General features: G+C 43.6%; 3 protein-coding genes across 3 annotated transcripts; all 3 read left to right on the top strand.

Annotated features, from left to right (window-relative positions):
• Positions 1 to 17,042: 17,042 nt before the first annotated feature.
• LOC120542809 (serine protease inhibitor Kazal-type 1-like) lies at positions 17,043 to 21,498 on the top strand. Its single transcript, XM_039775482.1, has 4 exons — positions 17,043 to 17,144; positions 19,094 to 19,134; positions 19,214 to 19,323; positions 21,254 to 21,498. Exons 1-4 carry the CDS (start codon positions 17,093 to 17,095, stop codon positions 21,297 to 21,299), a joined length of 249 nt encoding a protein of 82 aa, XP_039631416.1. The 5' UTR covers positions 17,043 to 17,092; the 3' UTR covers positions 21,300 to 21,498.
• Positions 21,499 to 35,640: 14,142 nt separating this feature from the next.
• Positions 35,641 to 40,392, top strand: LOC120542688 (serine protease inhibitor Kazal-type 1-like). Its single transcript, XM_039775296.1, has 4 exons — positions 35,641 to 35,742; positions 38,001 to 38,041; positions 38,121 to 38,230; positions 40,149 to 40,392. The coding sequence occupies exons 1-4, from the start codon at positions 35,691 to 35,693 to the stop codon at positions 40,192 to 40,194; spliced, it is 249 nt and encodes an 82-aa protein (XP_039631230.1). The 5' UTR covers positions 35,641 to 35,690; the 3' UTR covers positions 40,195 to 40,392.
• Positions 40,393 to 50,489: 10,097 nt separating this feature from the next.
• On the top strand, positions 50,490 to 66,171 carry LOC120543161 (trypsin inhibitor ClTI-1-like). Its single transcript, XM_039776062.1, has 5 exons — positions 50,490 to 50,559; positions 52,802 to 52,948; positions 63,710 to 63,750; positions 63,830 to 63,939; positions 66,000 to 66,171. Exons 2-5 carry the CDS (start codon positions 52,897 to 52,899, stop codon positions 66,058 to 66,060), a joined length of 264 nt encoding a protein of 87 aa, XP_039631996.1. The 5' UTR covers positions 50,490 to 50,559; positions 52,802 to 52,896; the 3' UTR covers positions 66,061 to 66,171.
• Positions 66,172 to 71,923: the final 5,752 nt, after the last annotated feature.

Genomic DNA, 71,923 nt, shown 5'->3' with positions numbered 1-71,923 from the left:
ATTGAACTCACTTGATTGTAATCCTTCTGCAACAATATAACGGGGCACGGAATGGCCGAACTATTCCAGTTCCCATGGCTGTCTTAGCGTTGTAAGAAGACATCGCAAAGGGAAGAATTAGAAGAGTGCACCTCGTACTCAGAGATGATGACGACTGGCCTCGAAGTCCATTTTGATTTCCAATGGCTGCCCTCTTGCCGCTGAGTGCTGTTGGAATTCTAGGATGGATACTGACATCATTTTTATGGTATGTGAAGGACGTGTGCCATCAGCGAGCCACAATCCCCAACATGAACACACAGAGAGTTCCCGGGTTCAAATAATGGATGGTTTATTCACCGCAAAAACCTCCAAAGCACAAATCACAGGTCCACCCCACCCTCCACAATTCCACTCATCTTCTCACCGCTCTGCCCTCCTCCAGTTGACTGTTGCTCCACGTCCTCCCAGCTCCGACTCGCCTGGATAAGGGAGTGCAGTCCCTTTTACTTCCAATGCCAAGTCTGATGCCCGTTGGAAGTACTTTCGGGTCTCATACAGCAGGGAGTATGTCTCCCTGCAGCATCCCCTTGTGGCATCCATGGACCCCTGCAGGGCTGTGCTGCCAGACTACAACTCCCAGCATTCCCAAATGGTGCAGATATGTCGGGCTGCTGTCATCTAACACCTGAGGGGAATAACAAGTCCACAATGACATCTTGCGCTTCTGGTGGGCTGTCTGTCCACCTCTTCTGGTCTGACCCTTTTCTCTTGCCTGCCCAATCCACGTGACATCTACAGATGAAATGCATGAAAGTGTGTATAGAAGCGAAGGGCTGTGATACGGTTTGCATATTTGTGGCTAGAAATCCTCTCATTGGTCAATCTTCTGTTCTTATCTACACCCCAAATCCTGGTGCCATCCTCTGTCCAGACAGGCTGTTGGCACAATATGAGACCATAAGCAGGCAGTTGTGCTCATGTTGCATTCTATCTTCTGCCTATGCCACTTTCACAGTCTTATAGTTAAAGGACAAGTGTCAGTGTGTCTGAGTATCTGTGTGTCTGTCCGGATGCTATGTCTCCGTTATCCAGCAGATGGCGCATTAAACGCATCAGCACTGCTCTTATGAATCCCATATCAAATGGTACATAACAGAGACACAGCAGCAGGCGGACACACAGCACTGTTAATTCTGACTGTCGTACGGACACAAACAGGCTCATCCACCTTAGTAAAAGGGCAGGCGTCTGTGTGTGTGTGTGTTTGTGTGTCCGTCCAGTTGCTGTGTCCTTGTGGAGTCTGCACCTGCCGCTATTTGTGACAATAACGGCCTCAGAACGTCCCAGGACTTTTGCGTGAGGTACGCACTTCTCGCTCTCGTTTCTTTTATTTACAGTTTTGGTCTTTGCTGAAATCTTGTGGCCAGGAGTGGACTGGGTCTCAAAAAGCGGCCCGGGCCTCCTTCAACTAGTGAGGTGACGAGCTCGACCCAGCTGGCCAATTCTTCATTGTAATTTCCTTAAAATTTGTGATGAGTACGCGGCTCGCTACTCGCTATGAGCCAATGATATGCACTCGATCTAAACTGTACCTGTACACTGCTGTTAAGACACAACTTAAAATATGAATGAAAAATAAAAATGTAGTAACACGGTGTACACGTTATTATGTATATATGTGTATGTGCCTGTACCCTAGTAGCTGCACAATTACAATTGAATAAATGATAACCGAGGTTATAATGAAAACTTCACACGATTGAAATGCTCCATTAACTTAACGATAAACTATAAATGTTCCGTCCTAATGTGAAAAATTCCTATCCTGTGCTTTATAACTTTATTTCATCTTACTAATAATCGCAGAAAACCACTAATTATCGCTCACACCGACGACCAGAGAATAATAAAACGCATAACACATAATCTAAACTAATTATTAGTACAGAATAATTTAAATACTTGATATGATATCAAATAAATTGCCATAATGTATATGCTAACCGAAATGTAGCGGTATCGAAACAGAAATCGCTAAAAGGCAGGCAAATTTGTCTCTGCAACGTTTACTGACAACTAAAACAACGTGATGACGTCATACGGTATATTATATAGGACTATAAAAATCGCAGTACCGGACAGATAATGTTCAGCAGTTTAGAAAATTAATTTTAATGTCAAACAGTAAACAGTACGTAACATTTATTTCATGAAGCGGCCAGCCCATGACCAGACCAGAGTCTGCCGCCCACCGGGCATTGCCCAAATGCTATAATGGCCAGTCCACCCCTGCTTGTGGCCGCTCTTCCTCTTCACCACTTTACTTATTTTTTTTTTTACATTTTTAACTCCCAGTAGTAAAACAGTCTTCACTTTGAAGTTTCTCCTCTTCTCCTCTTTTGGAGTGTAAATGCTGAAGAAAGATCTTATCCCCTCTGCAGTTGTCTATCCTTTAGCAATATCACATTTGCTTCTAGAAACCCAAACTCTCAGCCCACCCAGTTTGTTGGTAGGTCGTATTTGACTCCTCGTCGCCGATACGTAATGGGGGTAGCAAGAACCTGAGACACCTAAACTGAAACGTTACTCACTCGTGATTTTTCTGGCCATACGGTAAAGGTTTTATTGAGCAGCACATTCCGATTTCAGGCGTTTGAATGTAACAGAATCGCAATCACAGGTAGAAAGGCGGCCCAGTAAGTCGTTTTCAGTTCCACGTGCTTTCCGCGCCTGCGTGTTCAGCTCGCTCTGTCACCTCAAATGCTGCGTGGACGCCCGCCCTCCGTCACCAGCCGCCAGTCACTGAATGAATACACGCGAGCGGCTCGTGGCGGATGACTTTCTGTTTTAGAGTTAAACGTTACACGGGCTAAAGACTAACGGCAAGAATATTCATTCAAAAACGAAAACTACAAATATTCTTGGTAAATTATTATTTTGTTTCAGTTAGTCTTTCCAGCTACTCGTTTAATTTTAGTTTTGTTTTTTATTTTATTTCAGTTTATGAAGCTGTTTTTTAATAACTGTTTCAGTTTTGATTTTAGTTTTCGTTAACTATAATAACCTTGGTCACGTCCCCAAACGGTGGCAACCCACCACCGAGCGATAGATTAAGAAACTACGTATTAAACACGTTATGTTAATTAAAGTAGATTGTTACCTCATTATATACGTGACTATAAGATGATATTTCAGAGCCCTAAAATTATAAAACAAATGTATCCAGAGGTGGGTAATGGTAGCGCTGCTGCCTCGTAGTATAAGGAGACCCGTCTGGGTTCGCTTCCCGGGTCCTCCCTGTGTGAAGTTTGCATGTTCTCCCCGTGTCTGCGTTGGTTTCCTCCGGGCGCTCCGGTTTCCTCCCACAATCCAAAGACATGCCGGTTAGGTGGATTGACGATTCTAAATTGGACCTAGTGTGTGCTTGGTGTGTGGGTGTGTTTGTGTGTGCCCTGCAGTGGGTTGGCACCCTGCCCAGGATTGGTTCCTGCCTTGTGCCCTGTGTTGGCTGGGATTGGCTCCAGCGGACCCCCGTGACCCTGTATTCGGATTCAGCGGGTTAGAAAATGGATGGATGGATGGATGGTATTAAACACGTTATGTTAATTAAAGTAGATTGTTACCTCATTATATACGTGACTATAAGCTGACATTTCAGAGCCCTAAAATTATAAAACAAATGTATCCAGAGGTGGGTAATGGTAGTGCTGCTGCCTCGTAGTATAAGGAGACCCGTCTGGGTTCGCTTCCCGGGTCCTCCCTGATGTGGAGTTTGCATGTTCTCCCCGTGTCTGCGTTGGTTTCCTCCCACAGTCCAAAGACATGCAGGTTAGGAGCATTGGCGTTCCTAATTTGTCCCTAGTGTGTGCTTGGTGTGTGGGGATGTGTGTGCCCTGCAGTGGGCTGGCGCCCTGCCTGGGGTTTGTTTCCTGCCTTGCACCCTGTGCTGGCTGGGATTGGCTCCTGTAGACACCCGTGACCCTGTAGTTGGGATATAGCGGGTTGGATAATGGGTGGATGGATAGATGTTACGTCATTATATACGTGACTATAAGATGCAATTTCAGAGCCCTAAAATTTTCAAACAAATGTATCCACAGGTGGGTGCCTCGCAGTTAGGAGACTTGGGTTCGCTTCCCGGGTCCTCCCTGTGGGGAGTTTGCATGTTCTCCCCGAGTCTGCGTGGGTTTCCTCTGGGTGCTCTGGTTTCCTCCCACAGTCCATAGACATGCAGGTTAGGTGCAGTGGCGATCCTAAATTCTCCCTAGTGTGTGCTTGGTATGTGTGCCCTGTGGTGGGCTGGCGCCCTGCCTGGGGTTTGTTTCCTTCCTTGCACCCTGTGCTGGCTGGGATTGGCTCCTGCAGACCCCCGTGACCCTGTAGTTAGGATATAGCGGGATGGATAATGACTGACAACTGACTGACTGACAGAGGTGGATTGGCATCCCATCAGGTTAGGGTGGGACTTTCTGTGGTTATGGTGACTGATGAATGGACTCCTCTGTCTTGTCATTGGTGGTCCCCCGATGTCTTCATCAGCTGGCACCCTTTTGCGTCGACTACATGGGTAGAGTGAGTTCTGTGAAAATGTCACCAAGAAGTTGCCAGTCACCATACCCACCCGCTACTGTGGTGAACACCAAAGTGGTAGAGCAATAAGCCACCCGTTTATTAAAGCAGGTGTTAGGTGTTTGTTCAAAACTGGCACTTACTTTATTTTGACAAAACATATTCAAACAGAAGTTATGGCGGGCCTTTTAAGAAGTTGAGGAAAAACAAAGAGGCAGACAGCAATCAAGATGGGCACTGAGGATCTGCACTTTACTTTAATGGTAATATTTAACCTTAAAATGCAAAAAGACACACAAAGGAAGCTGATAAGTAACATAAACAGTCTTAATCGCCTAAACTCCATAATGGGAGTCATTTAGAGTGATTTGGCAATACATTGGGAAAGTGGGTGGCATTGCCACCTCGCAATGCCCAGACTACAATTTTCTTACACACTAATGATGCCCTCTGTGTGGAGTTTGCATGCCCACCTTGTGCTCGAGTGGCTTTCCGTGCTGTGCAGGTCCGGAGGTCTCCCTTCAATCCTAAATAAAAATAAGTGGATTTGGGAAATCTAAAGATGAAAGGCTCCTTTATTGTAATTCATGAGAAAAAGCTGATGGGCAGTGCCACTAAATCCTTCATCCAGAATCCTGGCTTTGAGTGGTGTGCCCATTTTACTCATGCCTTGTTATCCTCCGGGCCATCCACCCACATTCATAAAAGATGTGCAGGTTAAGTTCATCGTTATTCAGAATTTCCAAAACGTATTGCCTTTCCCGGCATGTGTGTGCCAGTCTCTGCTTAATTGCCATCTTCTTACATCTCCTAAAGAATTAGGATGGCAGCTCATGGGCTCTGCTAAATCCTGTTGAAGTTTGCAGGAGATTCCTAATTTAGGAAAATTGATAAAGTGCTTTTACTGGAACTCAAATGTGTGCCACACTTGAGCTTTTGGAGCCAGTCACCCTGAGACGCATATTTCTACGTGTTTGATTAATTTTAGGGTTTTATCTTGCTGACCCTATCAACTGCACGGAAACGCATCCAGACATTGTCATATGCATGGGCATTGGGATCGGCTTAAGCACCTGAGTAAGTGTAATTCTCCCACTGAGACCTCTAATGCCTTCATCTCCTCAGCCATGGCCTGGATGATTGTGTCTGCGTCTTTAGTTTCCAACATCTTCTTCCGCTGCTCTGATCCCGCTGACTACGCCAGCGTAAGATAACGACAGGACAAGTACAGTGTTTTGGGGCACCTTGTGGCCAACCCCATATAATAAACAATCGAAAAATGAAAAATGAGTCGTTCCAACTGGCAAGATCAGGCAAACAGCTCAAAATGGCGGGTCCTCTGTTAAGAAGGAATTCTGGGAGGAAGAGACAGGACAAGTTGTCTGGACCCCAGAAGTGATGTCATGGATGGAATTGGTGTTGATATTCCTATTTGCAGAGGCAGAAGAGAGATCTTTCATAGACAGTGTCACCTTATGTCTCGGTAGAGAATTACACTCACTCAGGCCCTCAAGTTGTTCCCCATGCACACTCCTGTTAACCCTTTTATTAAGGTGGATGAGCTCATTTCTGTCTCTTTGCTAGATGTATTCAGCAATAACGTTTGTAGTGCTCCATCTGTTGGAATGCATGTACTGGTTAAAGGCTTTGCAGTTTTATTCCAACAGATGGTGCATTAAAAACATTAGCACTGCTTTGTCAAATCCCAGAACCAAATGGCATATCTCGTAGACACAGCAGCCAGCCAGACACACACATAGACACACAGTCACTTGTCCTATTGTTTTGTGGAAGTGATGATTTGATTGTGATTGTTTATTGACGTTAATGAGTTAAATGTGAATTATTGTGAGTTCACTAAGTAGTTAATGACTTGCTTTTGTTTGCAGGGCACCCCAGTTCTTATTAACAGAAAGGGCATCTTAAAGATCTTCATCGTATTAGCTAATTAAGGTGCACTGATTGCTCAGCCTCAAACCGGACCCAACCGGTGATAAACAAAGGTGGTGTCAGCAAATGCGATTGTGAGACGAGAGTATTGGCTCCTGTTGTGCAAGTCCTGATATTACAAAACTTTTCATTTGACAAAAAGCAGGAGGATCAAGTCAACAAGGGGCTTTATGTTTTTTTTGTTTTTCTTCAACAGAAGTTTCCGGATGTGCCGCATTATAAATGGAGGGCACCAGTCGACTGGTCAGTCTGAGTCTGACACACTCACACCAATGAGACGAGACAAGTCAAGATGTCTGCCATGTACCTCCTGCTGCTGGCCGTCACCTTCGTTTGCCTCTCAGGTGAGTGACGAGCTGACGCCAGGTTTGTGACAAAGAGATGACAACTGAGTACAAGGCAGCGTGTGAGGTAGGCTTATGGCTTTGAGTTAACAGCAAAGGCGCCCTCTGGTGGAATAAAATGAAAACACGACTTGGGTGTAATCTCAGATGGGGGGGGGTGGGTCGCAGGTTCACGTCATTCCCACGGTGGCCCCTTTGTGACAAACACAGAACGCCGATTTAGAAAACTCGTGTGCCTCTGAGTCCTACCTGTGTGGAGTTTGCATGTTCTCCTGGTGTGTGTGAGTTTGCTCCTGGTATTCTGGTGAAATTGCGGTCTCTTTTTTAAATCCACGAGTGCAGGTGTGTGTGAATTCCCTGGTGGTCTCTTCAGGCCTGATTATCAGCGTACATTCACTGCTGCCCGGTTAGGCACCATCTGCCACAGCAGAAATAACACAATACAGGATTACTAAAGGGTTCGATTCAGGATCCTCTAAACAACAAGACGCTCTGATAACAAACTCAAAGATCATTTACAGCAAATCTGAAGGGGACGGGCATGCAGCTCAGAACATAACAGACCCCCCTGTAGCGCAGCACATGAGGTGGGCTTAGAGCTTAGAATTAATGGTGAGGTGTGAGGTAATAAAATTTGGACATTGAAAAATAATGAATAATAATAATAACAATAAATCCATCCATCCATCCATTGTCTAACCCGCTGAATCCGAACAGGGACACGGGGGTCTGCCGGAGCCAATCCCAGCCAACACAGGGCACAAGGCAGGAACCAATCCTGGGCAGGGTGCCAACCCACCGCAGGACACACACAAACACACATTAGGGCCAATTTAGAATCACCAATCCACCTAACCTGCATGTCTTTGGATTGTGGGAGGAAACCAGAGCGCCCGGAGGAAACCCACGCAGACACGGGGAGAACATGCAAACTCCACGCAGGGAGGACCTGGGAAGCGAACCCGGGTCTCCTAACTGCGAGGCAGCAGCGCTACCACTGCGCCACCCATAACAATAAATAATAATAATAATAATAATACTTTCTTTAATCATATAGCATTTTTCTTGCTGCTCAGAATGCTTTACAAAGTGAGTGGGGAGCCAATTCAGCCACCAGCGATGTGCAGTACCCATCTGGATGATGTCACGGCAGCCACTTTTGTCCCAGTGCCCTCACCACACATGAGCTGTGAGGTGGTCAAGTGGTGACAGCGAGTTAGCCAATTAGCGACAGAGGATGATTCGGGTGCCAGAATGACCAGGCTGTGGTGGGCAGTACAGCCAGGACATCAGGATACACCCCACCCATTATAAGGGATGCCCAGTGATCTTTTATGACCACCGAGAGTCAGGACCTCAGTTTTACATCTTAACTGAAGGGCGGCGCTATTTTCACAGCACAGTGTCCCCCAGCACTGCACTGGGGACATTGAGATTCATACACAGAGCACAGGGTACGCACCTCCTGCTGGTCTTGCCAACACCTATTCCAGCAGCATCCTAAGCCTTTCCAAGTACTGGCTGGGCCTTCACATGACCTCTTCTGAAGTGCAGATGGCATGGCTGAGCTGAGTTATCATTTATGAACAGTTTATAGCGCATTATGTCTCGACCCCACTGATATCACTGACTTGGTCCTCCCAAGAACACCTCAGGTGGAATGGGTTTGATCTCAAGTTAAGGGGCTGTCGCAGTTCTTGTCATTCCTACTGATACCAGTTTTGCCACTATAGATGCCATGGTGGACAGACTGGCATCCCGACCAGGAGGTAGAGTGGTTCCTTACCCGGACAGGAGACGATATGGATGGACAGGAAAATATTATAGAAGAACAGAGAAGGACTGTCACTTGGGGCCATGAAGTCCCTCAAACCAGGAGATGGCAGCATCCCTCAGGCAGAGCTCCTATTTGTACACCCAAAGGGCACCTTGGGAATTGGAGTCCTGATGGAGAGCCCTGTCTGAATATGTGGGGGGGGCCACCAAAGAGAGCTGTGGGGAGAGGACTGTAAGGAGGTGTAGTCATGTGGCAATGGAAAGTGAAAGAAAGAAAGAAAGAAAGAAAGAAAGAAAGAAAGAAAGAAAGAAAGAAACCTGTCAGCCTCATCCAGTTGAGTTGGAGTCGGTAGGTGGAGGACAAGGCTTGCCTGGAGGAGAGGCGAGGAGATTGAGAATTCGCATAGGAACAGTGCTGTTTTGAAGAAAGGACCCATTAAAGTCATCTTCACATAAAAACCAGACTTTATTTTAAAACCCCTGGCTGTGTACATACACTGTGTCTGGAGTCTGTGGCTCAGTGGCGCCCCCTATCTGTCACACCACAAATAAATAAAGCTGATTGAGAAAAGGGCGAATTTTAGAATGCACAAGTGCCATTGTGTGTTCTTTGTGGAGTTTGAATGTTCCCCCCCGTGTAGATGTGAGTTTTCTTTTCATATTCCATTTGTTTATCTCTCTTTCTCTTCTTCACATGTTCAGTACATTGTCGAATCTTCAGTAGTTCTGTAGGTGATGTGCGCCCTCTGCTGGCCTGTTCAGGTCTGATTTGCTCCTTACAGCCACTGCTGCACATACTGTATAACAAATGTCCCTAAATGTTTTATATAGTTATATATATTATATGTATATTAGTCATACTGTGGGGCAGCATGGTGGCGCAGTGGGTAGCGCTGCTGCCTCGCAGTTAGGAGACCCACCTGGGTTTGCTTCCCAGGTCCTCCCTGTGTGAAGTTTGCATTTTCTCCCCGTGTCTGTGTGGGTTTCCTCCCACAGTCCAAAAACATGCAGGTTAGGTGCATTGGCACTCCTAAATTGTCCCGTATGTGTGTGTGTGTGCCCTGTGGTGGGCTGGCGTCCTGCCCGGGGTTTGTTTCCTGCCTTGCGCCCTATGTTGGCTGGGATTGGCTCCAGCAGACCCCCGTGACCCTGTAGTTAGGATATAGCGGGTTGAATAATGGATGGATGGATAGTCATACTGTATATAATAAATGTATTATAAAAGGTAATGTATGGCAGACAGTGAACAACTTTGGAGTTCCTTTCATCTTCTTTTGCATGAAAAACTGCACAGGTCAGTGGCCAGCAAACTCCACCAGTTTAGCTGTTAGGTGACAGCGCCGCATGTGACGCGATGGCATTGACAGACCCAATGACCGATATGATGGCCGGTGCCTCTGGTCCTCCACAATGCTCATCTATGAAAGTGGATGAGGATTTTTTTTTTTCTGATGTTTCAGTGAATATGCAATGATGAAAGGCGCTATATTTAACCATTAATGCTGATGAATATTCAATGATGGGTTTCTTTAACTTTCTTCCACAGTCCCTTCCAATGGGGCGGCTGTCCCTCCATTTCTTGAAAAGGTAAGGGTCTCCTCAAATTCTCTCCTTCGGTGCTCGGCACTCAATGTGCCGCAGGCGCACAATGCTTGCTGGGATGGGTGAAAACCTGAATGTCTGGCATAATTAAACATGAATAACGAAGATTTTTCAAAGCTCCGAACACTCCATGTCCTAAGTTTATAACTAGTTTAACTTTCACAAAGACGTTTATCGTGTGGGGATTGGTTATGTGGAGAAAGAAAAAGGAAGGATAGGAACTGAGTGGTTTGGTACATCAGATAGAGACAACATGCCAGGAATAAATAAAGTCCCACAGAAGAACATCAACTAACCCAGCCACAGGGGATGCACAAGCCAGTTTGTTTCTTCTCGCCAGTCCCAAGCTCGGATTAATGAGGAGGGTTACGTCAGGAAGGGCATCTGGTGTCAAATTTTGCCAAATCAATATGCGGACAACAATACAAATCTCCATAACAAATCGTTTGAGCTCCTTATCACTGAACTGTTAGCCCATTTTTGTGTTGCATATCTATCTATCTATCTATCTATCTATCTATCTATCTATCTATCTATCTATCTATCTATCTATCTATTATATAGTGCCTTTCACTTCTATCTATCTATCTATCTATCTATCTATCTATCTATCTATCTATCTATCTATCTATCTATTATACAGTGCCTTTCACATCTGTCTGTCTATCTATCATTGTGACGTTTGTATCATCAAGGCCTTTCTGAATTTAAAATAGTTCTGATATTTTTTAATTGGGAGGATCATGCCTGCAATGTTTTTTGTTTTTGTTATGGTATCCAGGTGTGCCACCTTATAACTTGAGGGCACCAGCTTGTTGAGCAGCCAGTCTGAGTCAGACACACACAGTCACAGTCACAATGCTTGCTGGGATGGGCGCAACCCTGAATGGTTGGCATAATTAGATATGTTATAACGAAGATTATTCAAAGTTTTCAACACTTCTTGTCCTAAGTTTATAACTAGTCTAACTTTCACAAAGACGTTTATCGTGTGGGGATTGGTTATGTGGAGAAAGAAAAAGGAAGGATAGGAACTGAGGGGTTTGGTACATCAGATAGAGACAACATGCCAGGAATAAATAAAGTCCCACAGAAGAACATCAACTTACCCAGCCACAGGGGATGCACAAGCCAGTTTGTTTCTTCTCGCCAGTCCCAAGCTCGGATTAATGAGGAGGGTTACGTCAGGAAGGGCATCTGGTGTCAAATTTTGCCAAATCAATATGCGGACAACAATACAAATCTCCATAGCGAATCGTTTGAGCCCCAGTTAACAACGACCGCCACCAGTATTGTTAGCCAACAGGGTGCTGGTGGAAATTGGGCTACTGTTGGTCAAAGAAGAAGAAGAAGCAGAGCGGGGAGACGTGTCATGAGGCACGAGGAGAGCAGGAATGAGAGCTGAGCGTAGGAACTTTGAATGTGGGCAGTATGACTGGTAAGGGGTGAGAGTTAGCAGATATGACGGAGAGAACGAAGGTTGATTTATTGTGTTTGAAAGAGTAGAGTAAGGCCAGGGGGATCAGAGGTGGGTTCAGATTGTTATCATGGTGTGGATGGGAGGAGAAATGGAGTAGGAGTTATTCTGAAGGAACAGCATGTCAAGAATGTTCTGGAGGTGAAAAGATTGTCAGACAGAGTGATGATGATGAAGCTGGAAATTGGAGGTGTGATGATGAATGTTGTCAGTGCATATGTACCACGAGTTGGGTGTGTGATGGGTGAGAAAGAAGATTTCTGGGGAGAGCTGGATGAAGTGATGAACAGAGAGTGGTGATTGGAGTGGATTTCAATCGACATGGTGAAGAGAACAGTGGAGATGAGGAGGTGATGGGTAGGTATGGTGTCAAGGAGAGGAATGAAGAAGGTCAAAGGATAGTGGATTTGTGAAAAGGATAGGCATGACTGTGGTGAATACGTATTTTAAGAAGAGGGAGGAACACAGGGTGACGTACAAGAGTGGAGGAAGATGCACACAGGTAGATGACATACTGTGCAGAAGCGTCCATCTGAAGGAGATTGAAGAAAGTGTAGTTAGACAGCATAGGATGGTGGTCTGTAGGATGACGTGGGAGATCAAGAAGAGGAAGAGAGTGAGGGCAGAGCCAAAGATCAAATGGTGGAAGTTGAAAAAGGAAGACTACAAGGTTGAGTTTAGGGAGAAGGTGAGACGGGCACTGGGTGGCAGTGAAGAGTCACCAGACAGCTGGGCTACTACAGCAGATGTAGTACGGGTGACAGCAAGAAGGGTGCTTCGTGTGACATCTGGACAGAGGAAGGAAGAAAAGGAAACCTGGTGGTGGAATGGAGAAGTACAGGAGAGTATACAGAGGAAGAGGATGGCAAAGACGAAGTGGGATAGTCAGAGAGATGCAGAAAGTAGACAAGAGAACAAGGAGATAAGACACAAGGTGAAGAGAGAGGTGGTGAAGGATAAAGAAAAGGCGTATGATGAGTTGTATGAGAGGTTGGACACTAAGGAGGGAGAAAAGGACCGGTGGGCTACAGAGAGGGGCCGAGCTGGAAAAGATGAGCAGCAGGTTAGGGTGATGAAGGATAAAGATGGAAACAAACTCACTAGCGAGGAGAATGTGATGAGCAGATGGAAAGAGGACTTTGAGAGGCTTATGAATGAAGAGAACAAGAGAGAGAAGAAGTTGGATGATGTGGAGATAGTGAATCAGGAAGTGCAACGGATTAGCAAGGAGGAAGTAAAGACAGCGATGATGAGGATGAAGAATGGAAAGACCGTTGGTCCAGATGACATACCTGTGGAAGCATGGAGGTGTTTAGGAGAGAGGGCAGTGGAGTTTTTAACCACATTGTTTAATGGAATCTTGGAAAGTGAGAGGATGATGAGGAGTGGAGAAGAAGTGTACTGGTGGGCCGATATTGAAGAATAAGGGGGTTGTGCTGGACTGCAGTAACTACAGGGGGATAAAATTGATGAGCCACAGCATGAAGTTATGGGAAAGAGTAGTGGAGGCTCAGTTAAGAAGTGAGGTGATGATTAGTGAACAGCAGGATGGTATCAGGCCAGGAAAGAGCACCACAGATGAGATGTTTGCTCTGAAGATGTTGATGGAAAAGTAGAGAGAACAGCAGAAGGAGTCGCAGTGTGTGTTTGTGGACCTGGAGAAAGAAAATGACAGGGTGACTGAGAGGAGTTGTGGTATTGTATGTGGAAGTCGGGAGTGGCAGAGAAGTACGTAAGAGTTGTACAGGATATGAACGAGGGGAGTGTGACAGTGGAGAGGTCTGAGGTAGGAGTGACGGAGGTGGGATTACATCAGGGATCGGCTCTGAGCCCTTTCTTCTTTGCAATGGTGATGGACAGGCTGACAGACAAGATTAGACAGGATTCTCCATGGACTGTGATGTTTGCTGATGACATTGTGATCTGCAGGTCGAGGAGACCCTGGAGAGGTGTAGATATGAGAGGAGAGGAATGAAGGTCAGTAGGACCACCAAGACAGAATACATGTGTGTGAATGGGAGGGAGATCAGTGGAATGGTGAGGATGAGGGGAGTAGAGTTTGTGAAGGTGGATGAGTTTAAATCAGCAGTACAGAGTAATGGGGAGTGTGGAAGAGAAGTGAAGAAGAGGGTAAAGGCAGGGTGGAGTGGATGGAGAAGAGTGTCAGGAGTGATTTGTAACAGCAAGAGTGAAAGGGAAGGTCTACAGGACGGTAGTGAGACCAGCTATGTTATATGGGCTGGAGACAGTGGTAAAGGTGACAGAGCTGGAGGTGGCAGAGTTAAAGATATTAAGATTTTCAATGGGTGTGACGAGGACGTACAGGATTAGAAATGAGGACATTAGAGGGTCGGCTCAACTTGGAGGGTTGGGAGACAAAGTCAGAGAGGCGAGATTGTGTTGGTTTGGACATGTGCAGAGGAGAGAAGCTGGGTATATTGGGAGAAGGGTGTTAAGGATAGAGCTGCCAGGGAAGAGGAGAAGAGGAAGGACTAAGAGAAGGTTTATGGATGTGTTGAGAGAGGACATGAGGGTGGTGGGTGTGACAGAGCAAGATGCAGAGGACAGAAGATATGGAAGAAGATGATCTGCTGTGGCGACCCTAACGGGAGCAGCCGAAAGAAGAAGAACATCCACTAAATTCTGTGTTCATGTCTCTGACCACCAGTGCACAAACCCAACATTTACACAACAGTTCAGTTAAACCTGCGCGATACCCAGTCATTCATTCATCTTCTTGGAGCCTCGTCACACCGTCCATAAAGGGTCTCTACACTGAACGTAGACCTGGGGACCCCTTACTGCCAGGGGGCAGCACCACCGCCACACCGCCATGTATGTTTAATACCTGCTTTAATGCATTTCATCATGAAAATGATATCAAGTATTTATCTTAGCATTCTAAATGTTCAGAGAGCAGGAATATCATAAAGTGAATGGATTCTGTGAGGCGATCGCTGCCGGCGCCTCCTCAGTCCGTTTAAGAAGCGCGTAGTGATTAACTGGGTCGGGGGACAATTAATAGAAAACATCTAATGTGCTACATTAACGTATGACGGGGTTTGAGAAAACCTTGGAAATTAAACATTCATTTTAAGATGAAATTTAGATTACGACATTCTACTTTATGACAAAATAAACTACGAGAATAAAGTCAGACTTTATTCTCAACATGTCGAATTTATTCTCGACATATATATATATATTCTTCTCCGTGGCCCTAATACGCAAGGTTTTTTATTTTCAAAAACTACTCACCATCAAAAGAAAGCAAAAAAATCAAAGCATTCTAAACTGAGATCAACAGAACATCCATGTACAATACAATACAACTAATATAATGAATGTAGCAACGGACAACAAAAACGGCACTGATTAATTAAATATGCAGTTCACTTTAAGATTCGTTTATTCCCAACATTCCCGAGTGATAAGTTCCATATTATTCCTAAACTGAAAAATAAATTTAAAGGGTTCTTTTGGCCAAACCTTCCTCTTCAAGATCGACTGCAAGTCCTGAGGAGCTCAGCTTTAGTCCTCCTCTTCCTCTTCCTCTTCCTCCATCTCAGGCACGGCACCTCTGAAGATAATGCAGGAAGATTCAGACTTGTTAACTAATGCACCACATTCAGAATATTCACTTTGGGCAAATGATTTTAATGGCTCAGTTTTCTCAAAATCAACATCATTTGACACCACTGGCTAAAAAGGAAGAAATAATTTAGTATAAAGTGGCGTAGACATTCCAACCGTATCCCTATAGATTACCTTCTCATTAAAGAACTCAACCTTCACTTCTTAGCCAAACGGGAATATGTGTATTGATTGTTTCATGAAAAAAGAAAAGATTTAAAAGTTGAATAAAACTATGTTAACGTTTGTTAGGAAATGAAGTGATGGATGAATCCAATTTATAAAATAAAATATACAACAAACAATAAAACAGAACTTAAAAGAGCTTAGTTTTTGTTAAAATATCGTCTTAAAGTACTGGGAAATGTACTTTCGTCAGGAAAATAGACTAAACTTTGGGCAAAAATGATCCTGATTTGATGACAATGCAACATTAAGTGTTGACCCCCCAGTTTTTACGAGTCAAACTAAACATCGCAACCAGTGTTGTAGTCATTAACCATTAGCTCACCAGCCAAAGAACAAAGATTACATTCATGTAATGTGACGTTAACGTTTCAACCTGTTTTCAAGAACATTTTGCAAGATATACAGTTTTTATCATTAAAATTAAAAACAATATTAATAATAATAACAATACTACTGTGAGACTTTCTACCATCTATTGGTTTGAGCTCGAGAGCTCTGCGCTCGTGCATAGAAACGGAGACTTCTTGTGTTCGCCTCACTTAGGATTGATGACGTCACTTCTGTCCTAAAACTGCGGTGATGCGTGAGCATGCGCGTGTATTAGTTTTGTGCCTGATGCGCAGAAAGTCTCTGCTTCCCGAAGTCTGAACGTTGCCACATTTGTTCGATTGTTTCTTGACTTAGTCTTAGTCTGTTTGGTGTAGGTTGTACCCTTCATTGTTAACTTTATTCGAGATATAACATTCACATTTTTTCTGCAAGTAATTATAAGGCTCTTAACTACGTTTTACAAACTTGTTCAGGCAACCTTTTATGTCTAAATCTGTTCAGTTTAATGTTTAAAACTGCATAAAGGCACATTCAGAAATGTTGTTTCTTTATTAATATATAAGAGCTTCTAGAAAACAAACTTGGTAATCGCTGTTTAAGAAATCACTTGTTCATGTCTGTACAGCGCTGACGCATTTGGTAACTGCAGTGCCTTTGCCAAAGACGGCGCGTCGTAGCGCGCTGTTAATTTCTGCTGCCATCTACTGGCCCTTATGGGTATTACCTGTTGAGAGCATTCTATGGGCTCATTTGTGAGTTATTTAACAGTAGAATCTCATGACTTTTTCGTTGACCCTGACCTCCTTAAAATTTCCTGACATACGCTAAGAAGCTCGCTGCTCTTTATCACTGAACTGTTAGCCCATTTTTGTGTTGCATATCTATCTATCTATCTATCTATCTATCTATCTATCTATCATATAGTGCCTTTCCTATCTATCTATCTATCTATCTATCTATCTATCTATCTATCTATCTATCTATCTATCTATCTATCTATTATACAGTGCCTTTCACATCTGTCTGTCTATCTATCTATGTGACGTTTGGATCATCAAGGCCTTTCTGAATTTAAAATAGTTCTGATATTTTTTAATTGGGAGGATCATGCCTGCAATGTTTTTTGTTTTTGTTTTGTTCTCCAGGTGTGCCACCTTATAACTTGAGGGCACCAGCTTGTTGAGCAGCCAGTCTGAGTCAGACACACACAGTCACAGTCACACCAACGAGACAAGTCAAGATGTCTGCCACGCGCCTCCTGCTGCTGTGCGTCGCCTTCATTTGCCTCTCAGGTGAGATTCCTGCTTATTCGGTTTGCGTCTTTCCCACAGTCGCCAGTTTTGTTACAAACTGAGAAAAGTGATTGAAAGTTCAAGTTCAGTTTCTACTTGTGTGGGTTTTGCGTGAGTTTTGTTACTGATGATCTTTTTTTTTTTGTCTCACATCCACATGTTAAGTACATTGAAATTAGGAATATCTGTGTATAAACCTTTTCACACCCCTGGCAGAATCTGTAAAATGTTAGCCGTTTTTGGAAAATACGAATGGTCAGACAAAGTCCCTTTTTTTAATTAAGGAGGAGAGGTCAGGTAAGGCTTTGTATTATTAGGGAGAACACGCAAACTGCATGCAGGGAGGACACGGGATGGAAACTCTGATCTCCAAATGTCGGGCAGCAGCATTACCACTGCACCACTGCACTATTTGGTTTTTATACAATATATGAAGAAAAGGTACTATATAATACAGAGAGTGTATAGATAGACCTGAAAGCACTATATAATAGATAGATAGATAGATAGATAGATAGATAGATAGATAGATAGATAGATAGATAGATAGAACAACAACATTTATTTCTATAGCACATTATCATACAAACAATGGAGCTCAAAGTGCATGATGAAGAAAGAAAAAAAGACAAAATAAATAATTAAAATTAGGGAACACTAATAAACATAGAAGACCCAGTGCCGCAGCACCAATCACCCCAAAGTCCAGGCCCTCAACGATCCCTCTTCCTTCTTCGGACCGCCTCCGCTCCTCTCCTCTAAGACTCTGTCCAACTACACTTTTGATGTGGGTACCTTTCCTGGCCTTGGAAAATATTATAGAAGAACAGAGAAGGACTGTCACTTGTGGCCATGAAGTCCCTCAAACAAGGAGATGGCAGAATCCCTCAGGCAGAGCTCCCATTTGTACACCCAAAGGGCACCTTGGGAACTGGAGTCCTGATGGGAAGCCCTGTCTGAATATGTGGGGGCCACCAGAGAGAACTGTGAGGAGAGGACTGTAAGGAGGTGTAGTCATGTAGCAATGGAAAGAAAGAAAGAAAGAAAGAAAGAAAGAAAGAAACCTGTCAGCCTCATCCAGTTCAGTTGGAGTCAGAAGGTGGAGGACAAGGCTTGCCTGGAGGAGAGGCGAGGAGATTGAGAATTCGCATAGGAACAGTGCTGTTTTGAAGAGAGGACCCATTAAAGGCATCTTCACATAATAAACCGGACTTTATTTTAAAACCCTGGCTGTGTACATACACTGTGTCTGGAGCCTGTGGCTCATTGGCGCCCCCTATCTGTCACACCACAAATAAATAAAGCTGATTGAGAAAAGGGCGAATTTTAGAACGTGCAAGTGCCATTGTGTGTTCTGTGTAGAGTTTGCATGTTCCCACCGTGTAGATGTGAGTTTTCTTTTGATATTCCATTTGTTTATTTCTGTCTTTCTCTTCTTCACATGTTCAGTAAATTGTTGAATCTTCAGTAGTTCTGTAGGTGATGTGCGCCCTCTGGTGGCCTGTTCAGGTCTGATTTGCCCCTTACAGGCACTGCTGCACCTACTGTACAGCAAAAGTCCCTAAATGTGTTATATAGTTATATATATTATATGTATATTAGTCATATATAATAAATGTATTATAAAAGGTAATGTATGGCAGACAGTGAACTACTTTGGAGTTCCTTTTATCTTCTTTTGCATGAAAAACTGCACAGGTCAGTGGCCAGAAAAGTCCACCAGTTTAGCTGTTAGGTGACATCGCCTTATGTGATGCGATGGCATTGACAGACCCAATGACCGATATGATGGCTGGTGCCTCTGGTCCTCCACAATGCTCATCTATGAAAGTGGACGAGGATTTTCTTTTTCAGATGTTTCAGTGAATACGCAATGATGAAAGGCGCTATATTAAACCATTAATGCTGATGAATATTCAGTGACGGGTTTCTTTAACTTTCTTCCACAGTCCTTTCCGATGGGGCAGCTGTCTGTCCATTTCATAAAAAGGTAAGGGTCTCCTCAAATTCTCTCCTTCACTGCTCGGCACTCATATCCAGCTAATCATCTGTTCTCTCCATTCCTGTAGACTGACTGTGACAACTATGTAAATAACGTCTGCTCACTAAGCTGGGACCCTGTGTGTGGCAGCAACGGCCAAACGTATGGCAACGAGTGCTTCTTCTGTATGGACATAAAGTAAGTGACAACTGCTTTAAGAGGGCATTCAAACAGGAAACATCAATGTATAGGAAATGAGTGGCTGGGACTGAACCAGACATGTTTGTCATTTTATATAGCGCCTTTTCTAACGGAAACCCATCTTAAGGCACGTTAAGACTTAGTAGTTTGAATATTTCTTCATTGGTGGTCCTAGAAGGGAAGTGACTCACACAAGTCCACACAAACAGGCCATGACAGGGAGTCGACATGATTTATATAGCGCCTTTCCATGGTGAAACCCACCTTAAGACAAAACTGCAGGTGGGGCACATGAGTGTGAATTCCTGATTATGACCCCATATGTAACCCGAGTCATTCAAGTTTGCACATTCAGTCCATAGCAGAGAGGACAGATTCTCACTTATGAAAGCATGTAGCGCCTTTTCAGTGTGAATTCCCTTCTGAGGGTGGTTTCAGAATGTGTCCTTGGACATTAAGTGACTCACAGAGTGTCACAGAGGGACTCCGTGATGGTGTCTGACAAGGCGAGCTTATCATTTTATATAGCGCCTTCTTATAATTTCATTAGCACTGCTGCTGCTTCATGGCTCCTGAAGTTTGAGCTCCAATCTCAAGTCCAGGAGGTGTCCATGTGAAGGTGACACATTTTCTGAGTGTCCATCTACATTCCCAGAGACGTGCAGGTTAGGTTGATTGGTGATTTCAAATCACCCCCAGTACAAGTGTGACTGGGACCAGTGATGGACTGGTGTCCTGCCTTAGTATTACCAGGATGTTTTCCAGCTGTGACAATGACATGACGTGACATTTTTAGAGTGACAGTCACCCTAAGACACTTTGTAGATAAAACCGTTTATTTGTGCATTCTGAGCCCTGGCAGGTGCTAAGAGTCACTCGGGACCCCCACAGTGTTGGTGACAATGCTGACATTCTTATATATTTTATTGCGCCTTTCATAAGTGAATTCCATCCCACGCTGGTCTTCAGTGACAGCCCACTAATTTCAATATCCCAAAGGTTTGTCACCACTCAGGAACACAAAGAAAATCGTTGGTGAGGACTGAGCAGGCAAGTCCCAGTTTCATATAGCGCCTTGTCACAGTGAATGACACCGCCATGTCAGTCTCTCACTGAGAATCTCCTGACTCTCTCTGGGTCTTCACACTTCTGGAAATCCTCTTACGGCGTCTCACTGGATCAACGGGTCAGCAGGCGCTGGGGTAGGTGATACGGTGGGCTGCTCTGTACTTGGTGGTCTGCATCATAATCTCAGTCCCTTTCATTCCTCCCCTTTCTGCTGCTTCTTCTGGTCTCACTCCCCCAGTCTACAACACTATCTAGAACTTTCTATCTGTAACGGACCCCGTTTTACAGGGCACTTTTGGGATGTCACAATTGGGGGGCTTGTTTCTTTGCTTAAATCGATATCACATTGCATGGCTCCTGCCTCCTGATGTTACATGATATTTATATGGCGCCTTTGCAGGAGAGCACAGTGGTTTCCTTATGTTTCTGCACTGATCACAGGCAGGTCAGGTGACTCACACGGTGGTCCGACTTGCCAGGCGTATTTGGGGTCTTTCACACTTTTTTTCTCTTATTGCTCACTTCTCTTTTTGTTCATCATAAGGGTCCAATGGCACTTTGGTGTCACACAGTGTGATAAGAGTGGTGTAGACTCTGTCCAAACATCCCATAATATGCCCCGTTTTGACTTACTCTACATAATGAGCTCCTTTTAACACTGAACTGCCATGCTGTGGACGGTGGTCACCTGATCCAGGACCACTACAGGTGCCCCTTCTCATACCTGCCAGTGAGATCAATGTCAGGTGGACAAGTGGCGCAGACCGCGGCTCTTCAGGTCTCTCAAGGGTGGGATGAGGGGCTTCTCCAGTAAGTGTCCATCACGGCTCATTGGTTTTATTCTGTCTTTCCTTTACAGAAAAAAGAAAACTCCGATCTTCATCACAAAACGAGATGTTTGTTAGTCGTCGGGCGATCACCTGATTCTTCGAAGAACACTCCCATCTCCATCGTAAAACAAGGAAAATGTTGGTCCTCTGGCAGACACCTGTTTATTAACTGATCTCCACCCCACAGACCACCACCTCACCAGCTCCCCTCTGACCCACTGCAGCCCCTGTGAACCTTCCAAATCCGAAATAAACATTTACTCATGGCATCAAATCTGAGCCCCCCAAGCTCATCTTTGTGTTTGTGTTTCTCTCGTTTTCATCCAAAGGGACTTCCAAATCAGTTCTTTCCAGATTTCTACATTGTAAGGCCTGGCAGGGGTACTGGCACATTTCACAGACCCCTGGTGATGTTATTAGTGCTTCTTTCTATTGTGACCACCACATGGTTTGTGTCTTCCTATTGTGAGCGCCTGGCAGGCCCACCAGATGACCAAAGGAGTCATGTGATGGCTGAAATGACCACCTTATGATTTAATATAGCGCCTTACATCGTGAACACCAGCTCTTTCCTTATTTTAGATTGTAAGAAGTAGCAGCTGGTGGGTTCAGTGCTGTGCTCAAGTCACAGGGTGTCACCCTGGATGACTGCATCTGTCACTGGATGACTTTGTATAGTGTCTTTGTATAGAGCGCCTTTCTTTTGTGAACTCTAGTTCTCCCCATATTTTTATGCTGAAAGACTCCATTAGGCACAGAGACTCACCGGTCAAAGCGGAGTCAGTGGTGGGCACTAAATGTTCTGCCTTGTGACTCTATATAGTGCCTTTCATCATGAACGCCAATCCATTCCATTTTTCTATATCGTGAGCCCTGGCTGGCACAATGACTCACTCATGCCATCTGATCACTTTATATAGTGCCTTTTCATAAGGTGCCTTGTTGTCATGAACACCACTTCTTTGCACATTTCTATATTATGAGACCTGGCAGGTGCAGTGACTGACTTAGACCACAGGGGTCACTCATGGATGCTGAACTTGCCCCCTTATGATTATATAGTGCCTTTTCTTATACAGCACCTTTGCACTGTGAATGCCATTGCTCTATATATTTTTAAATTGTTAGGCCTTGCTATGGGAACTGACATTCTCATTTAATGGGGGAATCACCTTACAGCATTATATAGTGCCTTTCATATACAGTGTCTTGCTATCATGAATAACAATTCTCTGTATTTAGAGGGCCAGGAAGATGCAGCGACTCACTTGGCTCACAAGGGGGCACTCTTGGGCACTGAACCTGCCACCTTATGGTCACATGCTGCCTGTCCTTAGTATTTCTCCATTGTGACACAGTCCCTGATGAAGACTGATGTCATCACCTCATGACTTTATACAGTCCCTCCTAAATATAGCGCCTTTTGACTGTGAAAACTACTATATTGTAAATTTCCATGGACTTAGTTGGGTTTCCTAGGGAGTCACTAGTGGGGACTGAAACTGCCACCTAAGACAGCTAACAGCAGATCCCCCTAAAACGACGACATTCTTCTTTTAAATGGTCTCGCTTGCCGTGTGATTAACCAGCAGTTTATAAGCCGAGTCGGGTTTACTTTAGAAAAGACGAAGGTCGCCACCTGGTGGAACATTTTGGAATTAAAGTTTCCTGTTTCGGCCGGCAGTGATGTTTGCGCCAAGTTTACAATTGAAAGTCAAGAGAGCCCTCTAGTGGAACATTTTAGAAGCGCATTGTCATTTATATCAGGTTTGGCCCGGTTGAATTTTGGTGATGAAAGGTGCCTTCCAGTGGGACATTTCACATCTCATTTCATTTTCTGAAACCGCTTGTGTCCTGGTGAGGGTGACAGTGGCAGCAGGCCAAAAGGTCAGTCCAGACATTCCTGTCCCAAACTGCAGATTCCAGTTCTTGCAGGGGAATCCCCAGGAGCTTCTAAACCATTCTAGAGATTTAATCCCCACAGCGTGTCCTTTATCGCTGCTCAGCGGGATGTGCCCAGTGTGGTGTCCCCACTAAATGTCCAAACCACCTCAACTAGTGTCTCCCAAACTGGACGAGCAGCAACTCTACTCTACCTTGGGGTGTACCTTACATCCGGTTAGCTTGCGAACGTGAGAATTACTTAGCAGATTTAATCTGATTTTTTTTCTATAACTTGCTTGAACATCCATCCATCCATTATCCAACCTGCTATATTCTAACTACAGGGTCACGGAGGTCTGCCGGAGCCAATCCCAGCCAACACAGGGCGCAAGGCAGGAAACAAAGCCTCCCGCAGGGCACACACACACACCCACACACTAGGGGCAATTTAGAATCACCAGTGCACCAAACCTGCATGTCTTTGGGCTGTGGGAGGAAACCCACGCAGACACGGGGAGAACATGCAAACTCCACGCGGGAGGACCCGGGAAGCGAACCTTGCTTGAGCATTCCGGTTGATTTTGCGACTTCTCTCATCGCGCTCATTCGCTTGCACTAATCCGAGACAGAGGCTATGGGCTGGGGTGGGAGTGTGACGTCAGGAATGGGGAACCGGGCGGGGACTTCCTCACTGTCCTGTTTCTCTAGTATGCAGGCGGAGCCGCAGGGGGGCGGCTAGTAATAAATAAATGATGAATGAAAGGCACTTTATAATGAATAGATGGATGAACAAAAGGCACTATATCTTTATATTATATCAGATATATATAAAATCCAACGTCTGTATATATTTGCGTGAATCCAAGAGAGACTCTATGGACTCTAAGGGTGAAGTGTGACGTCAGGGGGAGCCGGGCAGAGCCGTCCTCACTCACGCGCCCGCCTCCGTTCAACTCGCGGTACCTCTCGCCACGTTTCGAGTGCTCCTTGCCTCCGCTTTGTTTATTTGTTTGTTTGTTAATTGATTTTTAAAGTTTGTCCTGCTTCAGTACTACGCGGGTGGACGGCTAGTTTGTGATAAAAACGCAAACCCTGAGCACCTGGACAGACAGACAGGTAAACTGAGAGAAGGGGCAGAATGTCACGTCTGTTTAATGTCTTCCTGAACGAATGAGTTAAAAAAAAACAAATCATGTCAGCTAATGTCATTACTTTCAGGAGGTCATTCCAAAGTCATAGAGCTGAAGGCCCTGTTGTCACAACAAGATGGCCACAATCAGAGGACCTTAGTGGGCGAACAGGAACAGAACGTGACGGAGAAGGTCACTGACGTACTACAATGTGAGGCCATTGAAGGCTTTGGAGGTTAATAATAGAATTTCCTACTTGATCATGTAAGACACAGGGAGCTGTGAAGGTGCAGCAGGATGGCTGTGATGTGCTGCTCGCTGTCTGTGTCAGGACTGTGATATCAGATCAGAACGGGCACCTGTGAGTAGCGAGTCACAATAATCAATGTGGGATGTGACAAAAACAGGGACAGATTCTCAAAAGGAGAGGAAGGAGCAAACATAAGAAATGTGACACAGGTGGAAGTCAGAAGGCTTCGTGGTTTACATGAGTGAAATAAGAAAAGGAGGAATCAAAGTCACAAGAAGATTCTTTGTAGTAAAGGAAAGTGTGACGAGCTCATCTTAAATTTGTCCGCTGGTCTGTGCTATAACTTTGATTTCTGTGTAATTCCAATAACTTTGATCATTTTTATTGTCAAAATCGCTGAATTGGCGCATTTCCTCTTCAAATACAGGGGAGAAATACGAGGTGAGGGAGCGACGAGCCTCACCTCCCCTCCGACTGCGCTCTCCTCACACACTGACAGGTTGATGCCTGCGATTGGCGCGTGCCTGTCGCTGTCTCTGTGTATGTCGCCAATCTAAGGTCTGCAGACACAGTTTATTATACGCCCTGACACTCCACAGTCTGGCTTATATCTTTACTGAATGTGTGGGACATTTTTAGTCTTGCTAATCTATACTAATAAAAGTCAAAGCCCTCACTCACTCACTCAATCACTCACTGACTCATCACTAATTCTCCAACTTCCCGTGTGGGTGGAAGGCTGAAATTTGGCAGGTTGATTCCTTACAGCTTCCTTACAAAAGTTGGACAGGTTTTATATCGAAATTCTACGCGTAATGGTCATAACTGGAAGGTATTTATCTCCATATACTGTAATGGAGTTGAGCTGGAAAGACGTGGGGGCGGAGTTTCGTGTGACATCATCACGCCTCCACGTAATCACGTGAACTGACTTTCAACGCAGTGCGTAGAAAACAAGGAAGACCTCCAAAAAGCGCTTAAGAAAACATGAATTATATAATTGAGAAGGCAGCGAAACAATAAGAAACGAGCGAGTGACACATACAACCATATTCATGAGTGCAGCTACCTAAACTTTAAATTAAGTTCCTAGACAGGCTGCCGCTGGCGTTTCTCATGCCCACGGGTAATGCGGGATACAAGTTTAATGAGAGGACGCAGGATATAAACGAGAGTTTTGATCACTTTGTAACTAAGTTAAAATTGTAGGTGAAGGGGTGTGCTAATGCAAATTCCGAGAGACTGTGTTTGTGGGGGATTGACAGTTAAGGCGGGTGGGGGAGTCACGTCATCATCTCCCCTCCCAATCACCTCATTTCGCTCTGAGCTGAGCTCCGCGGCTAACGCCGTCTTCCGAAGCAACTTCATCAGACTGCCACCAAATACTCACAGAAAAATCCACAAGTTAATACACACGCTGTCTCTAGAGTTTCTCCACACTGAATCCTCCAGGCACTAATTACAAAAGGTTACATTGACAATCGTGTTACGTTATTTTTAAAATGTTTCCTTTTCTTAGCACAAGCACAGCTGAGAAGCTTCGATGCATGTGCTCCATAACGCGGTAAAAAATAACGCATTTAATCACACTTTCAATTCCAAGTAAAGGGGAACTTCTCTCAATGCATGATTTCCTGGTACACCGATTACGTTGACGCACACATCAGAGCTACAAAAATGTAACAGTCGGAAGAAAGCGTGTTGCTAGGACTGATTGGAGGAAAATTTCATTTCAAAAGACTACCCGACAGAAGCCTTGATAAAAGCGTGGTTTTGTGCACATATATAGATATATACTCAGCAAAAAAAGAAACGTAGTTTTTAGAACTGTGACCTTAAATGCCTACTTTCTGTAAGCTGTTAAAGTCTTAACGACCATTCCACAGGTGCATGTTAATGAATTGATTATGGTTAATTGAACATGCATAGAAAACATTGTTTAAACCCTTTACAATGAAGATCCATCCATCCATTTTCTAACCCGCTGAATCCGAATACAGAGTCATGGGGGTCTGCTGGAGCCAATCCCAGCCAACACAGGAACCAATCCTGAGCAGGGTGCCAACCCCCTTGCAGGACACACACAAACACACCAAGCACACACTAGGGCCAATTTAGAATCGCCAATCCACCTAACCTGCATGTCTTTGGATTGTGGGAGGAAACCAACACAGACACGGGGAGAACATGCAAACTCCACGCGGGGAGGACCCGGGTCTCCCAACTGCAAGGCAGCAGCGCTACCACTGCGCCACCGTGTCGCCCTACAATGAAGATCTGTAAAGTTATTTGGATTTTTAAAACATTATTGTTGAAATACACAGTCCTGAAAAAGGGACGTTTCTTTTTTTGCTGAGTATATATATATATATATATGTGGATGTATATGTATATATATGTTCATGTGTGTGTGTGTGTATGTATATGTACATATATATATATATATATGACAGCAATACTCATGACAATAACAATGTCAATCATGTTACGTTATTATTAAAATGTTTCCTTTTCTTTTTCATTACTTCTTTAACACACTACTTCTCCGCTGCGAAGCACGGGTATTTGGCTAGTCGGACATAAAACTGCAGTGAGAAGGCACAAGGTGATGCAGACAGTACGGTGGCGCCCTGAAGGGGGCGCATGTGAGCCCAACAGGTGCCCGCCGCTGCTGTTCTTCTGCGCAGAGGCGCCAATAAGTTAGCGACAACAGAAAGTCACGTGCACTGCAGCGGGCCGTTTATTTTTAGTTTTTTTTTTTTGGACTGAAAAAAAAAATTTGGAGGACTTTTACAAGAAAGTGACGGAGATTTTCGTGGAGAAGTAAAGGCGCATAGACTCTGTTTACAAATAAAGGTAAGCATAAACGGTGTTCAATTTTATAAAAAATGGGATCAGGCTAAGAAAAAAGACACCTTAAATAAAATATTCTTTTGTTTCTCTTGTTATCCTTTTGTTGAACAGTCTGCATTAAAACTGATTAAAGCATCAGAATTAAAAGCTTTTATAAACAACTAAATATTACAATTAAGATCAAAATTGAAATCTGTTGTTTTTTTGTACACCACTCTATACTTTCATTTGTATTGATTGAGTTTGAATTGTGGAATTGCAACAGTGAATTGAGAACACATGGAGGGTGAGAAGCACATGCACTTTATCTCCGCTGTCTCTCTCTCACTCTCTCTCTCCCTCTCTCTCTCCCCTCTCTCTCTCTCTCTCTCTCTCTCTCTCTCGCTGTTCTTTCTTAGCCAAATATGCGCCTTACCTGTGTGTGTGTAAAGAATGAGATATGAAACATCACCAGACGTCAATGTGCATGCTGGCTGCCAACTGAACAGTCAATAAGCGACTCTTTGGGGTTCATATACAGTATTTGTACGGCACAGCAGCATCTTCGGACTGTCCAACACCTCAGATCTCTCACTACTCTACTAATGTTCTGCCCTCCATAAGAAAACAATACATGGGTTGTAAAAGGAGCCATTTCTACTAATTTACTTATGTTTGTTTTGTTAGGAAATATTTTTAGAAAATCTTTTAAAAGAGCACAAAGTGAGCTTTAAAAATACTAACGTAAGAAAGGAGAACGAATGTCAATATTTCAAAATGAGCAGCAGACACAAAAAAGTATTAGGGCCACGATGAAGAAAAAAAAGAATATGGCAAGAATAAAGTGAAAATCTCGAGAATAAAGTCAACATTTCTACTTTTTTCTCGACATGTTGACTTTATTCTCGTAGCTTGTCATTAAAGTAGAACATTGTACACTAAACTTCTTCTTAAAATGAATCACCGCACACAATGCATTAACTTCATGATATTCCTCCTCTCTGAACATTTAGAATGCTAAGATTAATACTTGATATCTTTTTCATTAAATTAAACACTTGGGGGGCTCGGTGGCGTGGAGGTTGCACTGCTGCCTGGCAGTAAGGGGGTCTCGGGTGTTCCGTACCTTGAGTTTGCATGTTTTTCTGGTGGGTTTACTTGACGTGCTTCAGTTTCCCTTCAAAGTCATGTAGGCTGTGAGGTTTTCTTCTGCTATGTTGTTCCCTGTTGCTCGTATTCACCCTGCGATGTGCTGGCGCCCCGTTCAGGATTTTCTCCTTGCACGCATGATGCTTGCTGGGATGGGTGAAAACCTGAATGGTTGGCATAATTAAACATGAATTATGAAGATTTTTCAAAGCTCCGAACACTCCATGTCCTAAGTTTATAACTAGTCTAACTTTCACAAAGACGTTTATCGTGTGGGGATTGGTTATGTGGAGAAAGAAAAAGGAAGGATAGGAACTGAGGGGTTTGGTACATCAGATAGAGACAACATGCCAGGAATAAATAAAGTCCCACAGAAGAACATCAACTAACCCAGCCACAGGGGATGCACAAGCCAGTTTGTTTCTTCTCGCCAGTCCCAAGCTCGGATTAATGAGGAGGGTTACGTCAGGAAGGGCATCTGGTGTCAAATTTTGCCAAATCAATATGCGGACAACAATACAAATCTCCATAGCGAATCATTTGAGCCCCAGTTAACAACGACCGCCACCAGTATTGTTAGCCAACAGGGTGCTGGTGGAAATTGGGCTACTGTTGGTCAAAGAAGAAGAAGAAGCAGAGCGGGGAGACGTGTCATGAGGCACGAGGAGAGCAGGAATGAGAGCTGAGCATAGGAACTTTGAATGTGGGCAGTATGACTGGTAAGGGGTGAGAGTTAGCAGATATGACGGAGAGAACGAAGGTTGATTTATTGTGTTTGAAAGAGTAGAATAAGGCCAGGGGGATCAGAGGTGGGTTCAGATTGTTATCATGGTGTGGATGGGAGGAGAAATGGAGTAGGAGTTATTCTGAAGGAACAGCATGTCAAGAATGTTCTGGAGGTGAAAAGATTGTCAGACAGAGTGATGATGATGAAGCTGGAAATTGGAGGTGTGATGATGAATGTTGTCAGTGCATATGTACCACGAGTTGGGTGTGTGATGGGTGAGAAAGAAGATTTCTGGGGAGAGCTGGATGAAGTGATGAACAGAGAGTGGTGATTGGAGTGGATTTCAATCGACATGGTGAAGAGAACAGTGGAGATGAGGAGGTGATGGGTAGGTATGGTGTCAAGGAGAGGAATGAAGAAGGTCAAAGGATAGTGGATTTGTGAAAAGGATAGGCATGACTGTGGTGAATACGTATTTTAAGAAGAGGGAGGAACACAGGGTGACGTACAAGAGTGGAGGAAGATGCACACAGGTAGATGACATACTGTGCAGAAGCGTCCATCTGAAGGAGATTGAAGAAAGTGTAGTTAGACAGCATAGGATGGTGGTCTGTAGGATGACGTGGGAGATCAAGAAGAGGAAGAGAGTGAGGGCAGAGCCAAAGATCAAATGGTGGAAGTTGAAAAAGGAAGACTACAAGGTTGAGTTTAGGGAGAAGGTGAGACGGGCACTGGGTGGCAGTGAAGAGTCACCAGACAGCTGGGCTACTACAGCAGATGTAGTACGGGTGACAGCAAGAAGGGTGCTTCGTGTGACATCTGGACAGAGGAAGGAAGAAAAGGAAACCTGGTGGTGGAATTGAGAAGTACAGGAGAGTATACAGAGGAAGAGGATGGCAAAGAAGAAGTGGAATAGTCAGAGAGATGCAGAAAGTAGACAAGAGAACAAGGAGATAAGACACAAGGTGAAGAGAGAGGTGATGAAGGCTAAAGAAAAGGCGTATGATGAGTTGTATGAGAGGTTGGACACTTAGGAGGGAGGAAAGAACCTGTGGGCTACAGAGAGGCTGAGCTGGGAAAGATGAGCAGCAGGTTAGGGTGATGAAGGATAAAGATGGAAACAAACTCACTAGCGAGGAGAATGTGATGAGCAGATGGAAAGAGGACTTTGAGAGGCTTATGAATGAAGAGAACAAGAGAGAGAAGAAGTTGGATGATGTGGAGATAGTGAATCAGGAAGTGCAACGGATTAGCAAGGAGGAAGTAAAGACAGCGATGATGAGGATGAAGAATGGAAAGACCGTTGGTCCAGATGACATACCTGTGGAAGCATGGAGGTGTTTAGGAGAGAGGGCAGTGGAGTTTTTAACCACATTGTTTAATGGAATCTTGGAAAGTGAGAGGATGATGAGGAGTGGAGAAGAAGTGTACTGGTGGGCCGATATTGAAGAATAAGGGGGTTGTGCTGGACTGCAGTAACTACAGGGGGATAAAATTGATGAGCCACAGCATGAAGTTATGGGAAAGAGTAGTGGAGGCTCAGTTAAGAAGTGAGGTGATGATTAGTGAACAGCAGGATGGTATCAGGCCAGGAAAGAGCACCACAGATGAGATGTTTGCTCTGAGGATGTTGATGTAGAAGTAGAGAGAAGGACAGAAGGAGTCGCAGTGTGTGTTTGTGGACCTGGAGAAAGAAAATGACAGGGTGACTGAGAGGAGTTGTGGTATTGTATGTGGAAGTCGGGAGTGGCAGAGAAGTACGTAAGAGTTGTACAGGATATGAACGAGGGAGTGTGACAGTGGAGAGGTCTGAGGTAGGAGTGACGGAGGTGGGATTACATCAGGGATCGGCTCTGAGCCCTTTCTTCTTTGCAATGGTGATGGACAGGCTGACAGACAAGATTAGACAGGATTCTCCATGGACTGTGATGTTTGCTGATGACATTGTGATCTGCAGGTCGAGGAGACCCTGGAGAGGTGTAGATATGAGAGGAGAGGAATGAAGGTCAGTAGGACCACCAAGACAGAATACATGTGCGTGAATGGGAGGGAGATCAGTGGAATGGTGAGGATGAGGGGAGTAGAGTTTGTGAAGGTGGATGAGTTTAAATCAGCAGTACAGAGTAATGGGGAGTGTGGAAGAGAAGTGAAGAAGAGGGTACAGGCAGGGTGGAGTGGATGGAGAAGAGTGTCAGGAGTGATTTGTAACAGCAAGAGTGAAAGGGAAGGTCTACAGGATGGTAGTGAGACCAGCTATGTTATATGGGCTGGAGACAGTGGTAAAGGTGACAGAGCTGGAGGTGGCAGAGTTAAAGATATTAAGATTTTCAATGGGTGTGACGAGGACGTACAGGATTAGAAATGAGGACATTAGAGGGTCGGCTCAACTTGGAGGGTTGGGAGACAAAGTCAGAGAGGCGAGATTGTGTTGGTTTGGACATGTGCAGAGGAGAGAAGCTGGGTATATTGGGAGAAGGGTGTTAAGGATAGAGCTGCCAGGGAAGAGGAGAAGAGGAAGGACTAAGAGAAGGTTTATGGATGTGTTGAGAGAGGACATGAGGGTGACGGGTGTGACAGAGCAATGCAGAGGACAGAAAGATATGGAAGAAGATGATCTGCTGTGGCGACCCTAACGGGAGCAGCCAAAAGAAGAAGAACATCCACTAAATTCTGTGTTCATGTCTCTGACCACCAGTGCACAAACCCAACATTTACACAACAGTTCAGTTAAACCTGCGCGATACCCAGTCATTCATTCATCTTCTTGGAGCCTCGTCACACCGTCCATAAAGGGTCTCTACACTGAACGTAGACCTGGGGACCCCTTACTGCCAGGGGGCAGCACCACCGCCACACCGCCATGTATGTTTAATACCTGCTTTAATGCATTTCATCATGAAAATGATATCAAGTATTTATCTTAGCATTCTAAATGTTCAGAGAGCAGGAATATCATAAAGTGAATGGATTCTGTGAGGCGATCGCTGCCGGCGCCTCCTCAGTCCGTTTAAGAAGCGCGTAGTGATTAACTGGGTCGGGGGACAATTAATAGAAAACATCTAATGTGCTACATTAACGTATGACGGGGTTTGAGAAAACCTTGGAAATTAAACATTCATTTTAAGATGAAATTTAGATTACGACATTCTACTTTATGACAAAATAAACTACGAGAATAAAGTCAGACTTTATTCTCAACATGTCGAATTTATTCTCGACATATATATATATATATTCTTCTCCGTGGCCCTAATACGCAAGGTTTTTTATTTTCAAAAACTACTCACCATCAAAAGAAAGCAAAAAAATCAAAGCATTCTAAACTGAGATCAACAGAACATCCATGTACAATACAATACAACTAATATAATGAATGTAGCAACGGACAACAAAAACGGCACTGATTCATTAAATATGCAGTTCACTTTAAGATTCGTTTATTCCCAACATTCCCGAGTGATAAGTTCCATATTATTCCTAAACTGAAAAATAAATTTAAAGGGTTCTTTTGGCCAAACCTTCCTCTTCAAGATCGACTGCAAGTCCTGAGGAGCTCAGCTTTAGTCCTCCTCTTCCTCTTCCTCTTCCTCCATCTCAGGCACGGCACCTCTGAAGATAATGCAGGAAGATTCAGACTTGTTAACTAATGCACCACATTCAGAATATTCACTTTGGGCAAAGGATTTTAATGGCTCAGTTTTCTCAAAATCAACATCATTTGACACCACTGGCTAAAAAGGAAGACATAATTTAGTATAAAGTGGCGTAGACATTCCAACCGTATCCCTATAGATTACCTTCTCATTAAAGAACTCAACCTTCACTTCTTAGCCAAACGGGAATATGTGTATTGATTGTTTCATGAAAAAGAAAAGATTTAAAAGTTGAATAAAACTATGTTAACGTTTGTTAGAAAATGAAGTGATGGATGAATCCAATTTATAAAATAAAATATACAACAAACAATAAAACGGAACTTAAAAGAGCTTAGTTTTTGTTAAAATATCGTCTTAAAGTACTGGGAAATGTCCTTTCGTCAGGAAAATAGACTAAACTTTGGGCAAAAATGATCCTGATTTGATGACAATGCAACATTAAGTGTTGACCCCCCAGTTTTTCCGAGTCAAACTAAACATCGCAACCAGTGTTGTAGTCATTAACCATTAGCTCACCAGCCAAAGAACAAAGATTACATTCATGTAATGTGACGTTAACGTTTCAACCTGTTTTCAAGAACATTTTGCAAGATATACAGTTTTTATCATTAAAATTAAAAACAATATTAATAATAATAACAATACTACTGTGAGACTTTCTACCATCTATTGGTTTGAGCTCGAGAGCTCTGCGCTCGTGCATAGAAACGGAGACTTCTTGTGTTCGCCTCACTTAGGATTGATGACGTCACTTCTGTCCTAAAACTGCGGTGATGCGTGAGCATGCGCGTGTATTAGTTTTGTGCCTGATGCGCAGAAAGTCTCTGCTTCCCGAAGTCTGAACGTTGCCACATTTGTTCGATTGTTTCTTGACTTAGTCTTAGTCTGTTTGGTGTAGGTTGTACCCTTCATTGTTAACTTTATTCGAGATATAACATTCACATTTTTTCTGCAAGTAATTATAAGGCTCTTAACTACGTTTTACAAACTTGTTCAGGCAACCTTTTATGTCTAAATCTGTTCAGTTTAATGTTTAAAACTGCATAAAGGCACATTCAGAAATGTTGTTTCTTTATTAATATATAAGAGTTTCTAGAAAACAAACATGGTAATCGCTGTTTAAGAAATCACTTGTTCATGTCTGTACAGCGCTGACGCATTTGGTAACTGCAGTGCCTTTGCCAAAGACGGCGCGTCGTAGCGCGCTGTTAATTTCTGCTGCCATCTACTGGCCCTTATGGGTATTACCTGTTGAGAGCATTCTATGGGCTCATTTGTGAGTTATTTAACAGTAGAATCTCATGACTTTTTCGTTGACCCTGACCTACTTAAAATTTCCTGACATACGCTAAGAAGCTCGCTGCTCTTTATCACTGAACTGTTAGCCCATTTTTGTGTTGCATATCTATCTATCTGTCTATCTATCTATCTATCTATCTATCTATCTATCTATCTATCTATCTATCTATCTATCTATCTATCTATCTATCTATCTATCTATCTATCTATCTATTATACAGTGCCTTTCACATCTGTCTGTCTATCTATCATTGTGACGTTTGTATCATCAAGGCCTTTCTGAATTTAAAATAGTTCTGATATTTTTTAATTGGGAGGATCATGCCTGCAATGTTTTTTGTTTTTGTTTTGTTCTCCAGGTGTGCCACCTTATAACTTGAGGGCACCAGCTTGTTGAGCAGCCAGTCTGAGTCAGACACACACAGTCACAGTCACAATGCTTGCTGGGATGGGCGCAACCCTGAATGGTTGGCATAATTAGATATGTTATAACGAAGATTTTTCAAAGTTTTGAACACTTCTTGTCCTAAGTTTATAACTAGTTTAACTTTCACAAAGACGTTTATCGTGTGGGGATTGGTTATGTGGAGAAAGAAAAAGGAAGGATAGGAACTGAGGGGTTTGGTATGTAAAGCAAAGACAACATGCCAGGAATAAATAAAGTCCCTCAGAAGAACATCAACTAACCCACCCACAGGGGATGCACAAGCCAGTTTGTTTCTTCTCGCCAGTCTCAAGCCCCGATAAATGAGGCGGGTTACATCAGGAAGGGCATCTGGTGTAAAATTTTGCCATATCAATATGCAGACAACAATACAAATTTCCATAGCAGATCAGTTGAGCCCCAGTTAACAACGACCGCCACCAGTACTGTTAGCCAACAGGGTGCTGGTGGAAATTGGGCTACTGTTGGCCAAAGAAGAAGAAGGAGAAGTGGGGAGACGTGTCATGAGGCAGGAGGAGAGCAGGAAAGTAAAGAGAGTGGAACTGAGGGTAGGAACTTTGAATGTGGGCAGTTTGACTGGTAAGGGGAGAGAGTTAGCAGATATGATGGAGAGAAGGAAGGTTGATATATTGTGTGTGAAAGAGGGGAGTAAGGCCAGGTGGATCAGAGGTGGGTTCAGATTGTTATCATGGTGTGGATGGGAGGAGAAATGGGGTAGGAGCTATTCTGAAGGAACATCTATCTATTATACAGTGCCTTTCACATCTGTCTGCCTATCTATCTATCTATCTATCTATCTATGTATCTATCTATCTATCTATCTATCTATCTATCTATCTGTCTATCTATCTATCTATCTATCTATCTATCTATCTGTCTATCTATCTATCTATGTGACGTTTGTATCTCCAAGGCCTTTCTGAATTTAAAATAGTTCTGATATTTTTTAATTGGGAGGATCATGCCTGCAATGTTTTTTGTTTTTGTTTTGTTCTCCAGGTGTGCCACCTTATAACTTGAGGGCACCAGCTTGTTGAGCAGCCAGTCTGAGTCAGACACACACAGTCACAGTCACACCAACGAGACAAGTCAAGATGTCTGCCACGCGCCTCCTGCTGCTGTGCGTCGCCTTCATTTGCCTCTCAGGTGAGATTCCTGCTTATTCGGTTTGCGTCTTTCCCACAGTCGCCAGTTTTGTTACAAACTGAGAAAAGTGATTGAAAGTTCAAGTTCAGTTTCTACTTGTGTGGGTTTTGCGTGAGTTTTGTTACTGATGATCTTTTTTTTTTTGTCTCACATCGACATGTTAAGTACATTGAAATTAGGAATATCTGTGTATAAACCTTTTCACACCCCTGGCAGAATCTGTAAAATGTTAGCCGTTTTTGGAAAATACGAATGGTCAGACAAAGTCCCTTTTTTTTTAATTAAGGAGGAGAGGTCAGGTAAGGCTTTGTATTATTAGGGAGAACACGCAAACTGCATGCAGGGAGGACACGGGATGGAAACTCTGATCTCCAAATGGCGGGCAGCAGCACTACCACTGCACCACTGCACTATTTGGTTTTTATACAATATATGAAGAAAAGGTGCTATATAATACAGAGAGTGTATAGATAGACCTGAAAGCACTATATAATAGATAGATAGATAGATAGATAGATAGATAGATAGATAGATAGATAGATAGATAGATAGATAGATAGATAGATAGATAGATAGATCAACAACATTTATTCTCTATAGCACATTATCATACAAATAATGGAGCTCAAAGTGCTTAATATGATGAAGAAAGAGAAAAAAGACAAAATAAATAATTAAAATTAGGGAACACTTATTAACATTGAATAAGATTAAGGTCCAATGGCCAGGGAGGACAGAAAAAACGAAAAAAAAACTCCAGACGGCTGGAGAAAAAAGTAAAATCTGCAGGGGGTCCAGGCCACGAGACCACCCAACCCCCTCTGGGCATTCTACCTAACATCAATGACCTCAATCAGTCCAGATAGATAGAGAGTGTGGGAAACAGCCCAGACACAGACAGGTAGACATCGTTTAAGCACCACAACACGTTTATTTACGGCTATTTGTGCACACACGTCCCAATGCCGCAGCACCAATCACCCCAAAGTCCAGGCCCTCAACGATCCCTCTTCCTTCTTCGGACCGCCTCCGCTCCTCTCCTCTAAGACTCTGTCCAACTACACTTTTGATGTGGGTACCTTTGCTGGTCTTGGAAAATATTATAGAAGAACAGAGAAGGACTGTCACTTGTGGCCATGAAGTCCCCCAAACGAGGAGATGGCAGAATCCCTCAGGCAGAGCTCCCATTTGTACACCCAAAGGGCACCTTGGGAATTGGAGTCCTGATGGGAAGCCCTGTCTGAATATGTGGGGGCCACCAGAGAGAGCTGTGGGGAGAGGACTGTAAGGAGGTGTAGTCATGTAGCAATGGAAAGAAAGAAAGAAAGAAAGAAAGAAAGAAAGAAAGAAAGAAAGAAAGAAAGAAAGAAACCTGTCAGCCTCATCCAGTTGAGTTGGAGTCGGTAGGTGGAGGACAAGGCTTGCCTGGAGGAGAGGAGAGGAGATTGAGAATTCGCATAGGAACAGTGCTGTTTTGAAGAGAGGACCCATTAAAGGCATCTTCACATAATAAACCGGACTTTATTTTAAAACCCCTGGCTGTGTACATACACTGTGTCTGGAGCCTGTGGCTCATTGGCGCCCCCTATCTGTCACACCACAAATAAATAAAGCTGATTGAGAAAAGGGCGAATTTTAGAACGTGCAAGTGCCATTGTGTGTTCTGTGTAGAGTTTGCATGTTCCCACCGTGTAGATGTGAGTTTTCTTTTGATATTCCATTTGTTTATTTCTGTCTTTCTCTTCTTCACATGTTCAGTAAATTGTTGAATCGTCAGTAGTTCTGTAGGTGATGTGCGCCCTCTGGTGGCCTGTTCAGGTCGGATTTGCCCCTTACAGGCACTGCTGCACATACTGTATAGCAAATGTCCCTAAATGTGTTATATAGTTATATATATTATATGTATATTAGTCATATATAATAAATGTATTATAAAAGGTAATGTATGGCAGACAGTGAACTACTTTGGAGTTTCTTTTATCTTCTTTTGCATGAAAAACTGCACAGGTCAGTGGCCAGAAAAGTCCACCAGTTTAGCTGTTAGGTGACATCGCCTTATGTAACGCGATGGCATTGACAGACCCAATGACCGAAATGATGACCGGTGCCTCTGGTCCTCCACAATGCTCATCTATGAAAGTGGACGAGGATTTTCTTTTTCAGATGTTTCAGTAAATACGCAATGATGAAAGGCGCTATATTAAACCATTAATGCTGATGAATATTCAGTGACGGGTTTCTTTAACTTTCTTCCACAGTCCTTTCCGATGGGGCAGCTGTCCCTCCATTTCTTGAACAGGTAAGGGTCTCCTCAAATTCTCTCCTTCACTGCTCGGCACTCACATCCAGCTAATCGTCTGTTCTCTCCATTCCTGTAGCCTGACTGTCACAAGTATGAAAATAATATCTGCTTACTGCACTGGGCCCCTGTGTGTGGCAAGAACGGCCAAACCTATATCAATGAGTGCACCCTCTGTATGTACATAAAGTAAGTGACAACTGCTTTAAGAGGGCATTCAAACAGGAAACATCAATGTATAGGAAATGAGTGGCTGGGACTGAACCAGACATGTTTGTCATTTTATATAGCGCCTTTTCTAACGGAAACCCATCTTAAGGCACGTTAAGACTTAGTAGTTTGAATATTTCTTCATTGGTGGTCCTAGAAGGGAAGTGACTCACACAAGTCCACACAAACAGGCCATGACAGGGAGTCGACATGATTTATATAGCGCCTTTCCACCTTAAGACACAACTGCAGGTAGGACACATGAGTGTGAATTCCTGATTATGACCCCATATGTAACCCAAGTCATTCAAGTTTGCACATTCAGTCCATAGCAGAGAGGACAGATTCTCACTTATGAAAGCATGTAGCGCCTTTTCAGTGTGAATTCCCTTCTGAGGGTGGTTTCCAGAATGTGTCCTTGGACATTAAGTGACTCACAGAGTGTCACAGAGGGACTCCGTGATGGCGTCTGACAAGGCGAGCTTATCGTTTTATATAGTGCCTTCTTATAATTTCATTAGCACTGCTGCTGCTTCATGGCTCCTGAAGTTTGAGCTCCAATCTCAAGTCCAGGTGGTGTCCATGTGAAGGTGACACATTTTCTGAGTGTCCATCTACATTCCCAGAGACGTGCAGGTTAGGTTGATTGGTGATTTCAAATCACCCCCAGTACAAGTGTGACTGGGACCAGTGATGGACTGGTGTCCTGCCTTAGTATTACCAGGATGTTTTCCAGCTGTGACAATGACATGACGTGACATTTTTAGAGTGACAGTCACCCTAAGACACTTTGTAGATAAAACCGTTTATTTGTGCATTCTGAGCCCTGGCAGGTGCTAAGAGTCACTCGGGACCCCCTCAGTGTTGGTGACAATGCTGACATTCTTATATATTTTATAGAGACTTTCATAAGTGAATTCTATCCCATGCTGGTCTTCAGTGACAGCCCACTAATTTCAATATCCCAACGGTTTGTCACCATTCAGGAACACAAAGAAAATCGGTGCTGAGGACTGAGCGGGCAAGTCCCAGTTTCATATAGCGCCTTGTCACAGTGAATGACACCGCCATGTCAGTCTCTCACTGAGAATCTCCTGACTCTCTCTGGGTCTTCACACTTCTGGAAATCCTCTTACGGCGTCTCACTGGATCAACGGGTCAGCAGGCGCTGGGGTAGGTGATACGGTGGGCTGCTCTGTACTTGGTGGTCCGCATCATAATCTCAGTCCCTTTCATTCTTCCCCTTTCTGCTGCTTCTTCTGGTCTCACTCCCCCAGTCTACAACACTATCTAGAACTTTCTATCTGTAACGGACCCCGTTTTACAGGGCACTTTTGGGATGTCACAATTGGGGGGCTTGTTTCTTTGCTTAAATCGATATCACATTGCATGGCTCCTGCCTCCTGATCTTACATGATATTTATATGGCGCCTTTGCAGGAGAGCACAGTGGCATCCTTATGTTTCTGCACTGATCACAGGCAGGTCAGGTGACTCACACGGTGGTCCGACTTGCCAGGCGTATTTGGGGTCTTTCACACTTTTTTTCTCTTATTGCTCACTTCTCTGTTTGTTCATCATGAGGGTCCAATGGCACTTTGGTGTCACACAGTGTGATAAGAGAGGTGTAGACTCTGTCCAAACATCCCATAATATGCCCCGTTTTGACTTACTCTACATAATGAGCTCCTTTTAACACTGAACTGCAATGCTGTGGACGGTGGTCACCTGATCCAGAACCACTACAGGTGCCCCTTCTCATACCTCCAGTGAGATCAATGCCAGGTGGACAAGTGGCGCAGACCGCGGCTCTTCAGGTCTCTCAAGGGTGGGATGAGGGGCTTCTCCAGTAAGTGTCCATCACGGCTCATTGGTTTTATTCTGTCTTTCCTTTACAGAAAAAAGAAAACTCCGATCTTCATCACAAAACGAGATGTTTGTTAGTCGTCGGGCGATCACCTGATTCTTCAAAGAACACTCCCATCTCCAACGTAAAACAAGGAAAATGTTGGTCCTCTGGCAGACACCTGTTTATTAACTGATCTCCACCCACAGACCACCACCTCACCAGCTCCCCTCTGACCCACTGCAGCCCCTGTGAACCTTCCAAATCCGAAATAAACATTTACTCATGGCATCAAATCTGAGCCCCCAAGCTCATCTTTGTGTATGTGGTTCTCTCATTTTTATCCAAAGGGACTTCCAAATCAGTTCTTTCCAGATTTCTACATTGTAAGGCCTGGCAGGGGTACTGGCACATTTCACAGACCCCTGGTGATGTTATTAGTGCTTCTTTCTATTGTGACCACCACATGGTTTGTGTCTTCCTATTGTGAGCGCCTGGCAGGCCCACCAGATGACCAAAGGAGTCATGTGATGGCTGAAATGACCACCTTATGATTTAATATAGCGCCTTACATCGTGAACACCAGCTCTTTCCTTATTTTAGATTGTAAGAAGTAGCAGCTGGTGGGTTCAGTGCTGTGCTCAAGTCACAGGGTGTCACCCTGGATGACTGCATCTGTCACTGGATGACTTTGTATAGTGTCTTTGTATAGAGCGCCTTTCTTTTGTGAACTCTAGTTCTCCCCATATTTTTATGCTGAAAGACTCCATTAGGCACAGAGACTCACCGGTCAAAGCGGAGTCAGTGGTGGGCACTAAATGTTCTGCCTTGTGACTCTATATAGTGCCTTTCATCATGAACGCCAATCCATTCCATTTTTCTATATCGTGAGCCCTGGCTGGCACAATGACTCACTCATGCCATCTGATCACTTTATATAGTGCCTTTTCATAAGGTGCCTTGTTGTCATGAACACCACTTCTTTGCACATTTCTATATTATGAGACCTGGCAGGTGCAGTGACTGACTTAGACCACAGGGGTCACTCATGGATGCTGAACTTGCCCCCTTATGATTATATAGTGCCTTTTCTTATACAGCACCTTTGCACTGTGAATGCCATTGCTCTATATATTTTTAAATTGTTAGGCCTTGCTATGGGAACTGACATTCTCATTTAATGGGGGAATCACCTTACAGCATTATATAGTGCCTTTCATATACAGTGTCTTGCTATCATGAATAACAATTCTCTGTATTTAGAGGGGCGGCACGGTGGCGCAGTGGTAGCGCTGCTGCCTCGCAGTTAGGAGACCTGGGTTCGCTTCCCGGGTCCTCCCTGCGTGGAGTTTGCATGTTCTCCCGTGTCTGTGGGTTTCCTCCGGCACTCGGTTTCCTCCCACAATCCAAAGACATGCAGGTTAGGTGGATTGGCGATTCTAAATTGGCCCTAGTGTGTGCTTGGTGTGTGGGTGTGTTTGTGTGTGTCCTGCGGTGGGTTGGCACCCTGCCCAGGATTGGTTCCTGCCTTGTGCCCTGTGTTGGTTGGGATTGGCTCCAGCAGACCCCCGTGACCCTGTATTCGGATTCAGCGGGTTAGAAAATGGATGGATGGATGTATTTAGAGGGCCAGGAAGATGCAGCGACTCACTTGGCTCACAAGGGGGCACTCTTGGGCACTGAACCTGCCACCTTATGGTCACATGCTGCCTGTCCTTAGTATTTCTCCATTGTGACACAGTCCCTGATGAAGACTGATGTCATCACCTCATGACTTTATACAGTCCCTCCTAAATATAGCGCCTTTTGACTGTGAAAACTACTATATTGTAAATTTCCATGGACTTAGTTGGGTTTCCTAGGGAGTCACTAGTGGGGACTGAAACTGCCACCTAAGACAGCTAACAGCAGATCCCCCTAAAACGACGACATTCTTCTTTTAAATGGTCTCGCTTGCCGTGTGATTAACCAGCAGTTTATAAGCCGAGTCGGGTTTACTTTAGAAAAGACGAAGGTCGCCACCTGGTGGAACATTTTGGAATTAAAGTTTCCTGTTTCGGCCGGCAGTGATGTTTGCGCCAAGTTTACAATTGAAAGTCAAGAGAGCCCTCTAGTGGAACATTTTAGAAGCGCATTGTCATTTATATCAGGTTTGGCCCGGTTGAATTTTGGTGATGAAAGGTGCCTTCCAGTGGGACATTTCACATCTCATTTCATTTTCTGAAACCGCTTGTGTCCTGGTGAGGGTGACAGTGGCAGCAGGCCAAACAGGTCAGTCCAGACATTCCTGTCCCAAACTGCAGATTCCAGTTCTTGCAGGGGAATCCCCAGGAGCTTCTAAACCATTCTAGAGATTTAATCCCCACAGCGTGTCCTTTATCGCTGCTCAGCGGGATGTGCCCAGTGTGGTGTCCCCACTAAATGTCCAAACCACCTCAACTAGTGTCTCCCAAACTGGACGAGCAGCAACTCTACTCTACCTTGGGGTGTACCTTACATCCGGTTAGCTTGCGAACGTGAGAATTACTTAGCAGATTTAATCTGATTTTTTTTCTATAACTTGCTTGAACATCCATCCATCCATTATCCAACCTGCTATATTCTAACTACAGGGTCACGGAGGTCTGCCGGAGCCAATCCCAGCCAACACAGGCAAGGCAGGAAACAAAGCCTCCGCAGGGCACACACACACACCCACACACTAGGGACAATTTAGAATCACCAGTGCACCAAACCTGCATGTCTTTGGGCTGTGGGAGGAAACCCACGCAGACACGGGAGAACATGCAAACTCCACGCGGGAGGACCCGGGAAGCGAACCTTGCTTGAGCATTCCGGTTGATTTTGCGACTTCTCTCATCGCGCTCATTCGCTTGCACTAATCCGAGACAGAGGCTATGGGCTGGGGTGGGAGTGTGACGTCAGGAATGGGGAACCGGGCGGGGACTTCCTCACTGTCCTGTTTCTCTAGTATGCAGGCGGAGCCGCAGGGGGGCGGCTAGTAATAAATAAATGATGAATGAAAGGCACTTTATAATGAATAGATGGATGAACAAAAGGCACTATATCTTTATATTATATCAGATATATATAAAATCCAACGTCTGTATATATTTGCGTGAATCCAAGAGAGACTCTATGGACTCTAAGGGTGAAGTGTGACGTCAGGGGGAGCCGGGCAGAGCCGTCCTCACTCACGCGCCCGCCTCCGTTCAACTCGCGGTACCTCTCGCCACGTTTCGAGTGCTCCTTGCCTCCGCTTTGTTTATTTGTTTGTTTGTTAATTGATTTTTAAAGTTTGTCCTGCTTCAGTACTACGCGGGTGGACGGCTAGTTTGTGATAAAAACGCAAACCCTGAGCACCTGGACAGACAGACAGGTAAACTGAGAGAAGGGGCAGAATGTCACGTCTGTTTAATGTCTTCCTGAACGAATGAGTTAAAAAAAAACAAATCATGTCAGCTAATGTCATTACTTTCAGGAGGTCATTCCAAAGTCATAGAGCTGAAGGCCCTGTTGTCACAACAAGATGGCCACAATCAGAGGACCTTAGTGGGCGAACAGGAACAGAACGTGACGGAGAAGGTCACTGACGTACTACAATGTGAGGCCATTGAAGGCTTTGGAGGTTAATAATAGAATTTCCTACTTGATCATGTAAGACACAGGGAGCTGTGAAGGTGCAGCAGGATGGCTGTGATGTGCTGCTCGCTGTCTGTGTCAGGACTGTGATATCAGATCAGAACGGGCACCTGTGAGTAGCGAGTCACAATAATCAATGTGGGATGTGACAAAAACAGGGACAGATTCTCAAAAGGAGAGGAAGGAGCAAACATAAGAAATGTGACACAGGTGGAAGTCAGAAGGCTTCGTGGTTTACATGAGTGAAATAAGAAAAGGAGGAATCAAAGTGACAAGAAGATTCTTTGTAGTAAAGGAAAGTGTGACGAGCTCATCTTAAATTTGTCCGCTGGTCTGTGCTATAACTTTGATTTCTGTGTAATTCCAATAACTTTGATCATTTTTATTGTCAAAATCGCTGAATTGGCGCATTTCCTCTTCAAATACAGGGGAGAAATACGAGGTGAGGGAGCGACGAGCCTCACCTCCCTTCCGACTGCGCTCTCCTCACACACTGACAGGTTGATGCCTGCGATTGGCGCGTGCCTGTCGCTGTCTCTGTGTATGTCGCCAATCTAAGGTCTGCAGACACAGTTTATTATACGCCCTGACACTCCACAGTCTGGCTTATATCTTTACTGAATGTGTGGGACATTTTTAGTCTTGCTAATCTATACTAATAAAAGTCAAAGCCCTCACTCACTCACTCAATCACTCATCACTAATTCTCCAAGTTCCCATGTAGGTTGAAGGCTGAGATTTGGCAGCTCATTCCTTACAGCTTACTTACAAAAGTTGGGCAGGTTTCATTTCGAAATTCTACGCGTAATGGTCATAACTGGAAGGTATTTTTCTCCATATACTGTAATGGAGTTGAGCTCGATGGCCGTGGGGGGCGGAGTTTTGCGTGACATCATCACGCCTCCCACGTAATCACGTGAACTGACTGTCAACGCAGTACGTAGAAAACAAGGAAGAGCTCCAAAAAGCGCTTAAGAAAACATGAATTATATAATTGAGAAGGCAGCGAAACAATAAGAAGCGAGCGAGTGACACATACAACCATATTCATGAGTGCTGCTACCTCGGAAAGAAAGCACGATGTAAACCTAAAGTTTGAATTAAGTTCCTAGACAGGCTGCCGCTGGCGTTTCACATGCCCACAGGTAATGCAGGATACAAGTTTAATGAGAGGACGAGGATATAAACGAGTTTTGATCACTTTGTAACTAAGTTAAAATTGTAGGTGAAGGGGTGTGCTTATGCAAATTCCGAGAGACTGTGTTTGTGGGGGATTGATAGTTAAGGCGGGGGGGGGAGTCACGTCATCATCTCCCCTCCCAATCACCTCATTTCGCTCTGAGCTGAGCTCCGCGGCTAACGCCGTCTTGAGGAACCAACTTTGTGACGCTGCCACCAAATACTCACAGAAAAATCCACGTTAATACACACGCTGTCTCTAGAGTTTCTCCACACTGAATCCTCCAGGCACTACTTACAAAAGGTTACATTGACAATCGTGTTACGTTATTTTTCAAATGTTTCCTTTTCTTAGCACAAGCACAGCTGAGAAGCTTCGATGCATGTGCTCCATAACACGTTAAAAAATCACGCATTTAATCACACTTTCAATACAAGCAAAGGGGAACTTCTCTCAATGCATGATTTCAAAAGATTACCCGTCGGAAGCCTTAATAAAAGCGTAGTTTTGTGCACATACATATATATAGATGTATATATATGTGGATGTATATGTATATATACTCAGCAAAAAAAGAAACGTCCCTTTTTCAGGACTGTGTATTTCAACAATAATGTTTTAAAAATCCAAATAACTTTACAGATCTTCATTGTAAAGGGTTTAAACAATGTTTTCCATGCATGTTCAATTAACCCTAATCAATTAATTAACATGGACCTGTGAAATGGTCGTTAAGACAGCTTACAGAAAGTAGACATTTAAGGTCACAGTTCTAAAAACGCAGGACACTAAAGAGACTTGTCTACCGACTGTGAAAGATGCCCAGGGTCCCTGCTCATCTGCGTGAACGTGCATTAGGCATGCTGCAGGGAGGCATGAGGACTGCTGAATAAATTGCCATGTCCACACTGTGAGACGCCTAAGACAGCGCTACAGGGAGACAGGAAGGACAGCTGATCATCCTCGCAGTGGAAGACCACGTGTAACAACACCTGCACAGGATCGGTACATCATAATATCACACCTGCGTGACAGGTACAGGATGGCCACAACAACTGCCCGAGTCACACCAGGAACACACAATCCCTCCATCAGTGCTCAGACTGTCCGCAATAGGCTGAGAGAGGCTGGACTGAGGGCTTGTAGGCCTGTTGTAAGGCAGGTCCTTACCAGACATCACCAGCAACAACGCCGCCTATGGGCACAAACCCACCTTCGCTGGACCAGACAGGAGTGGCAAAAAGTGCTCTTCACTGATGAGTCACGGTTTTGTCTCACCAGGGGTGATGGATGGATTCGTGTTTATCGTCGAAGGAATGAGCGTTACACCGAGGCCTGTACCCTGGAGCGGGATCGTTGGCTAGGGCCATTCCCCCCCAGAAATGTCCAGGAACTTGCAGGTGCCTTGGTGGAAGAGCGGGGTAACATCTCACAGCAAGAACTGACAAATCTGGTCCAGTCCATGAGGAGGAGATGCACTGCAGTACTTCAAGCAGCTGGTGGCCACACCACATACTGACTGGTACTTTGGATTTTGAGCCTCCCTTCATTCAGGGACACATTGTGAAACATTTTTAGTTTATGTCTTATGGTGTTGACTCTTAGTGTTCATACAATTATTTACACATTAAGTTTACTGAAAGTAAAAACAGTTGAAAGTCAGAGGACGTTTCTTTTTTTGCTGAGTATATATGTTTATGTGTGTGTGTGTATGTATATGTGTATATATATATATGACGGCAACACTCATGACAATGACAATGTCAATCATGTTACGTTATTATTAAAATGTTTCCTTTTCTTTTTCATTACTTCTTTAACACACTACTTCTCCGCTGCGAAGCACGGGTATTTGGCTAGTTGGACATAAAACTGCAGTGAGAAGGCACAAGGTGATGCAGACAGTACCGCGGTGCCCTGAAGGGGGAGCATGTGAGCTGAACAGGTGCTCATTGCTCAAGGCGCCAATAAGTTAGCGACTTCAGAAAGTCACGTGCACTTCAGCGGGCCGTTTATTTTTAGTTTTTTTTCTTTGACTGACTACCAAAATGGAAGAAAAAAAAAAATTTGGAGGACTTTTACAAGAAAGTGACGGAGATTTTTGTGGAGAAGGAAAGGCGCATGGACTCTGTTTACAAATAAAGGTAAGCATAAATGGTGTTCATTTTTATAATAAATGGGATCAGTCTAAGAAAAAAGACACCTTAAATAAAATATTCTTTTGTTTCTCTTGTTATCCTTTTGTTGAACAGTCTGCATTAAAATTGATTAAAGCATCAGAATTAAAAGCTTTTAAAAACAACTAAATATTACAATTAAGATCAAAATTGAAATCCGTTTTTTTGTACACCACTCTATACTTTCATTTGTATTGAAGGAGTTTGAATTGAGGAATCGCAACGGGAAATTGAGAACACATGGAGGGGGAGGAGCAAATGCGCTTTCTCTCCGCTCTCTCCCCGCTCTTTCTCTCTCTCTCTCTCTCTCTCTCTTCCTCTCTCTCTCTCTCTCTCTCTCTCCCTCTCTCTCTCTCTCTCTCTCTCTCTCTCTCTCTCTCCTCTCTCTCTCTCTCTCTCTCTCTCTCTCTCTCTCTCTCTCCCTCTCTCTCTCTCTCTCTCTCTCTCTCTCTCTCTCTCTCTCTCTCTCTCTCTCTCTCTCCCTCTCTCTCTCCTCTCTCTCTCTCTCTCCTCTCTCTCTCTCTCTCTCTCTCTCTCTCTCTCTCTCTCTCTCCACTCTCTCTCTCTCTCGCACGCTGTTCTTTAATAGTCAGATATGCGCCTTACCTGTGTGTGTAAAGAATGAGATATGAAACATCACCAGACGTCAATGTGCATGCTGGCTGCCAACTGAACAGTCAATAAGCGACTCTTTGGGGTTCATATACAGTATTTGTACGGCACAGCAGCATCTTCGGACTGTCAAACACCTCAAATCTCTCACTACTCTACTAATGTTCTGCCCTCCATAAGAAAACAATACATGGGTTGTAAAAGTGTAACAGGTGTCTGGTCACACTTTCAGGTGTGAATATTTAGACACCATCCAAATATCCGACTATGCCACCCAGTTTTATTAAGAGACTGTGAGTAAACACACAATGAAAGACACAACAGCAATTTCAGGAAGTAACAGTAACTTCTATTACACTAGACAATATTAAGTACATGAAAAAGATAAATAAACATAAACCAAATCTAACAGTATCATGAAGAAAATTTCTTATCTTAGAAAGGAAAGCCCACAGTCCACACTCTAAAAGTCCATTAAAAACATGAATTGGATGATACAACCTGTAGTGGTGCAAAGTCCTGTTTGTTCTCAGTGTTACCCCAACACTTAATTGTTCAACTGTCCAAGGATGCACTCTGTTCACCGGACACTCGTTTCCAAGAGAATCGTGGAATCCCTGTCGGCGTCTCTTCATTGTTCCTTTTTTTTCCACCCTGGGCTCCTTGTATTGCTGTGAATTAGGCGCGCCTTATGTCTTGTCTGCCAGCTTGGCTCGGTCCTTCCATGCAGCTTCCCTCTCTCGCTGGGCCCACAACCGGCGTCTCCTTGTGGAGCTGTCTCTTCCTCCCTGGAAGTATTGCCGTCCTTGTGCCTCACGGCGTGCCAGCCACGTACCCTCGTCAGCCTGCGAGCCCCTTTTGCTCTGTCCGGGTGTCTTGGCAGCGTTCTCAGTGAACCGTCCCCTTCCTCTTGCCTTCTCCTGGCCAGAGCTTAAATCTCCTTCAGTCCCTGCAATTATCAGTTCTGGACAACCAGATTAAACAAGTGGCACATCTAAATTTCCTGGGTTTAACAAATAATGAAAACACGAGTTAACAAAATGTATTGTTACCAACCATTAATGAGTACAGATCTGCTGTTTAGAAACCAATTTTGTCAAACATGTTAATTGCCAAGTCAGGTAAATACAGACATCCTCCAAGGCAAGACTTCAAAGCGGCGACTCCTTTGCAAGACAGCTAATACTTACACAAACAATCCTGACACAATCAGTAACTGGATTATCCAGGAAATTGAAAAACAAGGTCCCCTTCTGACAAAAGGAGCCATTTCTACTAATTTACTTATGTTTGTTCTGTTAGGAAATATTTTTAGAAAATCTTTTAAAAGAGCACAAAGTGAGCTTTAAAAATACTAACGTAAGAAAGGAGAACGAATGTCAATATTTCAAAATGAGCACAAGACACAAAAAAGTATTAGGGCCACGATAAAGAAAAAAAAGAATATGGCGAGAATAAAGTGAAAATCTCGAGAATAAAGTCAACATTTCCACTTTTTTCTTGACATGTTGACTTTATTCTCGACATATATATATATATTCTTCTCCGTGGCCCTTATATGCAAGGTTTTTTATTTTCAAAAACTACTCACCATCAAAAGAAAGCAAAAAGCATTCTAAACTGAAATCAACAGAACATCCATGTACAATACAATACAACTAATATAATGGATGTAGCAGCGGACAACAAAAACGGCACTGATTCATTAAATATGCAGTTCACTTTAAGATTTGTTTATTCCCAACATTCCCGAGTGATAAGTTCCATATTATTCCTAAACTGAAAAATAAATTTAAAGGGTTCTTTTGGCCAAACCTTCCTCTTCAAGATCAACTGCAAGTCCTGAGGAGCTCAGCTTTAGTCCTCCTCTTCCTCTTCCTCTTCCTCTTCCTCCATCTCAGGCACGGCACCTCTGAAGATAATGCAGGAAGATTCAGACTTGTTAACTAATGCACCACATTCAGAATATTCACTTTGGGCAAAAGGTTTTAATGGCTCAGTTTTCTCAAAATCAACATCATTTGACACCACTGGCTAAAAAGGAAGATATAATTTAGTATAAAGTGGCGTAGACATTCCCACCGTATCCCTATAGATTACCTTCTCATTAAAGAACTCAACCTTCACTTCTTAGCCAAACGGGAATATGTGTATTGATTGTTTCATGAAAAAACAAAACATTTAATCGTTGAATAAAAATTATGTTAACGTTTGTGAGAAAATGAAGTGATGGATGAATCCAATTTATAAAATAAAATATACAACAAAAAATAAAACGAAACTCAAAAGAGCTTAGTTTTTGTTAAAATATCGTCTTAAAGTACTGGGAAATGTCCTTTCGTCAGGAAAATAGACTAAACTTTGGGCAAAAATGATCATAATATTCTAGCAATGCAACATTAAGTGTTGACCCCCCAGTTTTTAGTCAAACTAAACAACGCAACCAGTGTTGTAGTCATTAACCATTATCTCGCCAGCCAAAGAACAAAGATTAGTCTACATACATGTACGTTACGTTAACATTTCAACCTGTTTTCAAGAACGTTTTGCAAAATGTACAGTTTTTATAATTGAAATTAAAAACAATAATAATAACAATACTGCTGTGCGACTTTCTACCATCCTTATGTTTGTGCTCGAGAGCGCTGCGCTCGTGCATGGAAACGGAGACTTCTTGTGTTCGCCTGTCTTAGCATTGATGACGTCACTTCTGTCCTGAAACTGCGGTGATGCGTGAGCATGCGCACGTATTAGTCGTGTGCCTGATGCGCAAAAAGGCTGTGCTTCCCGAAGTCTGCGCACGTTGCTGCATTTGTTCGATTGTTTCTTGACTTTGTTTGCGTCTGTTTAATGTAAGTTATACGCTTCGTCGTTAACTTTATTAGAATTACCGTTAATTTATTAGAAAATGTAACATTTGTTTCTGCAAGTAATGATAACGCTCTTAACGAAGTTTTACTAACGTCTTCATGTAACGTTTTATGTCAAAGTGTGTTTAGTTCACTGTTTAATACTGTATAAAGGTACACTCAGAAATGTTGTTTCTTTATTAACATATAAGAGCTTCTACAAAACATACTTGGTAATCGCTGTTTAAATACTAATTTGTTCATGTCTGTACAGCGATGACGTGGTGCATTTGCCAACGATGGCGCATCATAGAGCTCTGTTAATTTCTGCCGCCATCTACTGACCTTTTTGGGTTTTACCTGTTTTTAACATTGTATGGCAGGGGTGCCCAATGCATCGATCGCAATCGACCGGTAGTTCGCGAAGGTAGTGCAGGTAGATCGCGTTGCATGCAAAAAAAAAATGTTTAAACGTTAGTCTATCATTATCCTCCCTATGCCATTTTGCCACTTTGCCACTTGATTGACATACAGGGCGGCCAGTCTGAGATCTCTTCTCTTCTAACACACTGGTCATCCCGCACGCTCGATCAAACGCGCGAGCTACTGCAAAACTCCGGCTGTCAAAGTGATCTAGTTAGCCTTCCAATTTATATCGACTAAAGAAGGGATTAAAAAAAATTGTCTGGGGAGGGTATGGGCTGGATGTGGAATTGGAAGAGGATTTGGTTCTCTCACAATGTCACAATCGAAGTGCGCTTGTCTGATGTGTCAATCTATCATTGCTATTCCAAAGAAGGAAAATGTGGAAAGGCATTTTCGAACTGTTCATAAAAACTACGAAACTGACTTCCTTCCGAAAAGTGATCTGAGAAAGAGAAAGGAGAGGGAACTAAAATCGCAGTTAATCGGACAGCCGTCATTTTTCACTCGGCTGAGTTCAAAAGCTCCTTAACTGCATTATTCGGCTGTACTTATTTATGCGAGTCAGCCTTTTCCCACATGAAGATTATTAAATCCAAATACTGTAGTGACCATAAATGTATTGAATTTTTATTGTGCCATAAAGGTTATTCAGTTATGCAAGGTACGACAACATGTATTTTATGTATAAAGTATGCTCAGTGTATATATATTTTTTTAATTTACGCAGATCATTTCGACCTGGTCATTTTAAAAGTAGCTCGCAAGCCGAAAAAGTGTGGGCACCCCTAGTCTACGGGCTTTCATTTGTGGGTTATTTAACACTAAAGTACCGGAAGCTTACGATTTTTTTTTGTAATAATAACAATACCACGCTGTTTCCTACCACCTTTTTTGTTTGTGCTCGAGAACGCTGCGCTCGTGTCTAGAAATGGAGACTTCTTGTGTTCGCCTCTCCTAGCAATCGGGACGTCACTTCTGTACGGAAACTGCGGTTATGCGTGAGAATGAGCGTGTATTAGTTTTGTGCCTGAAAGTCTCTGCTTCCCGAAGTCTGAACGTTGCCACATTTGTTCGATTGTTTCTTGACTTAGTCTTAGTCTGTTTGGTGTAAGTTGTACGCTTCATTGTTAACTTTATTCGAGATATAACATTTACATTTTTTCTGCAAGTAATTATAAGGCTCTTAACTACGTTTTACAAACTTGTTCAGGCAACCTTTTATGTCTAAGTCTGTTCAGTTTAATGTTTAAAACTGCATAAAGGCACATTCAGAAATGTTGTTTCTTTATTAATATATAAGAGCTTCTAGAAAACAAACTTGGTAATCGCTGCTTAAGAAATCACTTGTTCATGTCTGTACAGCGCTGACGCATTTGGTAACTTCAGTGCCTTTGCCAAAGACGGCGCGTCGTAGCGCGCTGTTAATTTCTGCTGCCATCTACTGGCCCTTATGGGTATTACCTGTTGAGAGCATTCTATGGGCTCATTTGTGAGTTATTTAACAGTAGAATCCCTGAAGCTCATGATTTTTTTCGTAGACCCTGACCTCCTTAAAATTTCCTGACATACGCCAAGAAGCTCGCTGCTCCTTATCACTGAACTGTTAGCGCACTTTTGTTTTGCATATCTATCTATCTATCTATCTATCTATCTATCTATCTATCTATCTATCTATCTATCTATCTATCTATCTATCTATCTATCTATCTATGTGACGTTTGTATCTCCAAGGCCTTTCTGAATTTAAAATAGTTCTGAAATTTTTTAATTGGGAGGATCATGCCTGCAAAGTTTTATTTTTTTTTTTTTTGTTATCCAGGTGTGCCACCTTATAACCTGAGGGCACCAGCTTGTTGAGCAGCCAGTCTGAGTCAGACACACACAGTCACACTCACACCAACAAGACAATTTAAGATGTCTGCCATGTGCCTCCTGCTGCTGTGCGTCACCTTCATTTGCCTCTCAGGTGAGATTCCTGCTTATTCGGTTTGCGTCTTTCCCACAGTCGCCAGTTTTGTGACAAACTGATAAAAGTGATTGAAAGTTCAATTTCAATTTCAATTTCTACTTGTGTGGCTTTTGCGTGTTCTCTCTGTGTGAGTTTTGTTACTGATGATCTTTTTTTTGTCTCACATCCACATGTTAAGCACATTGAATTTAGGAATATTTGCATATAAACCTTTTCACACCCCTGACAGAATCTGTGAAATGTTAGCCATTTTTGGAAAATACGAATGGTCAGACAAAGCCCCCTTCTTTTATTAAGGAGGAGAGATCAGGTACAGTTTTGTATTATTAGGGAGAACACGAAAAGTCCAGGCAGGGAGGACACGGGATGGAAACTCTGATCTCCTAATGGCGGGCAGCAGCACTACCACTGCACCAATTGGTTTTTATACAATATATGAAGAAAAGGTATTATATAATACAGAGAGTATATAGATAGACCTGAAAGCACTATATAATAGATAGATAGAACAACAACTTTTATTTATATAGCAAAGTATCATACAAACAATGGAGCTCAAAGTGCTTTACATGTTGAAGAAAGAGAAAAAAGACAAAATAAATAATTAAAATTAGGGAACACTAACATAGAAGTTGATGACATAGATGATGTTTTAGGTCATATTTATGCAGAAATATAGAAAATTCTAAAGGGTTCACAAACTTTCAAGCACAACTGTAGAATAAAAGTAAAGTCCGATGGCCAGGGAGGACAGAAAAAAAAAAAACTCCAGACGGCTGGAGAAAAAAGTAAAATCTGCAGGGGTTCAGAGGCCACGAGACCACCCAGCCCCCTCTAGGCATTCTACCTAACATTAATGACCTCAATCAGTCCAGATAGATAGAGAGTGTGGGAAACAGCCCAGCCCAGACACAGACATCATCATCATCATCAAGTTCTTCCGTGAGAGCCCTAAATCCAAAGAGGACTGTTTCATTTATGTGAGGTAGAATGTCCAGAGGGGGCTGGTCAGGCGGTCCCATGGTCTGGAATCCCTGCAGATTTTATTTTTTTTGTTTTTTTTGTTTTTTTCTGTCCTCCCTGGCCATCGGACCTTACTCTTATTCTATGTTAATTAATGTTGACTCATTTTATTTTCTTACTGTGTCTTTTATTTTTCTATTCTTCATTATGTAAAGCACTTTGAGCTACTGTTTGTATGAAAATGTGCAATATAAATAAATGTTGTTGTTGTTGTAGACATCGTTTAAGCACCACAACACGTTTATTTACGACTATTTGTGCACACACAACCCAGTGCCGTAGCACCAATCACCCCAAAGTCCAGGCCCTCAACGATCCCTCTTCCTTCTTCGGACCACCTCCACTCCTCTCCTCTAAGACTCTGTCCAACTACACCCCCGACTCCAGCCCTCGAGTGGAGGGAAGCGGCCCCTTCAATCTCCACCCGGACATGCTCCAGGTGCATCTCAATTAGCTTCCGCCTGCCCTTCCTGGTGTGGCAGAAGTACCAGCTGCACACCCGGAAGCACTCCGGGTGTCCCTGGTCTTTATCCCCCAGTTTGGTGGAAGTGCTGAGGGCATCTAGGCGTCCCCTTGCAGTGACCACGGGCCCCGTATCATCCAGGGCAGCTGCCCTCTCATGGTCCAGAGGAGGCGTAGTCCCTCTTCCGGTCCTTCCGGGTGTTCCGGTTGAGTACCACCCCCAGCCACTCGCCACAATAGATAGATAGATAGATAGCAATTTTAGTATAGTCGGCAGGATCACTAAATTAAATAGATAGATAGATAGATAGTCTGTGATCCACAGGACTAAGGGGGGCACCCACCTGCAGGGCCAACAGCTCACTCCCCAGTCTGGCAGGCTGGATGGTGTTAAAAGCCCGCAAGAGTTCAAAGAACGTAATCCTAAGAGTTCCTCCTGGCTCGTCTAAGTGACAGGAGGCACAGTGCAGCAGGTAGATGATGGCATCTTCAAAACCAATCCTTACCTGGTAGACAAATCAGAGGGGCTCCAATGCTGACCTAACCTGGGGGTGATGTATTCCCAGGAGGAGTCTCTGAAAAACATTCATTATGTGTGTGGTGAGTGCCACTGGCCTGTAGTCAGATGGGCCACTAGGATGTGGAACAGGAATCAGGTAAGATGTTTTCCACAGCCTTGGCATCTTTTGAATACTCAGTGGCTCGTATTGAAAATCCTTAGAAGTGCACTTAATAGCAGATCTTAAGCACTTGTGGGTTGATAATATCAGGGAATGACGTCTGCATAGTTCTCTCATGACTTGACCTTGAGTAAAGGTAAAGGGTGGTCTGCTTGTATCAGCATTGTAGATGGGAGGAGGGGGGTGCAGAGGTGATGATCCTACACTCCCCTTCACCTAACAGGGGTGTCGAACTCCGGGCCTGGAGGGCCGCAGTGGCTGCAGGTTTCCATCCTGACCCTTTTCCTAATCAATGACCAGTTTTCACTGCTAATTAACTTCTTTCCCCCCTCGTTTTTATAGCCCTGATTTTAAGGATTCAGTCCCCTGAATTTATTCTTTTCCTCATTGAATGGCAGCCGAAATGAAATGATATGTGAAACGAGCTAACAGATGACCAGTAAACCAATTTCACTCCAACCAATCTCTTAATGAGAAGCTGATACTTGCTGTTAATTAAACTCGTTATTTAATTCCACTGCTTGTTGCTGCTCTCTTTCTTCCACAGCAGACATTTCCAAAATTGTTGATTTTTCTGTTTTTTCTAAGAACACTGTCAAGATGTTTTGGTGCCCTGAGCAATCAACCTTACCAAGACCATCACCTTTCTTTATTTCTAGATAATGTGTGATGGGCACAGGTAAGATGGTCATGTGGCAGCTTTTCTCATTACTGTTTGGCTGCTAATTAAGGAAAAAGAAACAACTACGGGTCATGAGTCCAGTTAATTAGCAGCAAAAACTGGTCACTAATGAAGAAGATGGTTAGAATGAAAACCTGCAGCCACTGCGGCCCTCCAGGCCTGGAGTTTGACACCCGTGCCCTATAATGAGGTGGGGGGGGGTGTCAGTGAGCTAACGAGGCACTAATGGGGTCACCAAGGGTACGTTGTCAGCCACACAGGGCAGATAGCACTGAAATATGTTGACAAACCTGTTAAAAAAAACTTGTTTGACTCCTTGGTCTTCACTCTGTCACCATCAGTCCCACTGCAGCTGGAATTAAAGCCAGTGGTTGTCCTCCTACCCTTCCACTCCTCTCTGGTGGTGGTCTTTTTCTCCAGCTTTTTCCTTTAGCTGTCCTTTCCCCTCTTTTATTTTAACGGACAGCTGTTGATGCCCCCCCCCCCTTCACTATGAATGCTGTCTTCTTCTCCTTCAGAAGGACTTTAATGTCCTTGGTGACCCATGGCTTGTTGTTAGGGAAGCAGAGTACAGATTAAAATTTAAAGGCACAGTTTTGTCCACACCGATGTTAATGTATTCAGTGACACAGTCCGTGAGACCATCAATGTCCTCCAAAGAACATCTCGATTGCCTGCAGAGCTCCGCTGGCTTCCTTGGACCACCCGTTCTTGGTCCTGATTGCCTCTTCACAAATGTCACATAAAGGGGAAGGAGTTACAGCAAATTGTAGTCTGATCTCTCCAGGGGAGCAATGGCTGTACAACCGTATGCCTCTTTAACATCAGGATAAGTCTCTAAAAGATGAGGAAGGACGCTGAAGCTGGGGGCTCCTTTTCTATTCTTTTCTTTATTGGTGCCCAGCACGTGTTGTCTTTTCTTTTTTCTCCACCCATTTCTGTTTTTTTTTTTTCCAGACCCAACTAATACACTCACCTTGTCCAAGGAAAAAGCAATCAATTAAGAGATCAGGAACAACTGAACTGAATCTTCTTCCTATATAATACGCTACCGTGGCTGTTCGTTTGTCTGTGCAGGGTTTTAACTCACCTGCAGCTCGCAAACCATTTCACCTATTGACTTGAAATTTGGTACACATATACTACGTGACGTCTACTATCCGCTTTCGGGATGATGATTTTTATTACTCTTTTCATTTTTATTTTAATTTATTGTAGAATCAACTCTCGGCAGTGCGCAGCAGGTCGGCCGTGCGGCGCATGCGGCGCATGCGTATGGGCGCCGTTCTCGTTCCCTACCACCCTCGCTAATCATTCTTGAGGCAGATTGAAGACTTAAGTGCCAGCTTCAGTGAAACGTTAAAGAAAACGTACTAAGTAATTGCAACACAAAAACTAACTTAATCAGTTTTAACGCGAAAAGATGCCGACGAAAGAAGACAAGCAGCTGACCGCTAGGGGGGAGAAAAGAAAGAGCTGCTCAGGAAGCAACAAGCGCATCAACCTCTGAGCAAATGAATGATAAACAGAGCCAGAGAAAGAGAATGAAAACTAGGAATGCGCAAGTCAAGTGTATTCACAGCACGTTATCGTGCAGTGAGCCCAGTGGCGTAGCAAGGTCTGGTGGCACCCGGTGCGGAGTTTAAACTTGTCACCCCTATGCCCACCAAAATATGAAATGAAATTTATTGAGAAAGCAATTTTTTTGTTCAATTGGTTAAGTAAAGAGGGCATAATGTTAATTATTTTGTAAACATTTTCTTATGAATAAAAAAATAAGTAAAGTACCTTTTTATTAATAAGCCAGTTTAATGTACAATGTAAGAAATCTTTTTTCATAGTGATAGTACCTAGTGCATAACTTTATTAATTAAATTAAACTCGATTGTTTACAAGTTTCGTTCTCTAGTCTCTAATCCAACATACTTTACTTTAACATGATACTTAGAATCTCTTCTTTCTAACTTTTTGTTCTACAAATTTTTAAATTCCGTCATCAAAATCGATACCTTCAGCTACACTATTTTCAGTTGACAAAATGGCTACGCTAGAGAGTCGTGCTTGGTTCATAGTGGATCTGAGATCATTCTTAATCAGTTTGAGTTTCGAAAAACTCCTCTCACATGATGCAGCAGAAACACATAAAGTTAAGAAAAATCTTAATGCTAAAGTGAGATTGGGAACTGAGTCTAAAAGTTCATGTTCAACCACAAACTCTAAGCATCTTAAGGAAGTCCAACCAAGAGACTTTTCTTTTGGAACTTTGGCGGCTTTTAGAAATCTGGTGTGGAATTTCTGTAAGGATACCATCTGCAGAAAGCTCATTGTAATTTTCAACCAAACTTTGTACAAACTTGGGAAGTTCGGTTTCCGTGGTTTCGATCAGATTGCTGGGCTCTAAGACTGCAAACCGATCTGATATTCATTCCATGCCTTCGCAACGTGTATCGATTTCTTGTTGAAACCTATCAATGCACTCTAACATTGACCTTTTCAGTTCTTGGTCCAAAGTCAGCGGCTCGTCTGCAGCCTTCTCTCCGGGCATAATTTTCTTCCTCCTGACAGTTCTTCTTTTTACTACATGAATGCCCATCTCTTCACATGTGTCTTTTCCAAATTGCAGTGCTTCCTCAACAAGGTCATTTCCAGTGTCTTTTAAAAAGACCGTTCGACTTCTCATCTTGATAACAGACTTCTCAAAGCTTATTCCAAGATTTACCATAGATTTCCGACATGAATTTCAAGGAAAAAACGAAGAAGCGCCGAAAAATTAGAAAAACATACGTTTAAAAATACCGTCTTGGCGACGTAAAATAAAGGCAATAACGAGCCAAATCAAGAGAACGCCAATGATAATTTCCCAATATTGCCCCTTCTTGGCCTCTGATTTGTCGCCAAAAATTACGCCAAATCGCCAATTAGCCAGAATTGTGACACATGATTTCGTCGTGTGTCCCGGATCGTAAATATAGGGGCCTTAAGATAGTGGGATGGGGAGGGAGATATTGTCCATTCCCTCGTAGAACAATCGTCGGTTCTAGAGCGGACAATACCTACCCACCCCACTGTCTAAAACGTTTCGCACCGACTATATTATTATGATGTTCGGGTTAAAAATATCATCTTGTTGCACAGAACGTTGAAAATGTGAAACTATAGTGCCACCTATTGGACATTTGTGTATAGCATAGTGAGATAACATGTACGCGTATATATGTACTAAATGTCTTATTTTGTTGTTTGCCTGTTAGAACCCCACTTATCCTACTCACCTTCCTGTAAAGTTGTTCTACTTAATGTGAAATTTTGGCATGTCGACATTAAAGCGATGTTCCTGAAATGGTTGGATTAGTTCCTGTGTTCTAACCGACACACCACAGCGACTACAGCGTATTGCAAGTCTGCCTTTCTTCAAAACAATCTTGTTGCACAGAACGACTTGGGGCGATGATATATTTGTGGCAGGGATGAGACAATGAGTCACAGGACCGGCTGTTTGTTTACTTGAGCACCAGCACAGTTCAAAAGAAACGAGACAGAACACCCCCCATACCCTCCACGCACCACACAATAATACTAAATCATTACAGCATCACATCGTTCACCCGCAATTTGCTGCATTTAGGGATTGTTAAAGCCCATGTAAATTATTTGACATGTTATTTTATGTAACAAAAAGGCGCATTAATACAAAACCGGCAATTTTTTGTCACCCCCTGGTACCCGGTGCGGGCCGCACCCGCCTTCCTACGTCACTGACTACGCCGTTAATGGTTATATATAATAGCAACACTATTCGTATCTGTACTTTAATGTATTAAATCAAACTATATTATCTTAAATATATCTCTTACATTACCATACATTAAATCCAGCTTTATTCTCCCTTGTGGGACAATTCACAAACTGGATGAAGGTACTCTGGAACAAATCTACACCTCCCGATGCCGCAAAAAAGCAGAAGACATTTCACAGGATTCATCCCATCCTGGTCATTGCCTCTTCCAGCTTTTGCCATCGGGCAAGAAATACAGAGCAATGAAAACCGGGACAAACCGCCTTAAAAACAGTTTTAATCCAAAAGCAATAATGGCCCTGAATTCAGAATAAAACTGCTCCATATCATTCTCTCCCAGTGCAATATAGACCTTAAGTCAACAAGTGCAATTTGTATATTTTGTAAAGTACTTTTATTACTATTCGGCTTGTTATTATTCTCTCTCTTCTTGTCTTTTTAACTCTTATGCTGCACACTGAGTTGACTGCACCTTCAATTTCGTTGTTCCTTTGTAAAAGTGACAATGATAATAAAGATTTATCTATCTATCTAAGCGTGCCGTTCAGGGAAACGTGATTACAATCTCCGCAGACGAGGATGAAAGCATCCGGGTGTTTCGACTGCAGTCTGGCGGTGACCTAGTGGATGACGTCACCGCCGATGGAGGGGTGTAAACAACAATCGCGTTGGCATCTGAGAAGTCCGTGAGCACGCAGTGGATATTATTGAGTCCCACTGCTAATCACTCAGGGTCTCGGCTGCAGATACGTTCTTTAAACACAGTGGTCCCGGGTAGCAGCATCGCTCATTGACAAAGACAGCGAGCCCGCCGCCTCTGCGTTTCACACTTTCAGCCCGTCTTCTATCCGCCCGCACACACTGAAAGCCGGCGATGTTCACGGCAGAATCGCGAATAAGTTCGTGCGGCCATGTCTCAGTAAAGCACATTAAACTGCACTCGCGAATCTCCCTGTTGATCTAACGGTGCCCATAATAACGGAGGGGAGATAACGTCTTCTATCTTCTTCTCGTCTCACTCTTACTTGCCTGTTGCACATTCCCACCTGCTTGTTACCCACCTACACGGTATCCCCTTTTCGTCTTTCTCCTTAACTCCGGAGGAATATCCAAAAATATTTTTTGTGTGTGCTTTGCTGCGTCTGACTTTAACGCGAGCAACGGATCACGTCAGTAAACCAGTAGTGAGTCCATTTTCCTCGTCACATTAGCAGTGGCGTTCAGGCAAACCAAACAAGTCGTAATAAACGGTAAAAACGTGATAAAAAAAACTCATTCAAACATCTTGATTAAAGAGGACTCCACTTACGAAGACTAAATGACACAATAGACACTTGCTACGAAGACAAAAACAATAAAATACGAAGACAAGACAACAGAGTAGGTGTAACATGGGGTGGCACGGTGGCACAGTGGGTAGCGCTGCTGCCTCGCATTTAGGAGACCTGGGTTCACCTCCCAGGTCCTCCCTGCATGGAGTCTGCATGTTCTCCCCGTGTCTGCTTGGGTTTCCATCCAAAGACATGCAGGTCAGGTGCATTGGTGATCCTAAATTGTCCTTGGTGTGTGTGTGTGTGTGTGCCCTGTGGTGGGCTGGCACCCTGCCTGGGGTTTGTTTCCTGCCTTGTGCCCTGTGTTGGCTGGGATTGGCTCCAGCAGACCCCCATGACCCTGTAGTTAGGATATAGCAGGTTGGATGATGGATGGATGGATTGTTTTCATGGATTATTTGTTTATTGAACTTTGAGCATTGCACTATTATCTTGAATACTGTTTTGGTCTTTTTGTTAATAAGAGCGCAGGACACTTTTACGCCATCCCCTTGCTCCATGTGTGATTTGTCTTCATCTGCCAGCTCATCCACTTCCATTATAAACGGTGTTGGGTTTGAGAGGCTCCCAAAAGAGAAGGACCCACACCATACAGTCACATGTGTACAGAGAGTAAAGCGGTGGGCTCAGCACACAACCCTGTGGAGATCCTGTGCTGAGCAGAAGAGAAGAGGAGAGAGGAGGGCAGAGTTTAACCCTTTGTGGGCAGTTTGTCAGGGGTGTGTGGAGGCCTACGTCTATCAGCTTGCTTATCAACATGTTGGCGATTATTGTATTAAATGCTGAAGTGTAGTCCATGAAGAGCAGCCTTACATAGCTCCCTTCTAGGTCTACCTGGCACAGCGCAGTACATAGAGGGGTAGCAATGGCATCTTCTACAGACCTCTGTGACCTGTAAGTAAACTGATGCTGGGAGGCAGGATTTAATGTGCTGGAAGACCAACCTCTCGAAGCACAGCATTACTACCAGCGTGATGGCAGCCGGTCTCTAATCATTTAATTTTCATCATTTTTTCTCTATAGCCCACCGGTCCTTTTCTCCCTCCTTAGTGTCCAACCTCTCATACAACTCATCATACGCCTTTTCTTTATCCTTCACCACCTCTCTCTTCACCTTGTGCCTTATCTCCTTGTTCTCTTGTCTACTTTCTGCATCTCTCTGACTATCCCACTTCTTCTTCGTCATCCTCTTCCTCTGTATACTCTCCTGTACTTCCCCATTCCACCACCAGGTTTCCTTTTCCTTCCTCTTTTCAGATGCCACACCAAGCACCTTTCTTGCTGTCACCCGTACTACATCTGCTGTAGTTGCCCAGGTGTCTGGTGACTCTTCATTGGCACCCAGTGCCCGTCTCACCTCCTCCCTGAACTCAACCTTGCAGTCTTCCTTTTTCAACTTCCACCATTTGATCCTTGGCTCTGCCCTCACTCTCTTCCTCTTCTTGATCTCCAACGTCATCCTACAGACCACCATCCTATGCTGCTTTACTACACTTTCCCCTGCCGCCACTTTGCAGTCTTTAATCTCCTTCAGATGGACTCTTCTTCATAGGATGTCATCTACCTGTGTGCATCTTCCTCCACTCTTGAACATCACTCTGTGTTCCTCCCTCTTCTTAAAATACGTATTCACCACAGCCATGTCCATCCTTTTTACAAATTCACTACCCTCTGACCTTCTTCATTCCCCTCCTTGACACCATACCTACCCGTCACCTCCTCGTCTCCTCTGTTCTCTTCACCAACATGCCCATTGAAATGCACTCCAATCACCACTCTCTGTTCATCACTTCATCCAACCCAGTCCAGAAAGGCAGGAAACAAACCATTGGAAGGGCATACACACACACACACACACACACATATACTAAAGACACAAACACACATAACATTCACACGCACATACACACATGATACACACAAACACACACATCACACATAACACACACACACACACACACATAACAGACACACAAACACACACATCACACACACAAACACACACAACACGCACACACATAACACACACACACACACACACACACACACATATACTAAAGACACAAACACACATAACAGACACACAAACACACACATCACACACACAAACACACACAACACACACACACACACACACACACAACACGCACACACATAACACGCACGCTCACACATAGCACACCAACCACAGACGAGTGTTAATTTAGCATCGCCAGCCCACCTAAGCTGCATGTCGTTGGACTGTAGGTGGTAACCGCAGCACCAGTATGTCATACACCAGTTTAGCCGTTCGGTGACAGCGCCTCATGTGACACGATGGCGTTTCTCAACCTTTAAGTATTTGTGACCCGAGTTTTCCTAACAGTTTTAATCGCCCCCCCCCCCCCTAACATTTTTTTGAAATGTAGATGTATATTTTATTATACTTACTCAACTTTTATCGACGTTTATCTAACTCTGTATTTATTGTTCTCGTATCAGAATGCAGTTTAAGTTAATTTGTTTTGGTTTCAACAGATGTTTTTTTCATATTTTTGATTCTTGTTTTTCTTTTTTTCACATCTTTGCGCCCCCCTTTTTGTTACTTTGTGCCCCCCTAGGGTGGCCCGCCTCACAGGTTGAGAACCACTGCATTGACCAACACGATGGCAGGCTCTTAATCAGAAGATCTCCTCCCTCTGCTCCTCCCAAATGCTCACCTATGAAAGTGGACGAGGACTTTTGTCTTTTTCCAGATGTCTCGTTGAATATTCAATGACGGGTTTCTTTAATTTTCTTCCACAGTCCTGACCAGCGGGGCGACCATCCCTCCGGGTGTCACCAAGGTAAGGGTCTCTTCAGGTTCTCTCCTTCAGTGCTTCCTTCTGACGTCCAGCTAATCGTCTGTTCTCTCCATTCCTGTAGCCTGACTGTGACAAATATGACACTGATGGCTGCCAACGGTTCCTGGACCCTGTGTGTGGCACCAATGGCAAAACCTATGTCAATGAGTGCGTCCTCTGTTGGGACATAAAGTAAGTGACAACTGCTTTAAGAGAGCATTAGAACAAGAAAACGTCAATGTATAGAAAATGAGTGGCTGGGACTGAACAAGACATGACTGTCATTTTGTATAGCGCCTTATCATAGGGAAACCATCTTAAGGTATTGCTGAGGTTAAGACTCAGTAGTTTGAATATTTCTTCATCGGTGGTCCTAGTAGGGAAGTGACTCACACAAGTCCACACAAACCAGCTATGACATGGAGTCGACGTGATTTATATAGCGCCTTTCCACCTTAAGACACAACTGCAGGTGGGACACAAGAGTGTGAATTTCTCATTAAGTCATTCAGTCAATAGCAGAGAGGACAGATTCTCACTTCTAACTGCGTGTAGCGCCTTTTCATAGCGAATTCCCTTCTGAGGGGGGTTTCCAGAATGTGTCCATGGACATGAAGTGACTCACCACGTGTCACAGAGGAACTCCAAGATGATGACTTACAAGGCGAGCTCATCATTTTATATAGCGCCTTCTTATAATTTGATTAGCGCTGCTGCTTCATGGCTCCTGAAGTTTGAGCTCCAATCTCAGTTCCAGATGGTGTCCACGTGGAGGTGACACGTTTCCTGAGTGTCCATCCACATTCTCAGAGATGTGCAGGTTTGGTTGATCGGCAATTCCAAATCACCCCCCAGTACGAGTGTGACTGGGACCAGTGCCTTAGTGTTACGAGGGTGTTCTCCAGCTGTGACAATGACGTGACGTTTTTAGAGTGACAGTCACCCTATGACAGCTAAAGACTTTTCTATTTAGAAAAGCTTATTAACAAAAGTGCTATAATTATTGTTGTTTAATCTCTGTTTTTATCTCGCTTTGCCTTTGTTTAAACTTTTTATGTAGCACTTTGAGATTTACTGCTAATGTAAAGTGCCCTATAAATAAAATTCATTATTATTATTATTATTTTTATTATTATAAGACACTTTGTAGGTAAAACTGTTTATTTGTGCATTCTGAGCCCTGGCAGGTGCTAAGAGTCACTCGGGACCCCCACAGTGTTGGTGACAATGCTGACACTTTTATATATTTTATAGCGCCTTTCATTAGTGAATGTCATCCCACGCTGGTCTTCAGTGACAGCCCACTAATCTCAATATCCCAACGGTGTGTCACCAGTCATGAACACAAAGAAAATCGGTGGTGAGGACTGAGCAGACAAGTCCCAGTTTCATATAGCGCCTTGTCACAGTGAATGACACCGCCATGTCAGCCTCTCACTGAGAATCTCCTGACTCTCGCTGGGTCTTCACACTTCTGGAAATCCTCTTATCGAGTCTCACTGGATTAACGGGTCAGCAGGCGCTGGGGTAGGTGATGCGGCGGGCTGCTGTGCACTTGGTGGTCCGCATCAAAATCTAAATCCCGTTAACTCTTACCTTTTCTGCTTCTTCTTCTCCCTGCATGTGTGTCTGTCTGGTCTCGCTCCCCCAGTCTGCACAGACATCCAGAACTTTCTATCTGTAAGGGACCCCTGTTTAACAGGGCACTTTTAGGATGTCACAATTGAGGGGCTTGTTTCTTTGCTTAAGTTGATGTCACATTACATGACATTTATTTAGCGCCTTTGCAGGTGAACACAGTGGCTTCCTTAGGTTTCTGCACTGATCACAGGCAGGTCAGGTGACTGACACGGTGGTCCGACTTGCCAGGTGTATTTGGGGTCTTTCACACTTTTTTACTTTTATTGCTCATTTCTCTCCTTGTTCATCATGTGGATCCAATGGCACTTTGGTGTCACACAGTGTGATAAGAGAGGTATAGACTCTGTCCAAACATCCCATAATATGCCCCGTGTTGACTCCCTGTACAAAATGGGCTTCTTTTTAAACTGAACTGCCATGCAGTGTGGACGGTGGTCACCTGATCCAGGACCACTGCAGGTGCCCCCTTCCCATACCTGCCAGTGAGATCAACGCCAGGTGGGCAGGTGGCACTGACTGTGGCTCTTCAGGTCTCTCATGGGCGAGATGAGGGGCTTCTTCAGTAAGTGTCCATCATGGCTCACTGGTTTTATTCTGTCTTTCCTTTACAGAAGCAAGAACGATTTGGTCTACATTGTAAGCCGAGGATTCTGTTTCCCCCCTGGGCAATGACCAGCATTGATCTTCACCCCACGTCCCACCACTTCACCAGCTCCCATCTGACCCACTGCAGTCCCTGTGAATCTTCCAAATCTAAAATAAACATTAACTGACGGCATCAAATCTGAGCCCAAAAGGCTCATCTTTGTGTTTGTGTTTCTCTCATTTTCATCCAAAGTGACTTCCAAATCATGGCTGCATATCCCAGTTCTTTCCAGATTTCTACATTGTAAGGCCTGGCAGGGGTGCTGGCACACTTCACAGACCCCTACTGATGTTAGTAGTGCTTCTTTCTATTTTGACCACCACATGGTCCGTGTCTTTATACTTTGAGTGCCTGGCAGGTCCACCAGATGACAAAAGGAGTCAACGGTGAAGGCTGAAATGACCAGCTTATGATTTTATATAGCGCCTTACATCGTGAATAACAGATGTTTCAAAATTTCTATACTGTAAGAAGTAGCAGCTTCTATATAGTGTCTCTCTATGGGGACACCAATTATTTCTATGTGTCGAAGACTGGCAGGTGCTGTGACTTTCTGGAGTGACACCAGGAGGAGAGCTGGACCTGTTATTGTGTGACGTTTATGTAGCGCCTTTGCATTCTGGTGCAGTCAGTGACGGAGGTTCATCCTGCTAGTTTATGATTTTATATAGCGCCTTTTCTATCTAGTGCCTTTTGATTGTGGCCATCAGTTCCTTTTTGCATTTCTGTATTGTGAGGTCTGGCAGGTGCAGACCCTCCGTTTCCTTACAGGGAGTCACTGGGGCGGACTGAACCGTCCACCTTGTGGTTTGCAGTTCAGCGCCTTTGCCACTAGGGGGCACACCGCCCTTACTACAGTACACAGAACTTCTTTCATGATTTTTATATTCTGTTCAGGCCCGAGGCACAGCGCTGTGATCAGCGAGCGTTGCGACCTTAACTTGAAATGTCTGTCGTCCTCATCTGAACTAACTACCTGTTAACTTTTTTTTACCTGTTGACTTTTTGTGCCTGTTGCGCCTTTGCCCCAAGCCAGACCACTGGAGGCTCTTTGCCAGGTTAGCCAGAAGGCAGGTCTCACCACTATGGCTGCTGTCTCAGTGTTTCCATGGAGTTCAGGTCTCAACAGAAGCTCCTTGGCCGTCACTTGCAGCACTGGTTTCTCCTTCCTTTTAACATGTGTCGTTGTCTTGAATGTTGATTAACACGGGCAAGTAAGACTTTCACTGTCCTCTGTACTTGTAACAGCAGATCCTCCATAAAACGAAAACATTTTTATCTCAAGTGGTCTCGCATGCCGTGTGATTAACGAGCAGTTTAAAGGCCGAGTCGGGTTTACTTTACGTAAAAGAGACGAAGGTCGCCACCTGGTGGAACATTTTAGAATTAAAGTTTTCTGTTTCGTCCGGCAGTGACGTTTGCGCCAAGTTTGGAATGGAAAGTCAAGAGAGCCCTCTAGTGGCACTTTAAAGAATCGCATTGTCATTTATATCAAGCAGGGAGGGCCCGGTTGAATTTTGGAGATGAAGGGTGCCTTCCAGTGGGACGTTTCACATCTCATTTCATTTTCTGAAACCGCTTGTCCTGGTGAGGGTGACGGTAGCAGCAGGCCAAACAGATCTGCCCAGACATTCCTGTCCCCAGCTTTCCAGTTCTTTCAGGGGAATCCCCAGGAGCTCCTAAGCCATCGGAGAGATATAATTCCTCCAGCGTGTCCTCGATCTCTGCTCAGTGGGATGTGCCCAGAGAGTGGGTGGTGTCCTCACTAAATGTCCAAACCACCTCAGCTGGTGTCTGTCAAACTGGACGAGTTGCGACTCTACTCTGAGCCCCTCCTGAATCTCTGAGATTCTCACCCAGTCATGTTGTGTCAGCATAAGCCACTCAGTGTCCTTGTGATGTCCTTCTTTTGGTCATTACCTACAGCCTAAGATCACAGGTGAGGACAGGAGTGCAGAATCAACTGGTAAAGCGAGAGCTTTGTCCGACTGCTTCCAGTTCACCATCACTCCCAGAACAGCTGCCACCATCCAGTCCACCTGTCGATCTCATGATCCCCTTTTCTGTCACTCATTAACAAGAGATACTTGAACCCCACCAGTAAGGCCAGTTGTTTGTCCTTCGCCTGGCGTGAGGACTCCGCTCTTTCTAAGAGAGAACAACGACTTCAGTCTTAGAGGTGCTGATCCTCATCCCATCCACTTCACATATGACAGTGAACCGCTCCAGTGTGACAGTCAGGTGAGGCCAAGAGGACAAGGATGAAAGTCTCCAACTGGATGCCCTCACATCCTCAGCTGTGCCTTGATATCCCGTCCTTGAAAGCCACAACCAGGAGAGGTGACAAGACACAGCTGTAATGGAGTCCGTCACCCACAGTGAACAAATTTCACTTAACATCAAGTAACTGGACACAACTCTACCAGCACTCATTGACAGCAGCGAACGAACGGCACGAGGGGTGGCCCTGTCTGTCCCTCCATGTTCATGCAGCACCTTACACAGCACATGCTGAACGACCCGTCATACGCTTTACTCAAATCTACAAAACACACGTACTGTAGACTGGCATACACGGCCGTCTCTGGGAATAGGCGCCCTCTATTGGTGAGAGCGCATTACTGCAGCCAAATGTAGAGATTCTTCCTATACAGTATTCATTTTATTTAGAAAAACTTGTCCGGACTGAACCGGAACACCAAGACGTGTTTACGTTGAGCTCCTCAGTGGCGCCTGCTTTGTCTGCGCGATACACAGCGCAATCTGCGGCCCCGAAACGGCTCTGAACGACTGGGACTGAAGCGTTTGAATGAATCATTAATCACTATTGAGAAGGCAGCCAGCAGGCACATTGATGTCTGGTGATGTTTCATATCTCATTCTTTACACACACAGGTGAGGCACATATCTGACTATTAAAGAACAGCGCGGGAGAGAGAGAGAGGGGCGAGAGAGCGACAGAGAGAGAGAGTGAGAGAGAGAGAAAGGGAGAGAGAGAGGGAGAAAGAGAGAGAAAGATAGAGAGGAGAGAGAGCGCATGTGCTCCTCACCCTCCGTGTGTTCTAAATTCACTGCTGCAATTCCACAATTCAAACTCATTCAATACAAATGAAAGTATAGAGTGGTGTACAAAAACTTTCAACTTTGCCTTTCATTTAATTATTTAGTTCTTTATAAAGGCTTTTAATTCTGGTCTGTGTCCTTTTTGGTATTTGAAATTTCATTTTAGAAGCAAAAACGAAAAAAACGAAAATAAAGGAATCTTCAGATGTTGATTTTGGATCAAAGAATTAAATGGGGGAAAGTAAGGCATTTTTTAATACTATTGTAACAAATAGCAGTCATAAACTTAACATCACACATACTTTTCTGGATTTATTTGTGATTCAAATAATGAAAGTGTAATATCTGAAAAACAACAAAACAGATGCATTTTCGTTGTCTGAAACCGGAAGTACTTCTTCTTCTTCTGTGCGATTTTTGACGATACGTGCAAACAGACATCGATCGACGGCCTTGAAGTTACACTGGCATCAGATCAGCACAGGATGGACCATTATGTTGTTTTTAGGAACAGTACACTCCGGGGTGAAGACATGACTGCAAAAAAACTAAGTTGCATCTTTCATGTAGAAATACAAGCTTTGCAAACTTTCCTAAATTGATGTAGCAGTTCTTTTATGAACGTTATTGTGGTTACTTACTATGAAATAAATAAAGGGCGTTTACTCGTTCTCGTTTCTTGCATGTTTCTTTTCTGATGTGTGAAAGAACAAAAGGTAAAAAGTAATTGTTTTGTGTTTTTCATTTCTCCCTTTTAAGTTGAAAATCAAGTGTGTCTCTTTTTCTTTTTTCAATGATATTTTCTGAAACGAAATGTTAAACACCAAAAAGTACGCTGACCAGATTCTGATGCTTTAATCAATTTTAATACAGACTGTTCAACAAAAGAATAACAAGAAAAACAAATGAATATTTTATTTAAGGTCAAAATTTAGTTTTGAAATATTGGATTGTTTTTTCCTTAGTCTGATCCCATTTTTATGTCATTGAAAACCGTTTATGGTCTTTACCTTTATTTGTAAATGACGTCTCCTTCTCCACGAAAATCTCCGTCACTTTCTTGTAAAAGTTCTCTTTATTTTCCTTTAGTTTAAAAAATCTTAATCTTCCATTTTGGCAGTCAGTCAGAACAAAAATATAAAAATACAATTGCAGTGCTGCAGTGCACGTGACTTTCTGATGTCGCTAACTTATCGGCGCCTCTGCGTAGAAGAACAGCAGCAACGAGCACCTGTTGAGCTGACATGCGCCCCCTTCAGGACGCCACGGTACTGTCTGCCTCACTCTGTGCCTTCTCACTGCGGTTTTATGTCCGATCAGCGAGACTAAATATGTCACACACATTCATTAAGGATATTAGCCAGACTGTGGAGAGTCAGGGTGTGTAATAAACGTGTCTGCAAACCTTAGTTTGGCGACATACAGAGAGACAGGGACAGGCACGCGCCAACTGCACGCATCAACCCAGTCAGTGTGTGAGGAGAGCGCAGTCCGAGGTGACGTGAGACTCCTCACTGCTGCCCCTCACGTTTCTGTGCTGTATTTTAACAGGAAATGCGCCAATTCAGCGATTTTGACTATAAAAATGATTGGACTGATACAGAAAACAAAATTATAGCACAGACCAGTGGACACGTTTATTTTATGTTATAATTATTTTTTTTTTTTTACTTGTGATGATTACAGAGCCTCACCTGCCTGACCTAAGCGCACGTCCCTGTTGTCTTGAGGTAATTGCTGTTTCTTAGTTTCGTTAGTGTTCTCGTTGCAATCAAATACGAGTAGAAAAAAAGGCGCGAGAGAGAAGCAACTCCGTTGGGGGAGTGGGCTGGGGGCGTGGCCTAAGTCCGCGACAGAAAGGAGGAGGAGCAGACGAGTCATTGGCCGGCCTGTTTTTGGATCAGCAGCAACGAAGAAGCAAAGCGAGTAGCTGCAGTTGGTCTCGTTTTATTAGTGGAGATACCTTTTTGTTTTCCTCTTCACGTTTGCTTATTTCGTATAACCAAACAGACTTTGTAAAATTAATTTTGCGTCACCACAGACAAGTGTCATGTCAGGCCTGCAGCGGTGGGACGAAAACTGTTGTAATTATAAAGTGCGCGCACTCCGAGAAGGAAACGCAAATAAACCCGGGCGCTGCGTTTTATACGTGTAATAATTGTTCAAATAATTTCCAAAGGACCATAGACGTTTCTCTGTTATTGTTTCATATTAAGGTTTATGAATGTGTTCTTATTTTGACTAAAGCTCTGTAAATAGTTTTAAATTGCCTTCTGTTTGATTCATTTTTTAATTAAACATTTAATGCTTTTCCTTAGAACTCTAGAATTAGTTACTGGTACAACAACACAATTTCAGATACATTATTAATATTTCAAGGGACCTCAAGAGGCCCCTTTCAAAGAAATTATTCAAAGGCTGCTACATATTCAATTGAAATGAAGAGATTATCGTCTGTTAATAAAAAAAACTCTAAGATTGTGGTGCTTGAACGTTTGAGAGCCACAAAGTCGCGTCCATCCACTAAAAGCTTAGGAAGATCAAATGTTTTGTGAAGCTGTGTGGGACATTAGAGCTGCTGACTGAGGGGCGGCATTGATGAGACATTCTTAATCTGTTTATGGGCCATCTTGAATTAAATTTCAAGTAGTAATCCTCTTGATAGATAGAGGTGAAAGGCACTATATAATAGATAGATAGATAGATAGATAGATAGATAGATAGATAGATAGATAGATAGATAGAATGAATGAAAAGCACGATAGATAGATAGATAGATAGAAGATAGATAGATAGATAGATAGATAGATAGATAGATAGATAGAT

Source organism: Polypterus senegalus, chromosome 13, assembly GCF_016835505.1.
Source record: "Polypterus senegalus isolate Bchr_013 chromosome 13, ASM1683550v1, whole genome shotgun sequence".
Lineage (NCBI taxonomy): Eukaryota > Metazoa > Chordata > Cladistia > Polypteriformes > Polypteridae > Polypterus > Polypterus senegalus.
The sequence above is the reverse complement of the archived record's forward strand: the minus strand, read 5'-3'. Positions and strand labels throughout refer to the sequence as shown.

Excerpts from the sequence above, each read along its gene's own strand:
- LOC120543161 (XM_039776062.1), top strand. The coding sequence starts at position 52,897 with ATGTCTGCCATGTGCCTCCTGCTGCTGTGCGTCACCTTCATTTGCCTC. Across the intron at positions 63,751-63,829 it reads TCCCTCCGGGTGTCACCAAG|CCTGACTGTGACAAATATGA; the intron begins GTAAGGGTCTCT and ends CCATTCCTGTAG. Across the intron at positions 63,940-65,999 it reads GTCCTCTGTTGGGACATAAA|AAGCAAGAACGATTTGGTCT; the intron begins GTAAGTGACAAC and ends TTTCCTTTACAG.
- LOC120542688 (XM_039775296.1), top strand. The coding sequence starts at position 35,691 with ATGTCTGCCACGCGCCTCCTGCTGCTGTGCGTCGCCTTCATTTGCCTC. Across the intron at positions 38,042-38,120 it reads TCCCTCCATTTCTTGAACAG|CCTGACTGTCACAAGTATGA; the intron begins GTAAGGGTCTCC and ends CCATTCCTGTAG. Across the intron at positions 38,231-40,148 it reads ACCCTCTGTATGTACATAAA|AAAAAAGAAAACTCCGATCT; the intron begins GTAAGTGACAAC and ends TTTCCTTTACAG.
- LOC120542809 (XM_039775482.1), top strand. The coding sequence starts at position 17,093 with ATGTCTGCCACGCGCCTCCTGCTGCTGTGCGTCGCCTTCATTTGCCTC. Across the intron at positions 17,145-19,093 it reads CGCCTTCATTTGCCTCTCAG|TCCTTTCCGATGGGGCAGCT; the intron begins GTGAGATTCCTG and ends TTTCTTCCACAG. Across the intron at positions 19,135-19,213 it reads TCTGTCCATTTCATAAAAAG|ACTGACTGTGACAACTATGT; the intron begins GTAAGGGTCTCC and ends CCATTCCTGTAG.